Source organism: Salvelinus namaycush, chromosome 16 (assembly GCF_016432855.1).
Source record: "Salvelinus namaycush isolate Seneca chromosome 16, SaNama_1.0, whole genome shotgun sequence".
Classification (NCBI taxonomy): domain Eukaryota; kingdom Metazoa; phylum Chordata; class Actinopteri; order Salmoniformes; family Salmonidae; genus Salvelinus; species Salvelinus namaycush.
In genome coordinates this window covers 41558903-41630991 of record NC_052322.1, presented here as the reverse complement: position 1 = coordinate 41630991, position 72089 = coordinate 41558903, and positions in this window count along the sequence as shown.

Genomic DNA, 72089 nt, shown 5'->3' with positions numbered 1-72089 from the left:
TGTGTTGGAGGAGACATGCTGACATGATGGGGGTGATGTGTTGGAGGAGACATGCTGACATGATGGGGGTGATGTGTTGGAGGAGACATGCTGACATGATGGAGTGATGTGTTGGAGGAGACATGCTGACATGATGGGGGTGATGTGTTGGAGGAGACATGCTGACATGATGGGGGTGATGTGTTGGAGGAGACATGCTGACATGATGGGGGTGATGTGTTGGAGGAGACATGCTGACATGATGGGGGTGATGTGTTGGAGGAGACATGCTGACATGATGGGGGTGATGTGTTGGAGGAGACATGCTGACATGATGGGGGTGATGTGTTGGAGGAGACATGCTGACATGATGGGGGTGATGTGTTGGAGGAGACATGCTGACATGATGGGGGTGATGTGTTGGAGGAGACATGCTGACATGATGGGGGTGATGTGTTGGAGGAGACATGCTGACATGATGGAGGTGATGTGTTGGAGGAGACATGCTGACATGATGGGGGTGAAGTGTTGGAGGAGACATGCTGACATGATGGAGTGATGTGTTGGAGGAGACATGCTGACATGATGGGGGTGATGTGTTGGAGGAGACATGCTGACATGATGGGGGTGATGTGTTGGAGGAGACATGCTGACATGATGGAGTGATGTGTTGGAGGAGACATGCTGACATGATGGGGGTGATGTGTTGGAGGAGACATGCTGACATGATGGGGGTGATGTGTTGGAAGAGACATGCTGACATGATGGGGGTGAAGTGTTGGAGGAGACATGCTGACATGATGGGGGTGATGTGTTGGAGGAGACATGCTGACATGATGGGGGTGATGTGTTGGAGGAGACATGCTGACATGATGGGGGTGATGTGTTGGAGGAGACATGCTGACATGATGGGGGTGAAGTGTTGGAGGAGACATGCTGACATGATGGGGGTGATGTGTTGGAGGAGACATGCTGACATGATGGAGTGATGTGTTGGAGGAGACATGCTGACATGATGGGGGTGATGTGTTGGAGGAGACATGCTGACATGATGGGGGTGATGTGTTGGAGGAGACATGCTGACATGATGGGGGTGAAGTGTTGGAGGAGACATGCTGACATGATGGGGGTGATGTGTTGGAGGAGACATGCTGACATGATGGGGTGATGTGTTGGAGGAGACATGCTGACATGATGGGGGTGATGTGTTGGAGGAGACATGCTGACATGATGAGGTGATGTGTTGGAGGATGTTACATCATACATCCTTCTCTCAGGAACAAGTTGTAGTTTAGTCCGTCAGCTCTTCAAGTTGTCATCTGAGCCCAGAGCTAACGTAGAGATGCTGTAAAAGTGAGAGTGTTGGGGAGCGGTTTTTCTCATTCTCTAAAGATGCGTTGTTAGGCTCAGTGAGTGGAAGTCTCTCAGTGACTCCAGGCAAAGGGCATCTGTCAATTTCTGTGGCTCTGAGGAAAATGACAAACTCATTTATTTAGAAACTGTCAAATGTGTCACAGTGGTTTCTAATCGCACAACACTTATTTTTAAACACCCAGGAACACAAATAAGGCCCAACTCTGAGTCTGTACTATGTGTTAGGAAACTCCAGGTTCAGAGAGAAACACTGGGGTCTGCTGTGTCAACATAGAGAGAGAGAGGGAGACAGTGCAGAACACAAGGAGTAGCATTGTATAAGGCCTATGTGCTCTGAAGTTCAGGAGAGGTGGTTCAGTGTACACCTGTTGTCCATAGAGACAGTAAGGTATTAGTATACACCTGTTGTCCATAGAGACAGTAAGGTATTAGTATACACCTGTTGTCCATAGAGACAGTAAGGTATTAGTATACACCTGTTGTCCATAGAGACAGTAAGGTATTAGTATACACCTGTTGTCCATAGAGACAGTAAGGTATTAGTATACACCTGTTGTCCATAGAGACAGTAAGGTATTAGTGTACACCTGTTGTCCATAGAGACAGTAAGGTAACACCTGTTGTCCATAGAGACAGTAAGGTATTAGTATACACCTGTTGTCCATAGAGACAGTAAGGTATTAGTATACACCTGTTGTCCATAGAGACAGTAAGGTATTAGTGTACACCTGTTGTCCATAGAGACAGTAAGGTATTAGTATACACCTGTTGTCCATAGAGACAGTAAGGTAACACCTGTTGTCCATAGAGACAGTAAGGTATTAGTATACACCTGTTGTCCATAGAGACAGTAAGGTAACACCTGTTGTCCATAGAGACAGTAAGGTATTAGTGTACACCTGTTGTCCATAGAGACAGTAATGTATTAGTGTACACCTGTTGTCCATAGAGACAGTAAGGTATTAGTGTACACCTGTTGTCCATAGAGACAGTAATGTATTAGTGTACAACTGTTGTCCATAGAGACAGTCAGGTAACATCTGTTGTCCATAGAGACAGTAAGGTATTAGTGTACACCTGTTGTCCATAGAGACAGTAATGTATTAGTGTACACCTGTTGTCCATAGAGACAGTAAGGTAACACCTGTTGTCCATAGAGACAGTAAGGTATTAGTGTACACCTGTTGTCCATAGAGACAGTAAGGTAACACCTGTTGTCCATAGAGACAGTAAGGTATTAGTGTACACCTGTTGTCCATAGAGACAGTAAGGTATTAGTGTACACCTGTTGTCCATAGAGACAGTAAGGTATTAGTATACACCTGTTGTCCATAGAGACAGTAAGGTAACACCTGTTGTCCATAGAGACAGTAAGGTATTAGTATACACCTGTTGTCCATAGAGACAGTAAGGTATTAGTGTACACCTGTTGTCCATAGAGACAGTAAGGTATTAGTGTACACCTGTTGTCCATAGAGACAGTAAGGTATTAGTATACACCTGTTGTCCATAGAGACAGTAAGGTATTAGTGTACACCTGTTGTCCATAGAGACAGTAAGGTAACACCTGTTGTCCATAGAGACAGTAAGGTAACACCTGTTGTCCATAGAGACAGTAAGGTATTAGTGTACACCTGTTGTCCATAGAGACAGTAATGTATTAGTGTACACCTGTTGTCCATAGAGACAGTAAGGTAACACCTGTTGTCCATAGAGACAGTAAGGTATTAGTGTACACCTGTTGTCCATAGAGACAGTAAGGTAACACCTGTTGTCCATAGAGACAGTAAGGTATTAGTGTACACCTGTTGTCCATAGAGACAGTAAGGTATTAGTGTACACCTGTTGTCCATAGAGACAGTAAGGTATTAGTATACACCTGTTGTCCATAGAGACAGTAAGGTAACACCTGTTGTCCATAGAGACAGTAAGGTATTAGTATACACCTGTTGTCCATAGAGACAGTAAGGTATTAGTGTACACCTGTTGTCCATAGAGACAGTAAGGTATTAGTGTACACCTGTTGTCCATAGAGACAGTAAGGTATTAGTATACACCTGTTGTCCATAGAGACAGTAAGGTATTAGTGTACACCTGTTGTCCATAGAGACAGTAAGGTAACACCTGTTGTCCATAGAGACAGTAAGGTAACACCTGTTGTCCATAGAGACAGTAAGGTATTAGTGTACACCTGTTGTCCATAGAGACAGTAATGTATTAGTGTACACCTGTTGTCCATAGAGACAGTAAGGTAACACCTGTTGTCCATAGAGACAGTAAGGTATTAGTGTACACCTGTTGTCCATAGAGACAGTAAGGTAACACCTGTTGTCCATAGAGACAGTAAGGTATTAGTGTACACCTGTTGTCCATAGAGACAGTAAGGTATTAGTGTACACCTGTTGTCCATAGAGACAGTAAGGTATTAGTGTACACCTGTTGTCCATAGAGACAGTAAGGTAACACCTGTTGTCCATAGAGACAGTAAGGTATTAGTATACACCTGTTGTCCATAGAGACAGTAAGGTATTAGTGTACACCTGTTGTCCATAGAGACAGTAATGTATTAGTGTACACCTGTTGTCCATAGAGACAGTAAGGTATTAGTATACACCTGTTGTCCATAGAGACAGTAAGGTATTAGTGTACACCTGTTGTCCATAGAGACAGTAAGGTAACACCTGTTGTCCATAGAGACAGTAAGGTATTAGTATACACCTGTTGTCCATAGAGACAGTAAGGTAACACCTGTTGTCCATAGAGACAGTAAGGTATTAGTGTACACCTGTTGTCCATAGAGGCAGTAAGGTATTAGTGTACACCTGTTGTCCATAGAGACAGTAAGGTATTAGTATACACCTGTTGTCCATAGAGACAGTAAGGTATTAGTGTACACCTGTTGTCCATAGAGACAGTAAGGTAACACCTGTTGTCCATAGAGACAGTAAGGTATTAGTATACACCTGTTGTCCATAGAGACAGTAAGGTAACACCTGTTGTCCATAGAGACAGTAAGGTATTAGTGTACACCTGTTGTCCATAGAGACAGTAATGTATTAGTGTACACCTGTTGTCCATAGAGACAGTAAGGTATTAGTGTACACCTGTTGTCCATAGAGACAGTAAGGTATTAGTGTACACCTGTTGTCCATAGAGACAGTAATGTATTAGTGTACACCTGTTGTCCATAGAGACAGTAATGTATTAGTGTACACCTGTTGTCCATAGAGACAGTAAGGTATTAGTGTACACCTGTTGTCCATAGAGACAGTAAGGTAACACCTGTTGTCCATAGAGACAGTAAGGTATTAGTATATACCTGTTGTCCATAGAGACAGTAAGGTATTAGTGTACACCTGTTGTCCATAGAGACAGTAATGTATTAGTGTACACCTGTTGTCCATAGAGACAGTAAGGTAACACCTGTTGTCCATAGAGACAGTAAGGTATTAGTATACACCTGTTGTCCATAGAGACAGTAAGGTATTAGTGTACACCTGTTGTCCATAGAGACAGTAAGGTAACACCTGTTGTCCATAGAGACAGTAAGGTATTAGTGTACACCTGTTGTCCATAGAGACAGTAAGGTAACACCTGTTGTCCATAGAGACAGTAAGGTAACACCTGTTGTCCATAGAGACAGTAAGGTATTAGTATACACCTGTTGTCCATAGAGACAGTAATGTATTAGTGTACACCTGTTGTCCATAGAGACAGTAAGGTAACACCTGTTGTCCATAGAGACAGTAAGGTATTAGTATACACCTGTTGTCCATAGAGACAGTAAGGTAACACCTGTTGTCCATAGAGACAGTAAGGTAACACCTGTTGTCCATAGAGACAGTAAGGTATTAGTATACACCTGTTGTCCATAGAGACAGTAAGGTAACACCTGTTGTCCATAGAGACAGTAAGGTAACACCTGTTGTCCATAGAGACAGTAAGGTATTAGTATACACCTGTTGTCCATAGAGACAGTAATGTATTAGTGTACACCTGTTGTCCATAGAGACAGTAAGGTAACACCTGTTGTCCATAGAGACAGTAAGGTAACACCTGTTGTCCATAGAGACAGTAAGGTAACACCTGTTCTTAATTCCTCTCATTCATAATAAATCATAACCTCGTCCGGCTGTGATCGTTCCTCCTTATTCTCACATTTTCATTTCAATTGGTGAGAGAATGTCAACTGACCACAGAGGTAAGGCATGCGTTCGCGTGTCTTTGCGTGTGTGTATGTGTGTATACGTGTGTGTGTGTGCGGCGTATGTGCGGGTGTGTATGCGGCGCTCGTGCGTGTTTGTGCTTATGTTTGTGTGTACTTACAAACTTACTTATCTTTGTGTGTACTTACAAATGTGTGTTTGTGCGTGCATTAATGTTTGTGTGTGTGTGTGTGTGTGTGTGTGTGTGTGTGTGTGTGTGTGTGTGTGTGTGTGTGTGTGTGTGTGTGTTTGTACACTCTAAGAAAAAAAGGTGCTATCTAGAACCTGAATGGGTTCTTCAGCTGTCCCCATAGGAGAACACTTTTTTAAAAAACGTTTCGTTTCAGGTAGAACTCTGTTCACTCCAGGCAGAACCATTTCGGGTTCCATGTAGGACCCTTTCCACAGAGGTTCTACATGGAACCCAAAAGTGTTCTACCTGGAAACAAAAATGGTTCTCCTATGGGGAAAGCGAAGAACCCTTTTGGAACTGTCACGAACCGGCTCAAAGCCCGTAAAAGGGAGACAACGTGGAGATAAGGAATAACAAAATATTTTATTAACTAAGGTAACCTAAATGCAATTAACAATGGTGTGTGTAATCAGTAATCAGTCATGTAAGTGGGTGTTTTGCTTGCATAAATGTGATAATGCAGTGTGTTGAAAGGTGCTAAAGCAAACAACCAAAAAGCCACAAAAAACCACAACAAAATCTATGACGGTGTCTGCATGGAGAGAGTCTCCTCCATGAATGGGGAAGTGGTGTATTTATCCTGGGAGACACCGGGCCCAGGTGTTTCCCATGTAGCTGACGACCCTCCCAACTCCGCCCACCGGCATCCTAATAAGGAAACAAGAACAAAGAGAGAATACGGCAGACAGAGTGGGAGGGTCGTCACAGAACCCTTTTTTCTAAGAGTGTATGGACTGTATGTGAATTTGTCTGTGTGTATCTTCATGTATGTGTGTTTGTGTGTGTATGTGCGCATGTATGTGTGTGTGTGTGTGTTTGTGCATGCATCCGTGTGGGTGTTTGCGTGTGTGGAACTAATGACTTGTCAACCAGCAAAACTTTCATATCTCCCTAAAGAACCCCACCCAGACCAGAGAAAGATAGAGGGAGGAGACAGAGGGAGGAGAGAGGGATGGGGGGAGAGGAAGAGACAGAGGGAGGAGAGAGGGATGGTGGGAGAGGAGGAGACAGAGGGAGGAGAGAGGGATGGGGGAGAGGAGGAGAGAGGGATGGGGGAGAGGAGGAGAAAGTGAGGAAGGGATAGAGAAATATATTGGGACATTCAGGAGCCTTCTCCTACAGCATTAACCCATATGAGATTCCTACAGCACCAACCCATATGAGATTCCTACAGTATAAACCCATATGAGATTCCTACAGCATTAACCCATATGAGATTCAATGAGCATTAACCCATATGAGATTCCTACAGCATTAACCCATATGAGATTCAATGAGCATTAACCCATATGAGATTCAATGAGCATTAACCCATATGAGATTCCTACAGTATTAACCCATATGAGATTCCTACAGTATTAACCCATATGAGATTCCTACAGCATTAACCCATATGAGATTCCTACAGCACCAACCCATATGAGATTCCTACAGCATTAACCCATGTGAGATTCCTACAGTATAAACCCATATGAGATTCCTACAGTATTAACCCATATGAGATTCCTACAGTATTAACCCATATGAGATTCCTACAGCATTAACCCATATGAGATTCCTACAGCACCAACCCATATGAGATTCCTACAGCAATAACCCATATGAGATTCCTACAGTATAAACCCATATGAGATTCCTACAGCATTAACCCATATGAGATTCCTACAGCATTAACCCATATGAGATTCAATGAGCATTAACCCATATGAGATTCAATGAGCATTAACCCATATGAGATTCCTACAGCACCAACCCATATGAGATTCCTACAGCATTAACCCATATGAGAATCCTACAGCACCAACCCATGTGAGATTCCTACAGCATAAACCCATATGAGATTCCTACAGCATTAACCCATATGAGATTCCTACAGTATTAACCCATATGAGATTCCTACAGTATTAACCCATATGAGATTCCTACAGCATTAACCCATGTGAGATTCAATGAGCATTAACCCATATGAGATTCCTACAGCATTAACCCATATGAGATTCCTACAGCATTAACCCATATGAGATTCCTACATAATAAACCCATATGAGATTCCTACAGCATTAACCCATATGAGATTCCTACAGCATTAACCCATATGAGATTCAATGAGCATTAACCCATATGAGATTCCTACAGCATTAACCCATATGAGATTCCTACAGCATTAACCCATATGAGATTCCTACAGCATTAACCCATGTGAGATTCCTACAGCATTAACCCATATGAGATTCCTACAGCATAAACCCATATGAGATTCCTACAGCATTAACCCATATGAGATTCCTACAGCATTAACCCATATGAGATTCCTACAGCAGTAACCCATATGAGATTCCTACAGCATTAACCCATATGAGATTCCTACAGCATTAACCCATATGAGATTCCTACAGTATTAACCCATATGAGATTCCTACAGCATAAACCCATATGAGATTCCTACAGTATTAACCCATATGAGATTCCTACAGCATAAACCCATATGAGATTCCTACAGCACCCACCCATATGAGATTCCTACAGCATTAACCCATATGAGATTCCTACAGCACCAACCCATATGAGATTCCTACAGTATTAACCCATATGAGATTCAATGAGCATTAACCCATATGAGATTCAATAAGCATTAACCCATATGAGATTCCTACAGCACCAACCCATATGAGATTCCTACAGCATTAACCCATATGAGATTCCTACAGCATTAACCCATGTGAGATTCAATGAGCATTAACCCATATGAGATTCCTACAGCATTAACCCATATGAGATTCCTACAGCATTAACCCATATGAGATTCAATGAGCATTAACCCATATGAGATTCCTACAGCATTAACCCATATGAGATTCCTACAGCATTAACCCATATGAGATTCCTACAGCATTAACCCATATGAGATTCCTACAGTATTAACCCATATGAGATTCAATGAGCATTAACCCATATGAGAGTCCTACAGCATTAACCCATATGAGATTCCTACAGCATTAACCCATATGAGATTCCTACAGCATTAACCCATATGAGATTCAATGAGCATTAACCCATATGAGATTCCTACAGCATTAACCCATATGAGATTCCTACAGCATTAACCCATATGAGATTCCTACAGTATTAACCCATATGAGATTCCTACAGTATTAACCCATATGAGATTCAATGAGCATTAACCCATATGAGATTCAATGAGCATTAACCCATATGAGATTCCTACAGTATAAACCCATATGAGATTCCTACAGTATTAACCCATATGAGATTCCTACAGCATTAACCCATATGAGATTCCTACAGCATTAACCCATATGAGATTCCTACAGCATTAACCCATATGAGATTCCTACAGCATTAACCCATATGAGATTCCTACAGTATTAACCCATATGAGATTCCTACAGCATAAACCCATATGAGGTTCAATGAGCATTAACCCATATGAGATTCCTACAGTATTAACCCATATGAGATTCCTACAGTATTAACCCATATGAGATTCCTGCAGTATTAACCCATATGAGATTCCTACAGCATTAACCCATATGAGATTCCTACAGTATTAACCCATATGAGATTCCTACAGCATTAACCCATGTGAGATTCAATGAGCATTAACCCATATGAGATTCCTACAGCATTAACCCATATGAGATTCCTACAGTATTAACCCATATGAGATTCCTACAGCATTAACCCATATGAGATTCCTACAGTATTAACCCATATGAGATTCCTACAGCACCAACCCATATGAGATTCTTACAAACAGCACGTTCCCACTTCAGGACCACTTTAACTTACGTAAAACCCAAGTTTGTGCTGAAGAAAGTAACAGCTGTTTTCAAGCCTAGCCAGCAGACATGGCGGCAGCTTTGGCCTATGGGAAATCTAGCTGGGCTTTCTACTCTGTGCCAAACACTGAGCTTCAGCAAGTCGTGGTTAACACGAGCTGACAGGCCTCTCCTGTCTCATCTCTTCACTGTGTGGGAGCTGGAAATCCAATCTGACTGATGCATTTTTATTCCTTGATTGTTGGTGCAGCCATCCTGAATATGTGTGTGTGTGTGCGTGTACATTGTGTGCGTGCCTGGGTGCGTTGTCAATTCCTTGCCTGGTGATTGCACAGTGACAGTGTGAATTGGAGATTCCATTTAATCTCAGGAGTACCTGCTGAGAGGGAGAATTGACCTCGGAGTACTCAGACGGACAGAGAGAGAGAGAGACTGTTTCCTGTACCGTGGTAGCAGGAGGCCGTCCTATCAAGTGGCTCTTCAGAAGGAGAGAAATAGATCAGATGTGATCAAGCAGCGATACATGAGAGGAGACAGATTATACACACAGTAAACGTATAATGCATGTGCTGTAATAGCAGACTGTATCAATCCTTTCCTTTTTATCTTGCCTCGATCTTTGTGGATATATGAGTCTGTATGAAACACTCACTCTCCAGTCTCTTCAAGCCACGTTGCTGTATGGCTGTGGTGTTGCCATGGTGTTGCTATGAGTGACGGTCATCTGGGATGCCTGGTCCGTCTCTGGAGGCTTTACAGGAAACTGCTTCACCTCGCGATCAGAGAGCTATGCCTGGAGCCAGTGGTGGAGAAACACAGTGAGGTGTAGACAGCTAGAAAGAGACAATGAGTTGTTTTTTCATGTCAGGTCAATCAGTGCCACGGTTATACCTGCCTGTTCAAGGCTTAGCCAGAATAACCTATGACATTGTTCTTGCACATCCATCTGTCTGTCTCTTTATGTATGTATGTATGTATGTATGTATGTATGTATGTATGTATGTATGTATGTATGTATGTATGTATGTATGTATGTATGTATCGAAGGTTACATACACTTAGGTTGGAGTCATTAAAACTCGTTTTTCAACCACTCCACAAATTTCTTGTTAACAAACTACAGTTTTGACAAGTCGGACATCTACTTTGTGCATGACACAAGTAATTTTCCCAACTATTGTTTACAGACAGATTATTTCACTTATAATTCACTGTATCACAATTCCAGTGGGTTAGAAGTTTGCATACACTAAGTTGACTGTGCCTTTAAACAGCTTGTAAAATTCCAGAAAATTATGTCATGGCTTTAGAAGCTTCTGATAGGCTAATTGACATAATTTGAGTCAATTGGAGGTGTACCTGTGGATGTATTTCAAGGCCTACCTTAAAACCCAGTGCCTCTTTGCTTGACATCATGAGAAAATAAAAATAAATCAGCAAAGACCTCAGAAAAACAATTGTAGACCTCCACAAGTCTGGTTCATCCTCGGGAGCAATTTCCAAACGCCTGAAGGTACCGCGTTCATCTGTACAAACAATAGTACGCAAGTATTAACACCATGGGACCACGCAGCCGTCCTACTGCTCAGGAAGGTGAAGCGTTCTCTCTCCTAGAGATGAACATACTTTGGTGCGAAAAGTGCAAATCAATCCCAGAACAACAGCAAAGGACCTTGTGAGATGCAGGAGGAAACAGGTACAAAAATATCTATATCCACAGTAAAACGAGTCCTATATCGACATAACCTGAAAGGCTGCTCAGCAAGGAAGAAGCCAATGCTCCAAAACCGCCATAAAAAAAGCCAGACTACGGTTTGCAACTGCACATGGGGACAAAGATTATACTTTTTGGAGAATTGTCCTCTGGTCTGATGAAACAAAAATATAACTGTTTGACAGTCGATATGTTTGGAGGAAAAAAGGGAGGCTTGCAAACCAAAGAACACCGTTCCCAACCGTGAAGCACGGGGGTGGCAGCATCATGTTGTGGGGGTGCTTTGCTGCAGGAGGGACTGGTGCGCTTCACAAAATCGATGGCATCATGAGGAGGGAACATTACGTGGATATATTGAAGCAACATCTCAAGACATCAGTCAGGAAGTTAAAGCTTGGTCGCAAATGGGTTTTCCAAATGGACAATGACCCCAAGCATACTTCCAAAGTTGTGGCAAAATGGCTTAAGGACAAAGTCAAGGTATTGGAGTGGCCATCACAAAGCATTGACCTCAAACCTACAGAAAATTAGTGCTTAGGGCTGATCTGAAAAGCGTGTGCGAGCAAGGAGGCCTACAAACCTGACTCTATTACACCAGCTCTGTCAGGAGGAATGGGACAAAATTCACCCAACTTATTGTGGGAAGCTTGTGGAAGGCTACCCGAAACGTTTGACCCAAGTTAAACAATTTAAAGGCCATGCTACCAAATACTAATTGAGTGTATGTAAACTTCTGACCCACTGGGAATGTGATGAAAGAAATAAAAGCTGAAATAAATAATCGTCTCTACTATTATTCTGACATTTCACATTCTTTAAAAAAAGTGGTGATCCTAACTTGCCTAAGGCAGGGCATTTTTACTAGGATTAAATTGTCAGGAATTGTGAAAAACTGAGTTTAAATGTATTTGGCTAAGGTGTATGTAAACTTCCGACTTCAAGTGTGTGTGTGTGTGTGTGTGTGTGTGTGTGTGTGTGTGTGTGTGTGTGTGTGTGTGTGTGTGTGTGTGTGTTTCCTTGAGGAGCGGCTTGGTCTGTGTGAGTGGTCCAGTGTTCCCCAGCCAGAGAGTGAGGGGGACAGATAGAGAGAGAGAGAGAATGAAATAGAGTGGGAGAGAGAATGGGAGAGAGAGAGAATGGGAGAGAGAGAGCGAATGGGAGAGAGAGAGAGAGAAAGAAACAGAGTGGGAGAGCGAATGGGAGAGAGAGAGAGAGAGAGAGCGAATGGGAGAGAGAGAGAGAGAGCGAATGGGAGAGAGAGCGAATGGGAGAGAGAGAGCGAATGGGAGAGAGAGAGAGCGAATGGGAGAGAGAGAGAGCGAATGGGAGAGAGAGAGCGAGAGAGAGAGAGAGAGAGAGAGAGAGAGAGAGAGAGAGAGAGAGAGAGAGAGAGAGAGAGAGAAACAGAGTGGGAGAGAGAGAGAGAAACAGAGTGGGAGAGAGAGCGAATGGGAGAGAGAGAGTGAGCGGGACAAAGAGAGCGAATGGGAGAGAGAGAGAGCGAATGGGAGAGAGAGAGAGCGGGACAGAGAGAGCGAATGGGAGAGAGAGAGAGAGCGGGACAGAGAAAGTGTTACCCACTGGGAATGTCTCTGTTTCCAACTCTTTCTCACTGAGTACAGCCAACTAGGGGAAAGATGTACAGGGGCCTGGGATGGTACATAGTATGTGGTTGGATTGGAGGGCAGAAAATGGCCACAGACGTTGCCAGAGCTTAACCTCCAAGTTACTTTCCATCCTCCATCCTGTTTCTAACCACTCAGGAATGATGCTATTCCGTACATTGACAGAATGGGGACACATCAACTCACTGTTGGTTTCAATGGAAATACAGTGGATGGACAGCATACATATCTTGCTTTGACAACACATCACTCACACATGCAATGGTATGCACACGCACACACACACACACCATAGTGTACAATAGGTCCCCTGCTGCGCTCGTTATGAATCACTGTATCTAGCTCAATTTCTGCTGTATCCATCCCTAGGGAATGAGAGCTTATCTCAACGGACATAATAATAGTTGCCGTGACAGTCAGTCTATCAATAATAAGGGATGATAGATCTTAGCCCTGTTAGAACAGAGATGTTAATCACCATCAATCACAAGGGATGATAGATCTTAGCCCTGTTAGAACAGAGATGTTAATCACCATCAATCACAAGGGATGATAGATCTTAGCCCTGTTAGAACAGAGATGTTAATCACCATCAATCACAAGGGATGATAGATCTTAGCCCTGTTAGAACAGAGATGTTAATCACCATCAATCACAAGGGATGATAGATCTTAGCCCTGTTAGAACAGAGATGTTAATCACCATCAATCACAAGGGATGATAGATCTTAGCCCTGTTAGAACAGAGATGTTAATCACCATCACTGTTATATTGTCGGTCAGTTCACGCTGAAGAAGATACATCTCCTCTTCCCTCGATGCCCTGAGATTATATACATCATATGATGTTTCACTTCACAGGATATAGGTGATTTGATGTGTTACAGGATATAGGTGATTTGATGTGTGTTTACAGGATATAGGTGATTTGATGTGTGTTTACAGGATATAGGTGATGTGATGTGTGTTTACAGGATATAGGTGATGTGTGTTTACAGGATATAGGTGATATGATGTGTGTTTACAGGACATAGGTGATTTGATGTGTGTTTACAGGATATAGGTGATTTGATGTGTGTTTACAGGATATAGGTGATGTGATGTGTGTTTACAGGATATAGGTGATGTGATGTGTGTTTACAGGATATAGGTGATTTGATGTGTGTTTACAGGATATAGGTGATTTGATGTGTGTTTACAGGATATAGGTGATGTGTGTTTACAGGATATAGGTGATGTGTGTTTACAGGATATAGGTGATATGATGTGTGTTTACAGGACATAGGTGATTTGATGTGTGTTTACAGGATATAGGTGATTTGATGTGTGTTTACAGGATATAGGTGATGTGATGTGTGTTTACAGGATATAGGTGATGTGATGTGTGTTTACAGGATATAGGTGATTTGATGTGTGTTTACAGGATATAGGTGATTTGATGTGTGTTTACAGGATATAGGTGATTTGATATGTGTTAACGGGATATAGGTGATTTGATGTGTGTTTACAGGATATAGGTGATTTGATGTGTGTTTACAGGATATAGGCAATTTGATGTGTGTTTACGTGAGCACAAACTGCATAGTCGTAAAGGGGGTTGAGGCCTTGCTGCAGAGTGAAGCTGAATGGACATTATACACTAGCAGGGGCACGTCCAGCCTTCACTCTCAATCTTTTTCAATATATATCCCCCAGGCAACCCCTGTCCTACCAGAAACCCCCAAAACACAATTGTTAACCAAAGCAGCTTGTCATGACACGATTTGAATTTGAATGCCTTTTGTATGTTGGTAAATTGAAAGGAACCCAGTACATATTCCAACTGGAACTGTATGCAGAGCGGGAGCAACATTTACCCAGAAGAAGCCCCTGGCACAGCTAATGGATTCAGACGTTGGGGAATTATATAAATAATAAAAACGATATTGCCGTAAGAAAGCAGCCGCGGAAAGAAGACAGATGAATGTCCAGGGTCGTTCGCGTCAATCACATTTTCTGGCTGTCCGTCGCCTGATTACATTTGCGTCTGGTCTATTTTGTCACACCGCCCTCCCAAACACGTACCACTGCCCCAAGCAATCTGGACAGCCTTTAGATCTGCTGGGGGGCAAAAAGGCAGCAGCCTCCTCCTCCATTTCTCTGTCCTTCTCTTGCATAATGGAAGATTTATAATCCTAAATGCAATGAATACATTCAGCTCCTGAATACAAAGAAAACCAGTATATTCTCTCTCTCTCTCTCTCTCTCTCTCTCTCTCTCTCTCTCTCTCTCTCTCTCTCTCTCTCTCTCTCTCTCTCTCTCTCTCTCTCTCTCTCTCTCTCTCTCTCTCTCTCTCTCTCTCTCTCTCTCTCTCTCTCTCTCTCTCTCTCTCTCTCTCTCTCTCTCTCTCTCTCTCTCTCTCTCTCTCTCTCTCTCAATTGAAAGGGCTTTATTGGCATGGGAAACATATGTTAACATTGCATAAGCAAGTGAAAAATATAAACAATACAAATTAACAGTAAACATTACACTCAGTAGAAAGAGTTCCAAAGGAATAGACACGTTTCAAATGTTATATTATGTCTAAATACAGTGTTGTAACGATGTGCAAATAGTTAAAGTACAAAAGGGAAAATAAATAAACATAAATATGGGTTGTATTTACAATGGTGTTTGTTCTTCACTGGTTGCCCTTTTCTTGTGGCAACAGGTCACAAATCTTGATGATGTGAAGGCAGACTGTGGTATTTCACCCAATAGAGGTTTATTTTTCAAATTCTTTGTGGGTCTGTGTAATCTGAGGGAAATAATGAAAAATAATATGAATAATCAATCTATACTTGTCAATGGCTGTCCCTCAGGTTGGCTGCTAAAACACCACCATTTGTTTTTTCACCAAGTATGCATTTCAGTCTGTCTTCATCCTGTAGGTTTTCAAGTTCATCGTATTGTTTTATAATTTTGGGAAAGAATTTGTTTCTTATGTCAGAATATCTTTCACAGTTGGACAGAAAATACAGCTCTTTCTGGGAACAGAATGAGCCCAGGCTGTCCTCTCTGGGCAGCCAGGTTTGCCTGTGATGACCAGTCTATGGCCAGGCTGTGCTTTCTGAGTCTGTACCTAGTCAGTGTTTTCCTCAGTTTCTATCAGTCACAGTGTCCAGATAGTCTGCCACCATGTACTGTCTGTTTAGAGACAAATATCATTGAAGTTCACTTTGATTTTTTTGCGGTTTCTTTCCAATAGTTGAAATATTTTTTTTTGTTCCTATTGATAATTTGGTTGGGCCAGATTTCCTGAGTACTGTCCTGAGGCTTTATGGGTAGTGGGTAGTGAATTGAGTCTCAGGACCAGCTAGCAGAGGGGACTCTTCTCTATGGTCCCCTCTCCCTCTCTCCCCCTCCCCTCCTCTCTAGTCTGTCCCATTAATCTTCTCTGCATTGAGATGAGACAGTACTGCTGAGGGTTGGAGAGAGGCTCGGTAGAAAAGGAACATGAAAGCAGTGTGGTCTCCCATAGGGCCCAGATACAAATATTAGCACATGAGTGTGTGGTTCTGGATGCTTCCGCTCACCAGAGATTAGTTTTATTAGAATATTCGTACATGCAGTGAGCTTCCTCTCCAGAAACGTTCACCCCCAGAGTAAAGATAATTAACATTGTACAACAGGCTGATGCATTTGGAAAGTATTCAGACTCCTTGTTTTTTTTTTCAAATGTTGTTATTTTACAGCTTTATTCTAAAATTGATTTTAAAATAATGTGTTTCCTCGTCAATATAAACACAATACCCCATAATGACATCACAATACCCCATAATGACATCACAATACCCCATAATGACAAAATGAAAAGTTTTTTAGCAAATGTAAATATTTTTTTAAATAATGGAAATGCCTTATTTACATAAGTATTCAGACCCTTTGCTATGAGACTTGAAATGGAGCTCAGGTGCATCCTGTTTCTATTGATCATCCTTGAAATGTTTCTACAACTTATTGGAGTCCATCTGTGGTAAATTAAATTGATTGGACACAATTTGGAAAGGCACACACCTGTCTATATAAGGTCCCTGTCACGTTCCTGACCTGTTTTCTGTTATTTTGTATGTGTTAGTCGGTCAGGGCGTGAGTTTGGGTGGGCAGTCCACCTGCATTACTAGCTGTTTGGGGTTTTAGGCTGGGTTTCTGTACAGCACTTCGAGATATTAGCTGATGTACGAAGGGCTATATAAAATAAAATTGATTGATTGATTGATTGATGTGTTTCGATGTTGGTTAATGGGTGACCTGATATGGTTCTCAATTAGAGGCAGGTGGTTTTCATTTCCTCTGATTGAGAGCCATATTAAGGTAGGTGTTTTCACATTGTTTGTTGTGGGTGGTTGTTTCCTGTGTCAGTGTTTGTCGCGCCACACGGGACTGTCTCGGTTTGTTTGTACGTTCGTTCTTTTGTGTAGTCTGTTTTTCCGGTTCGTGCGTTCTTCGTTACATGTAAGTTCTTACGTTCAGGTCAGTCTACATTCGTTTTGTTATTTTGTTTAGTATCAAGTATAGTTCATTTTTTGTCTTGTTTAAATAAATCATGTCAAGTTACAACGCTGCGTTTTGGTCGAATCCCTGCTCCTCCTCTTCGGTTGAAGAGGAGGAGGAATTCCGTTACAGAACCACCCACCGAACCAGGACCAAGCAGTGGAATACTAAACAGGAAGGGACATGGGAGGACGTGTTAAACGGCAAGGGTTGCTACACATGGGAGGAGATCCTGGCTGGAAGGGATCGCCTCCCATGGGAACAGCTGGAGGCAGTGAGGAGAGCAGAGGCAACCGGAGAGAGGAACCGAAGATATGAAGGTACACGGCTAGCACGGAAGCCCGTGAAGAAACCCCAAACATTTCTTGGGGGGGGGCTAAGAGGTAGTGGGCCGAGGGCAGGTAGGAGACCTGCGCCCACTTCCCAGGCTAACCGTGGAGAGCGGGAGTACAAGCAGACACCGTGTTACGCAGTAGAGCGCACGGTGTCTCCTGTACGTGTTCATAGCCCGGTGCTGGTTATTCCACCTCCCCGCACTGGTAGGGCTAGATTGGGCATTGAGCCAAGTGCCATGAAGCCGGCTCTTCATATATGGCCTCCAGTACGTCTCCTTGGGCCGGCTTACATGGCACCAGCCTTACGCATGGTGTCCCCGGTTCGCCTTCATAGCCCGGTGCGGGTTATTCCACCTCCCCGCACTGGGCGGGCGACGGGGAGCATTCAACCAGGTAAGGTTGGGCAGGCTCGGTGCTCAAGGGAGCCAGTACGCCTGCACGGTCCGGTATTTCCGGCGCCACCTCCCCGCCCCAGCCCAGTACCACCAGTGCCTACTCCACGCACCAGGCTTCCAGTGCGTTTCCAGAGCCCTGTTCCTCCTCCACGCACTCTCCCTATGGTGCGTGTCTCCAGCCCAGTGCCTCCAGTTCCGGCACCACGCACTAAACCACCTGTGCGTCTCCAGAGCCCTGTACACACTGTTCCTTCTCCCCGTACTCGTCCTGATGTGCGTGCCCTCAGCCCGGTACCACCAGTGCCGGTACCACGCACCAGGCCTATAGTACGCTTTGAGAGTCCAGTGTGCCCTGTTGCTGCTCCCCGCACTAGCCTGAAGGTGCGTGTCTTCAGCCCGGTACCTCCAGTTCCGGTACCACGCACCAGGCCTACAGTGCGCCTCATCCGGCCATCTGAGCCATCCGTCTCCCCAGTGCCATCTGAGCCATCCGTCTCCCCAGCGCCAGCTGAGCCATCCGTCTCCCCAGCGCCATCTGAGCCATCCGTCTCCCCAGCGCCATCTGAGCCATCCGTCTCCCCAGCGCCATCTGAGCCATCCGTCTCCCCAGCGCCATCTGAGCCATCCGTCTGCCCAGTGCCGTCTGAGCCATCCGTCTGTCCCGAGCCATTAGAGCCGCCCGTCTGTCCCGAGCCGTCAGAGCCGTTAGTCAGTCAGGAGCCGCTAGAGCCATTCGTCAGTCAGGATCTGCCAGAGCCGCCAACCAGACAGGATCTGCCAGAGCCGCCAACCAGACAGGATCTGCCAGAGCCGCCAACCAGACAGGATCTGCCAGAGCCGCCAACCAGACAGGATCTGCCAGAGCCGCCAACCAGACAGGATCTGCCAGAGCCGCCAACCAGACAGGATCTGCCAGAGCCGTCAGCGAGCCATGAGCGTCCAGAGCCGTCAGCGAGCCAGGACCTGCCAGAGCCGTCCAGCCAGGACCTGCCAGAGCCGTCCAGCCAGGACCTGCCAGAGCCGTCCAGCCAGGACCTGCCAGAGCCGTCCAGCCAGGACCTGCCAGAGCCGTCCAGCCAGGACCTGCCAGAGCCGTCCAGCCAGGACCCGCCAGAGCCGTCCAGCCAGGATCCGCCAGAGCCGTCCAGCCAGGATCCGCCAGAGCCGTCCAGCCAGGATCCGCCAGAGCCGTCCAGCCAGGATCCGCCAGAGCCGTCCAGCCCGGAGCTGCCGTCCCTCAGCCCGGAGCTGCCGTCCCTCATCCTGGTGCTGCCCCTTATTCCGGTGCTGCCCCTTATTCCGGTGCTGCCCCTTATTCCGGTGCTGCCCCTTATTCCGGTGCTGCCCCTTATTCCGGTGCTGCCCCTTAAATTAGGTGGGTTTAATAGTAGGGTGGTCATTCAGAGGGGAATACGGAAGCTGGGATTGACTATGGTGGGGTGGGGACCTCGCCCAGAGCCTGAGCCACCACCGTGGTCAGATGCCCACCCAGACCCTCCCCTAGACTTTTGGTGGTGCGTCCGGAGTACGCACCTTGAGGGGGGGGTTATGTCACGTTCCTGACCTGTTTTCTGTTATTTTGTATGTGTTAGTCGGTCAGGGCGTGAGTTTGGGTGGGCAGTCCATGTTATGTGTTTCGATGTTGGTTAATGGGTGACCTGTTTAAATAAATCATGTCAAGTTACAACGCTGCGTTTTGGTCGAATCCCTGCTCCTCCTCTTCGGTTGAAGAGGAGGAGGAATTCCGTTACAGTCCCACAGTTGACAGTGCATGTCAGAGCAAAAACCAAGCCATGAGGTCGAAGGAATTGTCCGTAGAATACAGAGACAGGATTGTGTCGATGCATAGATCTGGGGAAGGGTACCAAAACATTTCTGCAGCATTGAAGGTCCCCAAGAACACAGTGGCCTCCATCATTCTTAAATGGAAGAAGTTTGGAACCACCAAGACTCTTCCTAGAGCTGGCCGCCCGGCCAAACTGAGCAATCCGGGGGAGAAGGGCCTTGGTCAGTGAGGTGACCAAGAACCCGATGGTCACTCTGACAGAGCTCCAGAGATCCTCTGTCGAGATGGTAGAACTTTCCAGAAGGACAACCATCTCTGTAGTACTCCACCAATCGGGCCTTTATGGTAGAGTGACCAGATGGATGTCACTCCTCAGTAAAAAGGCACATGACAGCCCGCTTGGACTCGGTCCATGAGAAACAAGATTCTCTGCTCTTATGAAACCAAGATTGAACTCTTTGGCCTGAATGCCAAGCGTCACGTCTGGAGGAAACCTGGCACCATCCCTACGGTGAAGCATGGTGGTGGCAGCATCATGCTGTGGGGATGTTTTTCAGTGGCACGGACTGGGAGACTAGTCAGGATTGAGGGAAAGAGAGCAAAGTACAGAGAGATCCTTGATGAAAACCTGCTCCAGAGCACTCAGGACCTCAGACTCACCTTCCAACAGGACAACAACCCTAAGCACACAGCCAAGACAACACAGGAGTGGCTTCTGGACAAGTCTCTGAATGTCCTTGAGTAGCCCAGCCAGAGCCCGGACTTGAACTTGTTCGAACATCTCTGGAGAGACCTGAAAATAGCTGTGCAGCAACGCTCCCCATCCAACCTGACAGAGCTTGAGAGGATCTGTGAAGAAAATTGGGAGAAACTCCCCAAATACAGGTGTGTCAAGCTTGTAGCATCATACTGAAGAAGACTTGAGGCTGTTATCACTGCTAAAGGTACTTCAACAAAGTACTGAGTAAACAGTCTGAATACATATGTAAAATGTGATAGTTAAAAAGAAAATGTTTTATGTATTTTGCAAACATTTCTAAAAACCTGTTTTTGCTTTGTCATTATGGGGTATTGTGATGTCATTATGCGGTATTGTGATGTCATTATGGGGTATTGTGATGTCATTATGGGGTATTGTGATGTCATTATGGGGTATTGTGATGTCATTATGGGGTATTGCGATGTCATTATGGGGTATTGCGATGTCATTATGGGGTATTGCGATGTCATTATGGGGTATTGTGATGTCATTATGGGATATTGTGATGTCATTATGGGGTATTGTGAGAGGAAAAAATGATTTAATCAATTTTAGAATAAAGCTGTAATGTAACAAAAGTCAAGGGGTCTGAATACTTTCTGAATGCAATGTAGATCTACTATCTTAATTTGATCACTCTGTTGTTGCAGAGAATTTTCCTGTAAACTTGTAGCTTATTCGATTTGCCCTAACAAAAAATGTATCAACCCCAACAAAAATCTCCATGAATTATTATTTCCTGCTGTGATAGCCTGGTCCATTTAACATAGAACACCTGTATGGGTGCTCTCATCAGCTGTCCTCTGTGTGTCTGTTAGGCGATGTGTCTGTTAGTCGGTGTCTGTGTGTCTGTTAGTCTGTTAGTCTGTGTGTCTGTTATTCTGTGTATGTGTGTCTGTTAGTCGGTGAGTATGTGTGTCTGTTAGTCTGTGTTTCTGTTAGTCTGTGTCGGTGTGTATGTGTGTCTGTTAGTCTGTGTGTCTGTTAGTCTGTGTGTCTGTTAGTCTGTTGGTCTGGGTGTCTGTTGGTATGTGTGTCTGTTAGTCGGTGTGTCTGTTGGTCTATGTGTCTGTTAGCCGGTGTCTGTGTGTCTGTGTGTCTGTTAGTCGGTGAGTATGTGTGTCTGTTAGTCTGTGTTTCTGTTGGTCGGTGAGTCTGTGTGTCTGTTAGTCTGTTAGTCTGTACGTCTGTTAGTCTGTGTGTCTGTTAGTCTGTGTGTCTGTGTGTCTGTTAGTCTGTTAGTCTGTTAGTCTGTGTGTCTGTTAGTCGGTGAGTCTGTTAGTTGGTGTGTCTGTGTGTCTGTTAGTCGGTGAGTCTGTGTGTCTGTTAGTCTGTGTGTCTGTTAGTCGGTGTGTCTGTTAGTCGGTGAGTATGTGTGTCTGTTCGTCTGTTAGCCGGTGAGTCTGTGTGTCTGTTAGTCGATGTGTCTGTTAGTCGGTGTGTATGTGTGTCTGTTCGTCTGTTAGTCTGTGTGTCTGTTAGTCGGTGTGTCTGTTAGTCGGTGAGTCTGTGTGTCTGTTAGTCTGTGTGTCTGGGTGTCTGTTAGTCTGTGTGTCTGTTAGTCTGTTAGTCTGTGTGTCTGTTATTCGGTGTATGTGTGTATGTTCGTCTGTTAGTCTGTGTGCCTGTTAGTCTGTTAGTCTGTGTTTCTATTAGTCTGTGTCTGTGTGTCTGTGTGTCTGTTAGTCAGTGTGTCTGTTGGTCTGTGTGTCTGTTAGGTTGTGTTTCTGTTAGTATGTTAGTCTGTTAGTCTGTGTGTCTGTTGGTCTGTTGGTCTGTGTGTCTGTTGGTATGTGTGTATGTTAGTCGATATGTCTGTTAGTCGGTGAGTATGTGTGTCTGTTAGTCTGTGTTTCTGTTGGTCGGTGAGTCTGTGTGTCTGTGTGTCTGTTAGTCTGTTAGTCTGTTAGTCTGTATGTCTGTTAGTCTGTGTGTCTGTTAGTTGGTGAGTCTGTTAGTTGGTGTGTCTGTGTGTCTGTTAGTCGGTGAGTCTGTGTGTCTGTTAGTCGGTGTGTCTGTTAGTCGGTGTGTCTGTTAGTCGGTGAGTATGTGTGTCTGTTCGTCTGTTAGCCGGTGGGTCTGTGTGTCTGTTAGTCGATGTGTCTGTTAGTCGGTGTGTATGTGTGTCTGTTAGTCGGTGTGTCTGTGTGTCTGTTAGTCGGTGAGTCTGTGTGTCTGTTAGTCGGTGAGTCTGTGTGTCTGTTAGTCGGTGTGTCTGTGTGTATGTTAGTCGGTGAGTCGGTGTGTCTGTGAGTATGTGTGTCTGTTAGTCGGTGAGTCGGTGTGTCTGTTAGTCGGTGAGTTGTGTGTCTGTTAGTCGGTGAGTCTGTGTGTCTGTTAGTCGGTGTGTCTGTTAGTTGGTGTCTCTTTGTGTCTGTTGGTCGGTGTGTCTGTGTGTCTGTTAGTCGGTGTGTATGTGTGTCGGTTGGTCGGTGAGTCTGTGTGTCTGTTGGTCGGTGAGTCTGTGTGTCTGTTGGTTGGTGAGTCTGTGTGTCTGTTGGTCGGTGAGTCTCTGTGTCTGTTAGTCGGTGTGTCTGTTAGTTGGTGTGTCGGTGTGTCTGTTAGTCGGTGAGTCTGTGTGTCTGTTGGTCGGTGAGTCTGTGTGTCTGTTGGTCTGTGTGTCTGTTAGTTGGTGTGTCTGTGTGTCTGTTAGTCTGTGTGTCTGTGTGTCTGCTGAGGACCCTATTTACCTAAATAAATAAAAAACCTCTCAGCAGTTTCCATTCTGTTCTTTGTGGAATTCTGTTAGTGGAGCAACAGATGATAATAGTTACGTGTTGGTGTAGAGGACAGCTGTAGAGGACAGCTGTAGAGGATAGGTGTATAGGACAGGTGTATAGGACAGCTGTAGAGGACAGCTGTAGAGCACAGGTGTATAGGACAGCTGTAGAGGACAGCTGTAGAGGACAAGGTGTAGAGGACAGCTGTAGAGGACAGCTGTAGAGCACAGGTGTATAGGACAGCTGTAGAGCACAGGTGTATAGGACAGCTGTAGAGCACAGGTGTATAGGACAGCTGTAGAGGACAGCTGTAGAGGACAGCTGTAGAGGACAGCTGTAGAGCACAGGTGTATAGGACAGCTGTAGAGGACAGCTGTAGAGGACAAGGTGTAGAGGACAGCTGTAGAGGACAAGGTGTAGAGGACAAGGTGTAGAGGACAGCTGTAGAGGACAGGTGTATGGGACAGCTGTAGAGGACAGCTGTAGAGGACAACTGTGGAGGACAGCTGTAGAGCACAGGTGTATAGGACAGCTGTAGAGGACAGCTGTAGAGCACAGGTGTAGAGGACAGCTGTAGAGGACAGCTGTAGAGGACAGCTGTAGAGGACAGCTGTAGAGGACAAGGTGCAGAAGACAGCTGTAGAGGAAAGCTGTAGAGGACAAGAATAGAGGACAGGTGTAGAGCACAGGTGTAGAGGACAGGTGTTGAATACAGGCATAGAGGCAGGCGACAGGTTTAGAGGCTAGGAGCCAGATGCAGCAGACAGGTGTAGAGGCTCAGAGCCAGAGGCAGCAGACAGGTGTAGAGGCTCAGAGCCAGAGGTAGTAGACAGGTATAGAGGCTCAGAGCCAGATGCAGCAGACAGGTGTAGAGGCTAGGAGCCAGTGGCAGCAGACAGGTGTAGAGGCTAGGAGCCAGATGCAGCAGACAGGTGTAGAGGCTAGGAGCCAGAGGCAGGAGACAGGTGTAGAGGCTCAGAGCCAGAGGCAGCAGACAGGTGTAGAGGCTAGGAGCCAGTGGCAGCAGACAGGTGTAGAGGCTAGGAGCCAGAGTCAGCAGACAGGTGTAGAGGCTCAGAGCCAGAGGCAGCAGACAGGTGTAGAGGCTCAGAGCTAGAGGCAGCAGACAGGTGTAGAGGCTAGGAGCCAGTGGCAGCAGACAGGTGTAGAGGCTAGGAGCCAGAGTCAGCAGACAGGTGTAGAGGCTCAGAGCCAGAGGCAGCAGACAGGTGTAGAGGCTCGGAGCCAGAGGCAGCAGACAGGTGTAGAGGCTCGGAGCCAGAGACAGCAGACAGGTGTAGAGGCTAGGAGCTAGTGGCAGCAGACAGGTGTAGAGGCTCGGAGCCAGAGGCAGCAGACAGGTGTAGAGGCTCAGAGCCAGAGGCAGCAGACAGATGTAGAGGCTCAAAGCCAGAGGCAGCAGACAGGTGTAGAGGCTCAGAGCCAGAGGCAGCAGACAGATGTAGAGGCTCAAAGCCAGAGGCAGCAGACAGGTGTAGAGGCTCGGAGCCAGAGGCAGCAGACAGGTTTAGAGGCTCAGAGCCAGAGGCAGCAGACAGATGTAGAGGCTCGGAGCCAGAGGCAGCAGACAGGTGTAGAGGCTCGGAGCCAGAGGCAGCAGACAGGTGTAGAGGCTCAGAGCCAGAGGCAGCAGACAGATGTAGAGGCTCAGAGCCAGAGGCAGCAGACAGATGTAGAGGCTCAAAGCCAGAGGCAGCAGACAGGTGTAGAGGCTCAGAGCCAGAGGCAGCAGACAGATGTAGAGGCTCAAAGCCAGAGGCAGCAGACAGGTGTAGAGGCTCGGAGCCAGAGGCAGCAGACAGGTGTAGAGGCTCAGAGCCAGAGGCAGCAGACAGATGTAGAGGCTCAAAGCCAGAGGCAGCAGACAGGTGTAGAGGCTCGGAGCCAGAGGCAGCAGACAGGTGTAGAGGCTCAGAGCCAGAGGCAGCAGACAGATGTAGAGGCTCAGAGCCAGAGGCAGCAGACAGGTGTAGAGGCTCAGAGCCAGAGATGGCATCAGAATTACTTAACACTGGAATGGTAGGAGGAGATGGAGGAGGAGGTGGAGGACTGAGGAGGGGGAAGAGGAGGAGGACTGGGGAGGAAGAGGAGGAGGAGGACAATGACTGACGAGGAGGAGGAGGAAGAGGAGGAGGACTGAAGAGGAGGAGGAGGACGACTGAGGTAGAGGAGGAGAAGGTTGATGTCTGAGGAGGAAGAGGTTCAGTAAAACACATTATATCCTTCACCATATCGAAGGAACGGCTGCTGCCTACTGACCTTGGAGTTAGCTACTGGGGTTGCTGGTTGATGCTGTTTCCAGGAATCTCCTCAGTCAGAGGGGGAGAATCACTCATCCACCCACTGCCTTTCTCATAACTCTGTGGGGCACGGAGGGCTAAGCGGAGGTATTTGGCAATTGCTGCTACAGAACTATGATGGAACAGGGAGAAGCAAGGCGGAGTGCAGCAAGGGCACTGACAGAATGCAGGAAGAAAGAGAGCATCAAGGCAGAGAGCAGCAAGAGAGAGCAGCAAGACAGAGATTAGCAAGAGAGAGAGAGCAGCAAGACAGAGATTAGCAAGAGAGAGAGCAGCAAGACAGAGTGCAGCTAGGCAGAGAGCAGCTAGGCAGAGAGCAGCAAGGCAGAGAGCAGCAAGGCAGAGAGCAGCAAGGCAGAGACCAGCAATGCAGAGAGCAGCAATGCAGAGAGCAGCAATACAGAGAGCAGCAAGGCAGAGAGCAGCAATGCAGAGAGCAGCAGAGAGCAGCAATGCAGAGAGCAGCAAGGCAGAGAGCAGCAAGGCAGAGAGCAGCAATGCAGAGAGCAGCAAGGCAGAGAGCAGCAAGGCAGAGAGCAGCTAGGCAGAGAGCAGCAATGCAGAGAGCAGCAATGCAGAGAGCAGCAATACAGAGAGCAGCTAGGCAGAGAGCAGCAATACAGAGAGCAGCAATACAGAGAGCAGCAATACAGAGAGCAGCTAGGCAGAGAGCAGCTAGGCAGAGAGCAGCAATACAGAGAGCAGCAAGGCAGAGAGCAGCAAGGCAGAGAGCAGCAAGGCAGAGAGCAGCTAGGCAGAGAGCAGCAATGCAGAGAGCAGCAATGCAGAGAGCAGCAATGCAAAGAGCAGCTAGGCAGAGAGCAGCAATGCAGAGAGCAGCAATGCAGAGAGCAGCAATACAGAGAGCAGCTAGGCAGAGAGCAGCAATACAGAGAGCAGCAAGACAGAGAGCAGCTAGGCAGAGAGCAGCAATACAGAGAGCAGCAAGGCAGAGAGCAGCAAGGCAGAGAGCAGCTAGGCAGAGAGCAGCTAGGCAGAGAGCAGCAAGGCAGAGAGCAGCTAGACAGAGAACAGCTAGACAGAGAGCAGCTAGGCAGAGAGCAGCAATGCAGAAAGCAGCAATGCAGAGAGCAGCAATACAGAGAGCAGCTAGGCAGAGAGCAGCTAGGCAGAGAGCAGCAATACAGAGAGCAGCAAGACAGAGAGCAGCTAGGCAGAGAGCAGCTAGGCAGAGAGCAGCAATACAGAGAGCAGCAAGGCAGAGAGCAGCTATGCAGAGAGCAGCTAGACAGAGCAGCTAGGCAGAGAGCAGCAATACAGAGAGCAGCAATACAGAGAGCAGCTAGGCAGAGAGCAGCTAGGCAGAGAGCAGCAATGCAGAGAGCAGCAAGGCAGAGAGCAGCAAGGCAGAGAGCAGCTAGGCAGAGAGCAGCAATGCAGAGAGCAGCAATGCAGAGAGCAGCAATACAGAGAGCAGCTAGGCAGAGAGCAGCAATGCAGAGAGCAGCAATACAGAGAGCAGCAATACAGAGAGCAGCTAGGCAGAGAGCAGCTAGGCAGAGAGCAGCAATACAGAGAGCAGCAAGGCAGAGAGCAGCAAGGCAGAGAGCAGCAAGGCAGAGAGCAGCTAGGCAGAGAGCAGCAATGCAGAGAGCAGCAATGCAAAGAGCAGCTAGGCAGAGAGCAGCAATGCAGAGAGCAGCAATGCAGAGAGCAGCAATACAGAGAGCAGCTAGGCAGAGAGCAGCTAGGCAGAGAGCAGCAATACAGAGAGCAGCAAGACAGAGAGCAGCTAGGCAGAGAGCAGCAATAGAGAGAGCAGCAAGGCAGAGAGCAGCTAAGCAGAGAGCAGCTAGGCAGAGAGCAGCAAGGCAGAGAGCAGCTAGACAGAGAACAGCTAGACAGAGAGCAGCTAGGCAGAGAGCAGCAATGCAGAAAGCAGCAATGCAGAGAGCAGCAATACAGAGAGCAGCTAGGCAGAGAGCAGCTAGGCAGAGAGCAGCAATACAGAGAGCAGCAAGACAGAGAGCAGCTAGGCAGAGAGCAGCAATACAGAGAGCAGCAAGGCAGAAGCAGCTAGGCAGGGAGCAGCAATACAGAGAGCAGCAAGGCAGAGAGCAGCTATGCAGAGAGCAGCTAGACAGAGCAGCTAGGCAGAGAGCAGCAATACAGAGAGCAGCAATACAGAGAGCAGCTAGGCAGAGAGCAGCTAGACAGAGAGCAGCTAGGCAGAGAGCAGCAATGCAGAGAGCAGCAATGCAGAGAGCAGCAATGCAGAGAGCAGCAAGGCAGAGAGCAGCAATGCAGAGAGCAGCAATGCAGAGAGCAGCAATACAGAGAGCAGCAATACAGAGAGCAGCTAGGCAGAGAGCAGCTAGGCAGAGAGCAGCAATGTAGAGAGCAGCAATGTAGAGAGCAGCAATGTAGAGAGCAGCAAGGCAGAGAGCAGCTAGGCAGAGAGCAGCAATGCAGAGAGCAGCAAGGCAGAGAGCAGCAATGCAGAGAGCAGCTAGGCAGAGAGCAGCTAGGCAGAGAGCAGCAATACAGAGAGCAGCAATACAGAGAGCAGCACGGCAGAGAGCAGCAATGCAGAGAGCAGCAAGGCAGAGAGCAGCAATACAGAGAGCAGCAATACAGAGAGCAGCAATGCAGAGAGCAGCAAGGCAGAGAGCAGCTAGGCAGAGAGCAGCAATGTAGAGAGCAGCAAGGCAGAGAGCAGCAAGGCAGAGAGCAGCAAGGCAGAGAGCAGCTAGGCAGAGAGCAGCAAGGCAGAGAGCAGCAATGCAGAGAGCAGCTAGGCAGAGAGCAGCTAGGCAGAGAGCAGCTAGGCAGAGAGCAGCAAGGCAGAGAGCAGCAATACAGAGAGCAGCAATACAGAGAGCAGCACGGCAGAGAGCAGCAATGCAGAGAGCAGCAAGGCAGAGAGCAGCAATACAGAGAGCAGCAATACAGAGAGCAGCTAGGCAGAGAGCAGCTAGGCAGAGAGCAGCTAGGCAGAGAGCAGCAAGGCAGAGAGCAGCTAGGCAGAGAGCAGCAAGGCCGAGAGCAGCTAGGCAGAGAGCAGCAAGGCAGAGAGCAGCTAGGCAGAGAGCAGCAATGTAGAGAGCAGCAATGTAGAGAGCAGCAAGGCAGAGAGCAGCAAGGCAGAGAGCAGCAAGGCAGAGAGCAGCTAGGCAGAGAGCAGCAATGCAGAGAGCAGCAAGGCAGAGAGCAGCAAGGCAGAGAGCAGCTAGACAGAGAGCAGCTAGACAGAGAGCAGCTAGGCAGAGAGCAGCAAGGCAGAGAGCAGCAAGGCAGAGAGCAGCAAGGCAGAGAGCAGCAATGCAGAGAGCAGCTAGGCAGAGAGCAGCAATGCAGAGAGCAGCAATGCAGAGAGCAGCAATGCAGAGAGCAGCAAGGCAGAGAGCAGCAAGGCAGAGAGCAGCTAGGCAGAGAGCAGCAAGGCAGAGAGCAGCTAGGCAGAGAGCAGCTAGGCAGAGAGCAGCTAGGCAGAGAGCAGCTAGGCAGAGAGCAGCAAGGCAGAGAGCAGCTAGGCAGAGAGCAGCAAGGCAGAGAGCAGCTAGGCAGAGAGCAGCAATACAGAGAGCAGCAATACAGAGAGCAGCAAGGCAGAGAGCAGCAATACAGAGAGCAGCAATACAGAGAGCAGCAAGGCAGAGAGCAGCAAGGCAGAGAGCAGCAATACAGAGAGCAGCAATACAGAGAGCAGCAAGGCAGAGAGCAGCAATGCAGATCACTGACTCGTTATTTATTCCTGCTCCGAACAAAGGAGGGAAATAATGGTTTCTCCTGGATGAAAAAAATACATTAAATTGAGAAAGTGTTTAGTTTTTCTTTGAGTTATTTTCTGAGGAACGATGTTGAGAAAAGATGTTCTCACCACTTTGATTGAACCAAAGGTGATGTTGTTAAAACAGTCATCAAAATAAAGAGTTGTGCGCTCCATGTGTCATCTCCCAGCAGTTTAATGGGTAGTGGGCAGTCATCCTCACAATGACATTGCATGCACTGGCAAGTGCCCAGCGATTGTAGGATCCAGGCATGGGTCCCCTATTCACTCCCATGATTGTAGGATCCAGGCATGGGTCCCCTATTCACTCCCATGATTGTAGGATCCAGGCATGGGTCCCCTATTCACTCCCATGATTGTAGGATCCAGGCATGGGTCCCCTATTCACTCCCATGATTGTAGGATCCAGGCATGGGTCCCCTATTCACTCCCATGATTGTAGGATCCAGGCATGGGTCCCCTATTCACTCCCATGATTGTAGGATCCAGGCATGGGTCCCCTATTCACTCCCATGATTGTAGGATCCAGGCATGGGTCCCCTATTCACTCCCATGATTGTAGGATCCAGGCATGGGTCCCCTATTCATGCCCATGATTGTAGGATCCAGGCATGGGTCCCCTATTCACTCCTATGATTGTAGGATCCAGGCATGGGTCCCCTATTCACTCCCATGATTGTAGGATCCAGGCATGGGTCCCCTATTCAGGCCCATGATTGTAGGATCCAGGCATGGGTCCCCTATTCAGGCCCATGATTGTAGGATCCAGGCATGGGTCCCCTATTCACGCCCATGATTGTAGGATCCAGGCATGGGTCCCCTATTCACGCCCATGATTGTAGGATCCAGGCATGGGTCCCCTATTCACGCCCATGATTGTAGGATCCAGGCATGGGTCCCCTATTCACGCCCATGATTGTAGGATCCAGGCATGGGTCCCCTATTCACTCCCATGATTGTAGGATCCAGGCATGGGTCCCCTATTCACTCCCATGATTGTAGGATCCAGGCATGGGTCCCCTATTCACTCCCATGATTGTAGGATCCAGGCATGGGTCCCCTATTCATGCCCATGATTGTAGGATCCAGGCATGGGTCCCCTATTCACTCCTATGATTGTAGGATCCAGGCATGGGTCCCCTATTCACTCCCATGATTGTAGGATCCAGGCATGGGTCCCCTATTCAGGCCCATGATTGTAGGATCCAGGCATGGGTCCCCTATTCACGCCCATGATTGTAGGATCCAGGCATGGGTCCCCTATTCACGCCCATGATTGTAGGATCCAGGCATGGGTCCCCTATTCACGCCCATGATTGTAGGATCCAGGCATGGGTCCCCTATTCACGCCCATGATTGTAGGATCCAGGCATGGGTCCCCTATTCACTCCCATGATTGTAGGATCCAGGCATGGGTCCCCTATTCACTCCCATGATTGTAGGATCCAGGCATGGGTCCCCTATTCACTCCCATGATTGTAGGATCCAGGCATGCGTCCCCTATTCACGCCCATGATTGTAGGATCCAGGCATGGGTCCCCTATTCACTCCCATGATTGTAGGATCCAGGCATGGGTCCCCTATTCACTCCCATGATTGTAGGATCCAGGCATGGGTCCCCTATTCACTCCCATGATTGTAGGATCCAGGCATGGGTCCCCTATTCACTCCCATGATTGTAGGATCCAGGCATGGGTCCCCTATTCACGCCCATGATTGTAGGATCCAGGCATGGGTCCCCTATTCACTCCCATGATTGTAGGATCCAGGCATGGGTCCCCTATTCACTCCCATGATTGTAGGATCCAGGCATGGGTCCCCTATTCACTCCCATGATTGTAGGATCCAGGCATGGGTCCCCTATTCACTCCCATGATTGTAGGATCCAGGCATGGGTCCCCTATTCACTCCCATGGAATAAATGTTTTATCTACTGCGCAAAGAAACCACGAGAGAGGGAGAAGGAGAGTACAAAATGCTGGTAAATCTTGAAAACGTTTTAGTTTATTAGCTATTAACTTCTAGTTCCTCCCAAACCCGGATCCGGGAGCACCCCCACCAGTAAAAAAGCTGACTAGCATAGCCTAGCATAGCGTCACAAGTAAATACTAGCATCTAAATATCATTAAATCACAAGTCCAAGACACCAGATGAAATATACACATCTTGTGAATCCAGACATCATTTCTGATTTTTAAAATGTTTTACAGGGAAGACACAATATGTAAATCTATTAGCTAACCACGTTAGCAAAAGACACCATTTTTTTTTACTCCACCAGTTTTTTACTCCATCAGTAGCTATCACAAATTCGACCAAATAAAGATATAAATAGCCACTAACCAAGAAACAAATTCATCAGATGACAGTCTGATAACATATTTATTGTATAGCATATGTTTTGTTAGAAAAATGTGCATATTTCAGGTATAAATCATAGTTTACCATTGCAGCCACCATCACAACTCGACTAGAATAACTACAGAGAGCAACGTGTATTACCTAATTACTCATCATAAAACATTTCTTAAAAATACACAGCGTACAGCAATTGAAAGACACAGATCTTGTGAATCCAGACAATATTTCAGATTTTCTAAGTGTTTTACAGCGAAAACACAATATAGCGTTATATTAGCTTAGCACAGTAGCAAACCACACAACAGCATTGATTCCAGCCAAACATAGCGATAACGTATTCACCACCAAAATATATTAATTTTCACTAACCTTCTCAGAATTCTTCAGATGACAGTCCTGTAACATCATATTACACAATGCATATAGAGTTTGTTCGAAAATGTGCATATTTAGCGGCACAAATCGTGCTTATACAATGAAAATAGTGTCCAAATACTCAAGCAATCTGTCCGGCGCCATCTTGGAAAGACACCTATTCTTATCGAAAACTATTCATAAACTTGACTAAAAAAATACAGGTTGGACAGCAATTGAAAGACAAATTAGTTCTTAATGCAATCGCTGAATTACATTTTTAAAATTAACGTTACTGCGCAATACAGGGTGCGATAACGCAAGGCTACACTGCAAGAAATGGCGTCTTATGCATTTGACATTTTTCAACAGAACAATGAATTATCAGCATAAATAGTTCTTACTTTTCGATGAACTCTCATCAGAATCTTGGGAAAGGTGTCCTTTGTCCTGAACAATCGTCTTTTGGTTGAAAGCTGTCCTCTTGTCCTGTCGAAATAGCCGCTAACGTTCGGCATGTGCCGGAAAGGTGTCCAACTCTTGAAAGCGCGTCACAAAGAAATGCCAGAAAATCGCAATAAACTGATATAAATTGCTATAAGTCGGTTTAAATTAACTACCTTATGATGTCTTTAACAACTATAACGAATAAAAACATGACCGGAGATATAGAACTGGCAAAACGAAAGCTTGGCAGGAGGCCACTCTGATGTCCCTACTGCGCCAGGCGCAACGTTGAAAAGGACGGTACTTCCGCTCCAGGGTCTTATATAAGGTCCCAGATTGCGCAATCCACTCCATTCAAATTCTCCCCGCTTACTGACATCTAGAGGAAGACGTATGCAGTGCATGTAGCCCGATGGCTTACATGGGGACTTATAAACTGACCTCAGAACAGGGACCTCGATTTCTGAAATCCCACTCCCTGACAGGAAAAGTGCTGCAGAATGAGTTCTGTTTCACTCAGAGAAATAATTCAAACGGTTTTAGAAACTAGAGAGTGTTTTCTATCCAATAGTAATAATAATATGCATATTGTACGAGCAAGAATTGAGTACGAGGCAGTTTAATTTGGGAACACATTTTTCCAAAGTCGAAATAGGACCCCCCATAGGCTCAAGAGGTTTTTAATATAAGGCCTTCTAGCAACACTAGACAGATGTACAGGCTTGTTACTAGATGGGTGACTTGTGTGTTTTCTTTCTTGTGGAGAAATGTTTTTACGGTATTCAGAGATTTCCTGAATCCACAATTAGGGTGACATGGTGGCCTCAGTAAGCTGATTTTTTGCGCTTAGCGATAGCTACAGATGTAGGATCTTAATTTGATCACTCTTTTGTTGGTAAGAATTTTCATGTGCTGCAGGAAATGCAGATGAGATTTTTGATACATTCACTCAAAACCTGCACTAACACACAGTTATCTTAACAGTTCATGTAGCTAAACCACCGATTAAGCAACGTCACGGACTCAAAGTTCAAATCATGTCGCTACATGATTATTTTGTTATGGCGATTATGATCTTACATCTGTAGCTAAGATTATATGGTGGAGCAATGTTCCCTGTCTGTGGTCGCTGTAGCTGTACAGGCTTGTTGCTCAATATCTGCCATTACAAATCATTAGTACAGAGTTAAAGCTTACTTCTTAATCCTCGACAGGCCCTCGACTCGCGCCATATCATCGCTGTGTTCACACTGGCGAGGCAACAAACTGGCTCCCACACATTTTAGAGGGCACCTGGAATACACCCAAAGATGCAGATGATAATGAATTATTTTGAGTTAAAGTGTGCTGCTGGACATGGGGTCACAAAGGCCTTGACCTATGAGCTAAACCAACTCTACTTCACTGGATTCTGGGTCTGGGAACTGTCTCTAATCTCTAGTCTACAAACCCAATCATGGGATCGAGACTGAACAATAAACAAAGAAACATTAACGTGGCGGAAAGATGTTTATCGCTAACAAACTAGTCCCCGGTGACAGCAGCAATGCCTTATCCTGTCTCCAACTAGACGCTAAATTGTTGATGAATAACAATATTTGAAGGTCGTTGAAAAGCAATTAGTTTGAGTTTGGCTATATAACGCCCTTCACTACACCATCAATTACATCAATACAACCCAGGACAGGACAACTCATCAACTGATACCGTGCAGAGATTTATACACTACGACCCAGATATCATTCATTACCAGCCACTGTGACAGCGCTGACACTAACAGAGGTAGATTAACGGGCATCACCATCACCTCTGTGGATTATTCATGTAAATACATGTGAAAGACATGTCTGTCACGGTCATACCAGGCTATCAGTGTATCAAACCCTGTATTATATTCCCCAGGAAGTAGCCTTCCTTTAACTACTAATGAGCCTGAACTCCGTTCAGCAGGAACTGCTCCAGGGTGGTGTCCGCAGTATAACCGGTGTGGTGACAGGTTGGTGGGGCAGAGAGAAGGGCTGATGAAAGGGCCAGACACTAGAATGACTTAGTGAAGTGATAGGGCCTATGTCCACATAAGTGTCCTCTGTGTGTGTGTGTCTGTGTGTGTGTGTGTGTCTGTGTCTGTGTGTGTGTCTGTGTGTGTGTGTCTGTGTCTGTGTCTGTGCGTGTCTGTGTCTGTGTCTGTGTCTGCGTCTGTGTCTGTGTCTGTGTCTGTCTGTGTGTGTGTGTCTGTGTGTGTGTGTGTGTGCTAGTCATCTCTAGCATGCTGAGATACCCAGGAGGGAGACACATGACTGCAATGTCAACAGGAGCGGTGCCTCTGTCCCAGTGGCAGTAGCAGTAATATAACCCCTGGCCTCAGGGGGAAACCTCCTGCCTGGGAAATGACTTGTTCCATTCCAGGGAAGATTATTTTGGAGAGAGAAAAAATGGCCATGGGTTCATTAAATCCCCACTCCTCAGCGTGGGACTACAGAGCCCGAGTCACACCAGAGGACCCATCCATCATTCAAACACTCAATTACCCCTGCATTAATCTTCAGCCAATAGCAACGGCCCGGCCTCAGCCACACAATCACAGTTTACATGTTAATCTATCGGCATGGACGTCCAGGCCCATTTTAACCCCATTGCCCTTTCTCGTTCTCTGTCTCTCGTTCTCTCTGTCTCTCGTTCTCTCTGTCTCTCGTTCTCTCTGTCTCTCGTTCTCTCTGTCTCTCGTTCTCTCTGTCTCTCGTTCTCTCGTTCTCTGTCTCTCGTTCTCTGTCTCTCGTTCTCTGTCTCTCGTTCTCTGTCTCTCGTTCTCTCGTTCTCTGTCTCTGGTTCTCTGTCTCTCGTTCTCTGTCTCTCGTTCTCTCGTTCTCGTTCTCTCGTTCTCTCGTTCTCTGTCTCTCGTTCTCTCGTTCTCTGTCTCTCGTTCTCTGTCTCGTTCTCTGTCTCTCGTTCTCTGTCTCTCGTTCTCCCTCTCTCGTTCTCTCTCTCTCGTTCTCTCTCTCTTGTTCAATCTTTCTCTCTCACAACTCCCCTTATCTCTGTATGGGTTTTCTGAAGTAGCCTACTTCAAGGCAACCTCTATAGTTCTCTCTCTTTCTCTCCGTCTCTCTGTCTCTCTCTCACACACACACACACACACACACACACACACACACTTAATTTACTGCTACACTTGCAAGGTGTCCGTGTTAATGTACTGTGATAAGGAGAGCAAATGGACAAGGTTAATTAAAAGATAGGGTAGTCAATTTGACACAGTTCTTTTGTCTCTCTCTGGATCATTGGGACAAAAAACAATGACAGGCCTTTTTCTACCTCAGAAGGGAAGCTCTCCACTCTGTCCGTCTCCCCTCTACACGTTGTGCTACATTTTAGATGTCTGAAGTTCACTTGTTTGCCTCCTGTTTTTTGTATTGGATGCCTTTTCACCGGCCCCGTTAATTACCTGCGTTGTCACTATCTGTAAGGGATGAACCCATTTTCACTGTTCATTTAGTTTCAGTAGACACTGTCCTCTCCTACTCAATCTATCAGACTGCCCCTGATTCTGCAGTACATCAGAGCATTCCCATTGGCTGAAACTTTTCCAATTAGAAAATTAAGAGAAATGGGCAGAAAGAGTAACACCATTGATTACCTGTGTTTGATTCCTCTAGATATCCATCAAAGTGGTCACAAAATTTTTGAAACTGGGTGGTTCGAGCCCTGAATGCTGATTGGCTGACAGCTGTGGTATATCAGACTGTATACCACGGGTATGACAAAACATGTATTTTTACTGCTCTAATTACATTGATAACCAGTTTATCAATGGGGGGGGACGACTCCGTGTTGTGTTGTGCCATAGAACAGCCCTTAGCCGTGGTATATTAGCCATATACCACACCTCCTCGAGCTTTATTGGTTAAATGTCTAACTGAATCCTTTAATGACATCAGAACAATAGAACAGCTGATGATGATTATATAAAAAGTGCTCGATGACATCACAGAATTAAATTCATTTCAGATTTGATCTGAAACACATACATCTCCTGTGTGCTCAGTAATGACACGCAATACAGGAGGACCCAGAGAGTAATGACACGCAATACAGGAGAACCCAGAGAGTAATGACACGCAATACAGGAGGACACAGAGAGTAATGACACGCAATACAGGAGGACCCAGAGAGTAATGACACGCAATACAGGAGGACCCTGAGAGTAATGACACGCAATACAGGAGGACCCAGAGAGTAATGACATGCAATCGAGGAGGACCCCAGAGAGTAATGACACACAATACAGGAGGACCCAGAGAGTAATGACATGCAATACTAGAGGACCCAGAGAGTTATGACACGCAATACAGGAGGACCCAGAGAGTAATGTCACGCAATACAGGAGGACCCCAGAGAGTAATGACATGCAATACAGGAGGACCCAGAGAGTAATGACATGCAATACAGGAGGACCCTGAGAGTAAAGACACACAATACTAGAGGACAACCCATATTTATGTTTATTTATTTTCCCTTTTGTACTTTAACCATTTGCACATCACTACAACACAGTGCATATACATAATATGACATTTGTAATGCCTTTTTTCTTTTGGAACTCCTGTGAGTGTAATGTTTACTGTCAATATGTATTGTTTGTTTCTCTTTTGTTTATCATCTACTTCACCTGCTTTGGCAAAATTAACATACAGTTGAAGTCAGAAGTTTACATACAGTTAGGTTGGAGTCATTAAAACTCGTTTTTCAACCACTCCACAAATTTCTTGTTAACAAACTACAGTTTTGACAAGTCGGACATCTACTTTGTGCATGACACAAGGAATTTTTCCAACAATTGTTTACAGACAGATTATTTCACTTATAATTCACTGTATCACAATTCCAGTGGGTCAGAAGTTTACATACACTAAGTTGACTGTGTCTTTAAAAAGCTTGGAAAATTCCAGAAAATGATGTCATGGCTTTAGAAGCTTCTGATAGGCTAATTGACATCATTTGAGTCAATTGGAGGTGTACCTGTGGATGTTTTTCAAGGCCTACCTTCAAACTCAGTGCCTCTTTGCTTGACATCATGGGAAAATCAAAAGATATCCGCCAAGACCTCAGAAAAACAATTGTAGACCTCCACAAGTCTGGTTCATCCTTGGGAGCAATTTCCAAACGCCTGAAGGTACCACGTTCATCTGTACAACAATAGTACGCAAGTATAAACACCATGGGACCACATAGCCGTCATACCGCTCAGGAAGGAGACACGTTCTGTCTCCTAGAGATGAACGTACTTTGGTGCGAAAAGTGCAAATCAATCTCAAAACAACAGCAAAGGACCTTGTGAAGATGCTGGAGGAAACAGGTACAAAAGTATTTATATCCACAGTAAAACGAGTCCTATATCGACATAGCCTGAAAGGCTGCTCATTAAGGAAGAAGTCATTGCTCCAAAACCACCATAAAAAAGCCAGACTACGGTTTGCAACTGCACATGGGGACAAAGATTATACTTTTTGGAGAATTGTCCTCTGTTCTGATTAAACAAAAATAGAACTGTTTTGCCATAATGACCATCGTTATGTTTGGAGGAAAAAGGGGGAGGCTTACAAATCGAGGAAACACCATCCCAACCGTGAAGCACAGGGGTGGCAGCATCATGTTGTGTGGGTGGTTTGCTGCTGGAGGGACTGGTGCTCTTCACAAAATAGATGGCATAATGAGGCAGGAAAATTGTGTGGATATACTGAAGAAACATCTCAAGACATCAGTCAGGAAGTTAAAGTTTGGTCGCAAATGGGTCTTCCAAATGGACAATGACCCCAAGCATACTTCCAAAGTTGTGGCAAAATGGATTAAGGACAACAAAGTCAAGGTATTGGAGTTGCCATCACAAAGCCCTGACCTCAATCCCATAGAAAACGTGTGGGCAGAACTGAAAAACATGTGCGAGCAAGGTTGCCTACAAACCTGACTCAGTTACACCAGCTCTGTCAAGAGGAATGAGTCAAAATTCACCCAACTTATTGTGGGAAGCTTTTGGAAGGCTACCCGAAACATTTGACCCAAGTTAAAGAATTTAAAGGCAATGCTACCAAATACTAATTGAGTGTATGTAAACTTATGACCCACTGGGAATGTGATGAAAGAAATAAAAGCTGAAATAAATCATTCTCTCTACTATTACTCTGACATTTCACATTCTTAACATAAAGTGGTGATCCTAATTGACCTAAGAGAGGGAATTTTTACTCGGATTAAATGTCAGGAATTGTGAAAAACTGAGTTTAAATGTATTTGGCTAAGGTGTATGTAAACTTCCGACTTTAACTGTATGTTCTCCATGCCAATAAAGTCCCTTGAGATAGAGAGAGAGTTCTGAATCCCGTCGTCTCTGTGGAGCCCAGATGGGGTCAGTGTCTCTGGTGTAGTAGTGCTCTCTGTAACAGACTCTGTATCCCCAGCCCAGAGCCCACTGGAGAGAGGACAGCACAGGGAGAGCCGCAGGGAGAGGAGCAGGGAGAAGAGCAGGGAGAGGAGCAGGGAGCGGAGCAGGGAGCGGAGCAGGGAGCGGAGCAGGGAGAAGAGCAGGGAGAAGAGCAGGGAGAAGAGCAGGGAGAAGAGCAGGGAGAAGCGCAGGGAGGCCTAAATTGAAAACAGCAGTCCCCAAGGTTAGAGCATATCAATCCTGCTATACTGGATGTCTGGGAAGAGAAGAAGAGGAAGTAAAGCAGAATGAACAGAGCTGTGAAGGAGAGCAAGTTGGGAAGAGGGAGGGAGTGAGAGGGGGGCAGCGCAGAGAGAAAGAAAGAGAGAGGGAGGGGAGAGGGAGTGCAGTGAGTGAGAGAGAGCACACAGAGAGAAAGAGAGAGCGCACAGAGAGAGAGAGAGAGAGAGAGAGGGGGGAGAGGGAGTGCAGTGAGAGAGAGAGAACACACAGAGAGAGAAAGGGAGAGAACACAGAGAGAGAGAGAGAGAGAGAGAGAGAGAGAGAGAGAGGGGAGAGAGAGAGGGAGAGCGAGCGAGAGCACAGAGAGAGGCAGAGGGAGAGCACACAGAGAGAGAAGGGGAGAGCTCAGCAGAGCTCGAAAACGAACGCAAGAGTAGAAAGGAGCTCCGATAGTGAGACGGGCCGGGAGAGAAAGCAGCAGAGAGAAAGCAGCAGAGAGAGCAGCAGAGAGAAAGCAGCAGAGAGAGAGCAGCAGAGAGAAAGCAGCAGAGAGAGAGCGAGAGAGAGATAATAAACCCGGCGACAGAGAGACAGTTCAGTAGTGCTGCCATCAGGAATTACAACACTGCCATGCAACCTTAGTGCGGGTGGATGATTTGGGGCTGTCGTTGGATGCCAAACCGTGCCGTGCAGTCAGAGTCCTGGGCATCACTGCAATGAGGTAGGGCTGCAGAGGGAAAGGGAGCAGGACTGTCTGGGTTAGTGGGTAGATTAAACACTGTCTGTAGGGATGTGTGACGGAACTATACACGTTCCTCTAGTTTAATTTATCCTACATGCAGGATATTTATAGGTTTTCAGTTGATACGAGAGTGAAGTTATAGTCTGCTTTATTCTGCTTCATACAGTAGCTACTATTCTCCTTTAGGGTCAGAGGAACTATTCTCCTGTACGGTCAGAGGAACTATCCTCCTGTACGGTCAGAGGAACTATTCTCCTGTAGGGTCAGAGGAACAATCCTCCTTTAGGGTCAGAGGAACTATTCTCCTGTACGGTCAGAGGAACTATCCTCCTGTACGGTCAGAGGAACTATCCTCCTGTACGGTCAGAGGAACTATCCTCCTGTACGGTCAGAGGAACTATCCTCCTGTATGGTCAGAGGAACTATCCTCCTGTACGGTCAGAGGAACTATCCTCCTGTACGGTCAGAGGAACAATCCTATTTTAGAGGTCAGAGGAACTATCCTCCTGTACGGTCAGAGGAACTATCCTCCTGTACGGTCAGAGGAACTATCCTCCTGTACGGTCAGAGGAACTATCCTCCTGTACGGTCAGAGGAACTATCCTCCTGTAGGGTCAGAGGAACTGGACTCCTGTACGGTCAGAGGAACTATCCTCCTGTACGGTCAGAGGAACTATCCTCCTGTACGGTCAGAGGAACTATCCTCCTGTACGGTCAGAGGAACTATCCTCCTGTACGGTCAGAGGAACTATTCTCCTGTACGGTCAGAGGAACTGGACTCCTGTATGGTCAGAGGAACTGGACTCCTGTACGGTCAGAGGAACTATCCTCCTGTAGGGTCAGAGGAACTGGACTCCTGTACGGTCAGAGGAACTATTCTCCTGTACGGTCAGAGGAACTGGACTCCTGTATGGTCAGAGGAACTGGACTCCTGTACGGTCAGAGGAACTGGACTCCTGTACGGTCAGAGGAACTATTCTCCTGTACGGTCAGAGGAACTATCCTCCTGTAGGGTCAGAGGAACTATCCTCCTGTAGGGTCAGAGAAACTGGACTCCTGTACGGTCAGAGGAACTATCCTCCTGTAGGGTCAGAGGAACTGGACTCCTGTACGGTCAGAGGAACTATTCTCCTGTACGGTCAGAGGAACTATCCTCCTGTACGGTCAGAGGAACTATCCTCCTGTACGGTCAGAGGAACTATCCTCCTGTACGGTCAGAGGAACTATCCTCCTGTAGGGTCAGAGGAACTGGACTCCTGTACGGTCAGAGGAACTATCCTCCTGTAGGGTCAGAGGAACTGGACTCCTGTACGGTCAGAGGAACTATCCTCCTGTACGGTCAGAGGAACTATCCTCCTGTACGGTCAGAGGAACTATCCTCCTGTACGGTCAGAGGAACTATCCTCCTGTACGGTCAGAGGAACTATCCTCCTGTACGGTCAGAGGAACTATCCTCCTGTACGGTCAGAGGAACTATTCTCCTGTATGGTCAGAGGAACTGGACTCTGGGATCTTTTCCCATCAGCCACAGAGAGCAGAGATGATTTGAAGGCCTGTCGGGACAGGGATATGTCACCATGAAGGTTTTTAGTCGTTCTCTATATGAAGTTACGGCTTCTAGCCTTGACACGACATGGTGGGTATAAAGCATGTCTGGCCGCTGTGATTCCCAGGGGAGAGTAATCTGGTACTGGTCGTCTGTGAGAACAATGAGACTTGTGGTGCTCAATATGGTATTATGTGGAGTGTAAATCTAGACAGGTGAATGTAAGGCTTGTAATAGAAGTGCTCTGTCATAAGTTGTCAGACTGTCTTCAGAGGTTTCTGAGTTTCTGTTGTCCTGGTGTATATATATATAATATGTATACTGTAGTGTCCCTAATATCAACAGGCAGAATGTAGTGGGGGGGGGGGGGGGGGGGGGCTCAGAGTGTCATAGAGTGAGGGGCTGTGGGTGTGGAGGTGTAGAGGTTTTTGTAGGGGTGTAGATGTGTAGGGGTGTAGAGGTGTAGGGGTGTAGAGGTATAGAGGTATAGAGGTGTAGATGTGTAGGGGTGTAGAGGTGTAGGGGTGTAGAGGTATAGAGGTGTAGAGGTGTAGAGGTGTAGGGGTGTAGAGGTGTAGGGGTGTAGAGGTGTAGGGGTGTAGAGGTGTAGAGGTATAGAGGTATAGAGGTGTAGATGTGTAGGGGTGTAGGGGTGTAGGGGTGTAGATGTGTAGGGGTGTAGATGTGTAGAGGTGTAGGGGTGTAGGGGTGTAGAGGTATAGAGGTGTAGATGTGTAGGGGTGTAGATGTGTAGGGGTGTAGAGGTGTAGGGGTGTAGAGGTGTAGAGGTGTAGGGGTGTAGAGGTGTAGGGGTGTAGAGGTATAGGGGTGTAGATGTGTAGGGGTGTAGAGGTGTAGGGGTGTAGAGGTGTAGGGGTGTAGAGGTGTAGGGGTGTGTGTAGTGGTGTAGGGGTGTGTGTAGGGGTGTGTGTAGGGGTGTGTGTAGGGGTGTGTGTAGGGGTGTGTGTAGGGCACAGGAGGTAGATGGCAAATGAATTGGGGAGGACGGGTTAATGGTAGTGACTGGAGTGGAATCAGTGGAATGGTATCAAATACATCAAACACGTGGTTTCTATATGTTTGATACATTCCATGTACTCTGTTACAGACATTGTTATGTCCGGTCCTCCCCTCATCAGCCTCCACTGGTGTAGGGATGTGATTAGGGGTGTATGGGTGTGATTAGGGGTGTAGGGGTGTGATTAGGGGTGTATGGGTGTGATTAGGGGTGTAGGGGTGTGATTAGGGGTGTAGGGGTGCGATTAGGGGTGTGATTAGGGGTGTAGGGGTGTGATTAGGGGTGTAGGGGTGTGATTAGGGGTGTAGGGGTGTGATTAGGGGTGTATGGGTGTGATTAGGGGTGTGATTAGGGGTGTGATTAGGGGTGTGATTAGGGGTGTGATTAGGGGTGTGATTAGGGGTGTGATTAGGGGTGTGATTAGGGGTGTGATTAGGGGTGTATGGGTGTGATTAGGGGTGTATGGGTGTGATTAGGGGTGTAGGGGTGTGATTAGGGGTGTATGGGTGTGATTAGGGGTGTAGGGGTGTGATTAGGGGTGTAGGGGTGTGATTAGGGTTGTGATTAGGGGTGTAGGGGTGTGATTAGGGGTGTAGGGGTGTGATTAGGGTTGTGATTAGGGGTGTAGTGGTATGATTAGGGGTGTAGGGGTATGATTAGGGGTGTAGGGGTGTGATTAGGGGTGTAGTGGTATGATTAGGGGTGTAGGGTTGTGATTAGGGGTGTAGGGGTGTGATTAGGGGTGTGATTAGGGGTGTAGTGGTATGATTAGGGGTGTAGGGGTGTAGGGGTGTGATTAGGGTTGTGATTAGGGGTGTAGGGGTGTGAATAGGGGTGTAGGGGTGTGATTAGGGGTGTAGTGGTATGATTAGGGGTGTAGGGGTGTGATTAGGGGTGTAGGGGTGTGATTAGGGTTGTGATTAGGGGTGTAGGGGTGTGAATAGGGGTGTAGGGGTGTGATTAGGGGTGTAGGGGTTTGATTAGGGGTGTAGGGGTGTGATTAGGGGTGTAGGGGTGTGATTAGGGTTGTGATTAGGGTTAGGGTTAGGGTTGTGATTAGGGGTGTGATTAGGGGTGTAGGGGTGTGATTAGGGGTGTGATTAGGGGTGTAGGGGTGTGATTAGGGGTGTAGGGATGTGATTAGGGGTGTGATTAGGGGTGTGATTAGGGGTGTAGGGATGTGATTAGGGGTGTAGGGATGTGATTAGGGGTGTGATTAGGGGTGTAGGGGTGTGATTAGGGGTGTAGGGATGTGATTAGGGGTGTGATTAGGGGTGTAGGGGTGTGATTAGGGGTGTAGGGGTGTGATTAGGGGTGTAGGGATGTGATTAGGGGTGTAGGGATGTGATTAGGGGTGTAGGGGTGTATGGGGTGTGATTAGGGGTGTAGGGGTGTGATTAGGGGTGTAGGGATGTGATTAGGGGTGTAGGGGTGTAGGGGTGTGATTAGGGGTGTATGGGTGTGATTAGGGGTGTAGGGATGTGATTAGGGGTGTAGGGGTGTAATTAGGGGTGTAGGGGTGTGATTAGGGGTGTAGGGGTGTAATTAGGGGTGTAGGGGTGTGATTAGGGGTGTAATTAGGGGTGTGGGGATGTGATTAGGGGTGTAGGGGTGTGATTAGGGGTGTAGGGGTGTGATTAGGGGTGTGATTAGGGGTGTAGTGGTATGATTAGGGGTGTAGGGGTGTGATTAGGGGTGTAGGGGTGTGATTAGGGTTGTGATTAGGGGTGTAGGGGTGTGAATAGGGGTGTAGGGGTGTGATTAGGGGTGTAGGGGTGTGATTAGGGGTGTAGGGGTGTGATTAGGGGTGTAGGGGTGTGATTAGGGTTGTGATTAGGGTTAGGGTTAGGGTTGTGATTAGGGGTGTAGGGGTGTGATTAGGGGTGTAGGGATGTGATTAGGGGTGTGATTAGGGGTGTAGGGGTGTGATTAGGGGTGTAGGGGTGTGATTAGGGGTGTAGGGATGTGATTAGGGGTGTAGGGATGTGATTAGGGGTGTAGGGGTGTATGGGGGGTGATTAGGGGTGTAGGGGTGTGATTAGGGGTGTAGGGATGTGATTAGGGGTGTATGGGTGTGATTAGGGGTGTAGGGATGTGATTAGGGGTGTAGGGGTGTAATTAGGGGTGTAGGGGTGTGATTAGGGGTGTAGGGGTGTAATTGGGGGTGTAGGGGTGTGATTAGGGGTGTAGGGGTGTAATTAGGGGTGTGGGGATGTGATTAGGGGTGTAGGGGTGTGATTAGGGGTGTAGGGATGTGATTAGGGGTGTAGGGGTGTAATTAGGGGTGTAGGGGTGTGATTAGGGGTGTGGGGATGTGATTAGGGGTGTAGGGGTGTGATTAGGGGTGTAGGGATGTGATTAGGGGTGTAGGGGTGTAATTAGGGGTGTGATTAGGGGTGTGATTAGGAGTGTAGGGATGTGATTAGGGGTGTAGGGGTGTGATTAGGGGTGTAGGGGTGTGATTAGGGGTGTGATTAGGGGTGTGATTAGGGGTGTGATTAGGGGTGTAGGGGTGTGATTAGGGGTGTAGGGGTGTGATTAGGGTTGTGATTAGGGGTGTAGGGATGTGATTAGGGGTGTAGGGATGTGATTAGGGGTGTAGGGGTGTATGGGGTGTGATTAGGGGTGTAGGGGTGTGATTAGGGGTGTAGGGATGTGATTAGGGGTGTAGGGGTGTAGGGGTGTGATTAGGGGTGTATGGGTGTGATTAGGGGTGTAGGGATGTGATTAGGGGTGTAGGGGTGTAATTAGGGGTGTAGGGGTGTGATTAGGGGTGTAGGGGTGTAATTAGGGGTGTAGGGGTGTGATTAGGGGTGTAGGGGTGTAATTAGGGGTGTGGGGATGTGATTAGGGGTGTAGGGGTGTGATTAGGGGTGTAGGGATGTGATTAGGGGTGTAGGGGTGTAATTAGGGGTGTAGGGGTGTGATTAGGGGTGTAGGGGTGTGATTAGGGGTGTGGGGATGTGATTAGGGGTGTAGGGGTGTGATTAGGGGTGTAGGGATGTGATTAGGGGTGTAGGGGTGTAGGGGTGTGATTAGGGGTGTAGGGGTGTGATTAGGGGTGTGATTAGGGGTGTGATTAGGAGTGTAGGGATGTGATTAGGGGTGTAGGGGTGTGATTAGGGGTGTAGGGGTGTGATTAGGGGTGTGATTAGGGGTGTAGTGGTATGATTAGGGGTGTAGGGGTGTGATTAGGGGTGTAGGGGTGTGATTAGGGTTGTGATTAGGGGTGTAGGGGTGTGAATAGGGGTGTAGGGGTGTGATTAGGGGTGTAGGGGTGTGATTAGGGGTGTAGGGGTGTGATTAGGGGTGTAGGGGTGTGATTAGGGTTGTGATTAGGGTTAGGGTTAGGGTTGTGATTAGGGGTGTGATTAGGGGTGTGATTAGGGGTGTAGGGATGTGATTAGGGGTGTGATTAGGGGTGTAGGGGTGTGATTAGGGGTGTGATTAGGGGTGTAGGGGTGTGATTAGGGGTGTAGGGATGTGATTAGGGGTGTAGGGATGTGATTAGGGGTGTAGGGGTGTATGGGGTGTGATTAGGGGTGTAGGGGTGTGATTAGGGGTGTAGGGATGTGATTAGGGGTGTAGGGGTGTAGGGGTGTAGGGGTGTGATTAGGGGTGTATGGGTGTGATTAGGGGTGTAGGGATGTGATTAGGGGTGTAGGGGTGTAATTAGGGGTGTAGGGGTGTGATTAGGGGTGTAGGGGTGTAATTAGGGGTGTAGGGGTGTGATTAGGGGTGTAGGGGTGTAATTAGGGGTGTGGGGATGTGATTAGGGGTGTAGGGGTGTGATTAGGGGTGTAGGGATGTGATTAGGGGTGTAGGGGTGTAATTAGGGGTGTAGGGGTGTGATTAGGGGTGTAGGGGTGTGATTAGGGGTGTGGGGATGTGATTAGGGGTGTAGGGGTGTGATTAGGGGTGTAGGGATGTGATTAGGGGTGTAGGGGTGTAGGGGTGTGATTAGGGGTGTAGGGGTGTGATTAGGGGTGTGATTAGGGGTGTGATTAGGGATGTAGGGGTGTGATTAGGGTATGATTAGGGGTGTGATTAGGGGTGTAGGGGTGTGATTAGGGGTGTGATTAGGGGTGTAGGGGTGTGATTAGGGGTGTAGGGATGTGATTAGGGGTGTGATTAGGGGTGTAGGGATGTGATTAGGGGTGTAGGGGTGTGATTAGGGGTGTAGGGATGTGATTAGGGGTGTGATTAGGGGTGTGATTAGGGGTGTAGGGGTGTAGGGGTGTGATTAGGGGTGTAGGGGTGTGATTAGGGGTGTAGGGATGTGATTAGGGGTGTAGGGGTGTAGGGGTGTGATTAGGGGTGTAGGGGTGTAGGGGTGTAGGGGTGTGATTAGGGGTGTATGGGTGTGATTAGGGGTGTAGGGATGTGATTAGGGGTGTAGGGGTGTAATTAGGGGTGTAGGGGTGTAGGGGTGTAAGGGTGTGATTAGGGGTGTAGGGGTGTAATTAGGGGTGTGGGGATGTGATTAGGGGTGTGATTAGGGGTGTAGGGATGTGATTAGGGGTGTAGGGGTGTAGGGGTGTGATTAGGGGTGTAGGGGTGTGATTAGGGGTGTAGGGGTGTGATTAGGGGTGTAGGGGTGTGATTAGGGGTGTAGGGGTGTAGGGGTGTGATTAGGGGTGTAGGGATATGATTAGGGGTGTAGGGGTGTGATTAGGGGTGTATGGGTGTGATTAGGGGTGTAGGGATGTGATTAGGGGTGTAGGGGTGTGATTAGGGGTGTGATTAGGGGTGTAGGGGTGTGATTAGGGGTATAGGGTGCGATTAGGGGTGTAGGGGTGTGATTAGGGGTGTGATTAGGGGTGTGATTAGGGGTGTAGGGGTGTGATTAGGGGTATAGGGGTGCGATTAGGGGTGTAGGGGTGTGATTAGGGGTGTAGGGGTGTGATTAGGGGTGTGATTAGGGGTGTAAGGATGTGATTAGGAGTGTAGGGGTGTGATTAGGGGATTACTGCAGACTGGTTTATATTGATCAGACTGGTTTATATTGATCAATATGACATGACAGGATTACTGCAGACTGGTTTATATTGATCAATATGACATGACAGGATTACTACAGACTGGTTTATATTGATCAATATGACATGACAGGATTACTACTGACTGGTTTATATTGATCAATACGACATGACAGGATTACTACAGACTGGTTTATATTGATCAATATGACATGACAGGATTACTACAGACTTGTTTATATTGATCAATATGACATGACAGGATTACTACTGACTGGTTTATATTGATCAATACGACATGACAGGATTACTACAGACTGGTTTATATTGATCAATATGACATGACAGGATTACTGCAGACTGGTTTATATTGCTCAATATGACATGACAGGATTACTACAGACTGGTTTATATTGATCAATACGACATGACAGGATTACTACAGACTGGTTTATATTGATCAATACGACATGACAGGATTACTACAGACTGGTTTATATTGATCAATATGACATGGAAATAATAATCTTACACATATTGTGTTACTTTGTGGATTTGGGAGTGTGTGTGTGTGTGTGTGTGTGTGTGTGTGTGTGTGTGTGTGTGTGTGTGTGTGTGTGTGTGTGTGACGCAAGGTGGGGGGTCAATGTGTGTGTGTGACGCGAGATGGAGTGTGTGTGTCTGTTTGTAGGGCGAGGTGGGGGGTGCGTGTAATCTCAGTATGCTCTCAGTGTGAATAGTGTCTTGGCTGTGAAGGTTCTTCCACCACCGCGAGTTGTGTGTCTGCGTGCGTGCGTGTGCGTGTGTGCGTGTGCGTGTGCGTGTGCGTGTGCGTGTGTGTGTGCGTGTGCGTGTGTGTGTGTATATATATGAGAGCATGTGTTCCGTCTCTGACTGCCATTTTGGTCCTTTATTCCTCTCTGTGTCTTTTGTAACGGTTCTCTACAGGGTGCGCCCAGCACTCTAGCAGATTACCCAGAAATCAAAGAGCAGGAAGGGGGCTAAACTATTTAAGACTTTTCTACAGAAACCAGAGCCAATGACATCCCCCTGTTTTGCAATTGAAAGAAGGGATTGAAATGAAGAAGTGAGAGAACAACTTGTTGTGTTCATAATAAATAAATCGCATTCAAACCTAATTATCCTTTAATACCAGATCACACTTCTTTTGAAGCTTACACTCTCTTTTACTGTGTGAATCCAGTAAATAATTGGGCCAATAAACCTTACATGAAATATCCTTTATTTTGGTATATTAAAATTAATTTCTCACAGTTATTACATTATTATTATAATATGTTTTTAATATACATTTGAAAATGTGTAAAAAATATTAAGAACACCTTCCTAACATTGAGTTGCACCCGCCCCCCACCCCCCCCCCTTTTTGCCCTCATAACAACCTAAATTTGTCAGGGCGTGGACAAGGTGTTGAAAGTGTTCCACAGGGATGCTGGCCCATGCTGGCTTCAATGCTTCCCACAGTTGTGTCAAGTTGGCTGGATGTCCTTTGGGTGGTGGACCCACCTTGACACATACGGGAAACTGTTAAGGGTGAAAAAGCCAGCAGCATTGCAGTTCTTGACACACTCAAACCGGTGCGCCTGGTCCCTATTACCATACCCTGGTTAAAGGCACTTCAATCTTTAGTCTTGTCCATTCACCCTCTGAATGGCACACATACACAAACCATGTCTCAATTGTCACAAGGCTTTAATCTCAAGTCTTCTCCCCTTCATCTACGCTGATTGAAGTGGATTTAACATGTGACATCAATGAGGGATCATAGCTTTCACCTGGATTCTATCCTATTCTACAGTATCTTAGTCTATGCCGCTCTGCCATTGCTCTTCTAAATATGTCTATATTCTAATTGTATTCCTTTACTTTAGATTGTGTGTATTGTCAGATATTACTTTGTTAGATATTACTGAACTGTTGGAGCTAGAAACACAAGCATTTTGCTACTCCCGTTATAACATCTGCTAAACACGTGGACAGTATGTGACAAATACAATTTGATTTAGATGTTTGATTTTGATTTGATTCACCTGGTCAGTCTGTTAGGGAAAGAGTGTTCATAATGTGTTGTATACTCAGTGTACATTTGTGAATGTGTTACTGTGTAATTGTACATCGCGCTGGATGTTTTGTGTGACAGCATGTTCCTCTAGCTAACAGGCTGTATAATTCAGTGATATGCTGTAAATGGGACTAAGCTGTTCTGACGCTCCCGTCTCTTCTGTGACGCACGCTGGTGCAGAGATACAACCTGATTGGAATACTGTATGAACAGATTACTAATAACTACGTTTAAATGGTTTAGAGCTCTACGTTTTAAATTCATCATCTCAATTAGGTACGAAGCAAAATAAATATATATATTTCAAAGTCAAATGTCAAAATTCATTGTAGTTGGTTTTAATATTGTGACTATAATCACATAACACCTGGTTTTGGAACTGTTGTCTGTTTAGTATTGGTGTTTCGGAGACAGCAGAAATGCTGTGAGAGGACGGGGAGGTACAGAGAGAGAGATGTGCATGTCGTTATGATTCTGTAGCCTGTTCTCCATGTGAGGTGTGAGTCACCGTGTAGCGTCTCCCTTCCCATGCAGGGGAGATGGGTGAATCTAATGGCTTCAACATTCACACACACACACACACACAGAGACACATACACAGCCCAGGGACCACGCCAGAGGGGACTCGTTACTGCTCCGGTGGCAACCAGGGTTGCCGTGGTGACACGCTGGGGGGCAGATGGTCTCCATGGCTGCTTTCTGTATTCTTACACTCCCTGTGACTGATCTAGTACATCAGCCCCTCATTGGTTCACTGACGCTCCTTTAGGGCTGTGGTCCTTTGCAGTTGTCGAGAGCGTTTAACTTCCTCTCTGTCAATGTCATATGTACGTAAACAGGGGTGTACCAAGGTAACCTGCCTAAATGACTACCGACCCGTAGCACTCACGTCTGTAGCCATGAAGTGCTTTGAAAGGCCGGTCATGGCTCACATCAACACCATCATCCCAGAAACCCTAGACCCACCTCAATTTGCATACCGCACCAACAGATCCACAGATGATGCAATCTCTATTGCACTCACACTGCCCTTTTCCACCTGGACAAAAGGAACACCTATGTGAGAATGCTATTAATTGACTACAGCTCAGCGTTCAACACCATAGTGCCCTCAAAGCTCATCAATAAGCTAAGGACCCTGGGACTAAACACCTCCCTCTGCAACTGGATCCTGGACTTCCTGATGGGACGCCCCCAGGTGATAAAAGTAGGTAACAACACATCCGCCACGCTGATCCTCAACACAGGGGCCCCTCAGGCGTGCGTGCTAGTCCCCTCCTGTACTCCCTGTTCACTCATGACTGCACGGACAGGCATGACTCCAACACCATCATTAAATTTGCCGATGATACAACAATGGTAGGCCTGATCCCTGACAACGACGAGACAGCCTATAGGGACGAGGTCAGAGACCTGGCCGTGTGGTGCCAGAACAACAACCAACGTGATCAAGATAAAGGAGATGATTGTGGACTACAGGAAAAAGAGGCCCAGGCATGCCCCCATTCTCATCGAGGGGGCTGTAGTGGAGCAGGTTGAGAGTTTCAAGTTCCTTGGTGTCCACATCACCAACAAACTAACATGGTCCAAGTACACCAAGACAGTCATGAAGCGGGCATTGTTGTAACTTTAATGTGTTACAGAGTTAATGTTTAAGTTAATTCATTGAGCTGTATCTAAAGATATTTCTTTACAGTTATTTACGTATGTAATTGTATTGGTTAGTATTGAATTACGCTTTTGACTGCAAGTTCCAGAATGCCTTGCGACAGGAAGTAGAGAGTGAACGCGCTAGTTAAGTGCAATTAACAGGTGATTATTTGGCCACTTTGCGCTAGCATCTTACTGGCATTGCTCTGTAGAATCTAAAGTTGTTAACCTGTCTAGGACTGGGGTGCCGCTAGCGGCACCCCCCCCCCCCCCCCCCACTGAAAAGCCAGGGCGCGAAATTCAAAAAAAATATTTTTTTAAAATATTTAACTTTCACACATTAACAAGTCCAATACAGCTAATGAAAGATACAGATCGTGTGAATCCAGCCAACATGTCCGATTTTTAAAATGTTTTACAGGGAAGACACAATATGTAAATCTATTAGGTAAACACCTTAGCAAAAGAGACCATTTTTTCTTTGTCCACCAACACCACTAGCTATCACCAATTCGGCTAAACTAAGATATTGATAGCCACTAACCAAGAAAAAACCTCCTCAGATGACAGTCTGATAACATATTTATGGTATAGGATAGGTTTTGTTAGAAAAATGTGAATATTTCAGGTAGATATCATAGTTTACAATTGCACCCACCGTCACAAATCGACTAGAATAAATAGATAGAGCAACGTGTCTTACCTAATTACTAATCATAAAACATTTCGTAAAAATACACAGCATACACTAATCGAAAGACACAGATCCTGTGAATACAGACAATATTTCAGATTTTCTAAGTGTCTTACAGCGAAAACACAATAAATCGTTATATTAGCATACCACATATGCAAACGTTACCCCAGCATTGATTCTAGCCAAAGAGCGCGATAACGTCAACATCGCCAAAAGATATTAATTTTTTCACTAACCTTCTCAGAATTCTTCAGATGACACTCCTGTAACATCATATTACAACATACATATACAGTTTGTTCGAAAATGTGGATATTTAGCCACCAAAATCGTGGTTATACAATGAGAAAAGTAGCCGAGCTGGTCAGAAAATGCCGTGCGCCATATTAGACAGTGATCTAGTCGTATACATAAATACTCATAAACGTGACTAAAAAATATAGGGTGGACAGCGATTGATAGACAATTTAATTCTTAATACAATCGCGGAATTACATTTTTTAAATTATCCTTACTTTTCAATACAGTTTGCGCCAAGCGAAGCTACGTCAAAAAAGATGGCGTCCTAAGCCACTAACATTTTTCGACAGAAACACGATTTATCATAATAAATTGTTCCTACTTTGAGCTGTTCTTCCATCAGAATCTTGGGCAAAGAATCCTTTCTTGGGTCTAATCGTCTTTTGGTCGAAAGCTGTCCTCTTGCCATGCAGAAATGCACATTGCGTTCGGCATGAACTGGAACGGTGCCCAGAGATTCACAGTGGCTCAGAAATAAATGTCCCAAAATCGCACTAAACGGATATAAATTGCTATAAAACGCTTTAAATTAACTACCTTATGATGTTTTTAACTCCTATAACGAGTAAAAATATGACCGGAGAAATATAACAGGCTACACTAATGCTTGGAAAAACAGTAGGTCGGTATCCTCCGCGCGCATGACGCACCTAGAAAAGAGGTCCTACCTACAGGATTTTTTCATTTATAGTGGCTGTGATTGGGCAATCGATACCATTCAAAGCGTCATCACGTAAAGGCATCCAGGGGAAGACGTAAGCAGTGTCCGTATACTAATAGGAATAACAGTGGCCTTAAAACTGACTCCAGAACAGGGGCCAAAATGTGTGAAATCTGACTCCATGTCAGGGAAATTGCTGTAGAATGAGTTCTGTTCCACTTAGAGACAAAATTTCAACGGCTATAGAAACTATAGACTGTTTTCTATCCAATAATAATAATAATATGCATATTGTACGATCAAGAAGTTTGTAGGAAGCCGTTTCAAAAATTACACGATTTCCATAAATAGTGACAACAGCACCCCCTAGCCTTAACAGGTTTTAAATGTAACGTGATCAAGAATTATTACTAAAAGAAGCTTTCATATCAAACCCGACGTCCCGAGTCATTACTTTGAAGATAGTTATTCTATATTTTGGTGCCGAAACCCGGGAAATGAGCTGCGACGAAGAAGCGGCTGAAATGGCTGAGGAGGAACGTCGGCATGAAACCGAAAGAATGAGACGAAAGCGGGGTACCATTCGAGGTGCCACAACACGGATTTTGAATCAGATTGACGTGGAAATAACCCAGTCAAATCCGGATACCGATCACTTGAGTACATTGTTGGAATTGCTGTTAGCTAAGGAGAACAGTTTGTTTGAACTTGATCGTGGAATTGAACAGTTAACGCCATTGGACGGATTGGAGGCAGAGATTGCATGCACGGAGGATTACAAAGAGCGCGTTATCATGCTGAAGAGCCGTGCACAACGAGTGATAAAGAAAAAACAGGATCTCAATCCACTAACAGCACGGGTGAGTGACGCTAACTCCAACAGATCACAGAGACAATCAGTAAGGCTACCAAAGTTGATTATTGAGAAATTCTATGGAGATGTCAGTATGTGGCAGGAGTTTTGGAGCCAGTATGAGACCGCTATTCACAACAATGATTCACTGTGTAATAAAGAGAAGTTTACCTATCTGAAAACATATCTCACTGGACCAGCTGCAAAGGCAGTAGCAGGACTGATGTTAACAGACAGTAACTATGATGATGCAATTGCTCTACTCAAGAGCAGATTTGGAAGGAAAGATCTTGTGATTAGTGCTCATATGTCAAAGCTGTTGAATCTCACCCCTGTGAAGAAATCCTCTGATCTAAATGCATTGAGGCAGCTATATGATGAATGTGAAATTCAGATTAGGAGCCTGGAATCACTGGGTGTAGTGTCAGAAACCTATGGAAGCCTACTATGCCCAATCTTACTGCAGATGATTCCAGAGGACATAGCTCTTGACTATAGTCGTCAGAGGGGAGTAGATGATGAATGGAAAGTGTCTGAGATTGTCAGTTTCCTACAGAAGGAGGTTCAGAGCAGGGAGAGAGCGCTACAAATGACAAGATCATGCAACCAACAGAAAGAGAGCAAACCATGGAACAAGTCATGCTTCTCCAATGAAATGAAAACAAAAAGACCCAACATGCCCTCTGCTGCAGCACTGCATACAGCCAGCCAGAAGGAACAAAACTGTCTATTCTGTGACAGTGCAGACCACAAATCAGAAAACTGCCCTGACCACAATATTGCTGCACGCAAAGAGAAACTAAAGAAAATGGGAAGATGCTTTGTATGTTTAGGACAGAGACACATAGCAAAATTCTGTAAAGTCAAAGATGTGTCATGTGCAACATGTGGAAGCAGACATCACATTGCTGTGTGTACCAGTAAGAGGAGTGAGGTGCAACCCCCTACTGTTTCTGCAGATGCTGTTGTTTCCTCAGTTATTCCCCATTCAGTGAAGATGAAACCAGATGGACAGAACACTGTGTTGCTACAAACGGCAAAGGCATGGGTAGAAGGCCCATCGGGCAGGAAGATAGCTCGTTGCTTACTAGATGGAGGCAGTCAGAGAAGCTTCATACATGAAAACCTTGTGAAGGGCTTGAAGCTACCAGTAATCAGACAAGAGGCACTCACTCTTCACACGTTTGGCTCCTCTGCCCCAGCAACGTCCCAACGCAACACAGTGAAAGTCATCTTGGAGAATGTCTGGGACAAACAGCAGAGAATAGAGATAGAGGCAATTGAAACCCCACAAGTGTGCACAGCTGTGATGAAGGTTCCTGGTGAACAGATTCGACATGAGCTCAATAGAAAGGGACTGCAGCTTGCAGACTTTCCAGGAGATGACAATGATCCTGAACTCTCTGTCCTGATAGGAGCAGACTACTACTGGCAGATAGTATCAGGCAGAGTGGAGCGACTGACGGAGACGCTGGTTGCTTTAGAGAGCACCTTTGGATGGTCGGTGCAGGGACCCGTATTCATGTCAAGTGTCGCCGAGGCAACTTGCATGTTCATCCCACTTGAAGACACACTAGTCTCCAAACAACTGCATGCATTCTGGGAGCTTGAGTCTCTGGGTATTATAAGCGAGAAAACACAGAACCCAGAGGAAACTGAGGCTCTACAGAGGTTCGAGGAAACAACCACCTTCAAAGATGGTCGATACCACGTGGAGTTGCCATGGAAACGAGAAATGCCAGAACTCAAAGAAAACTATAGAATCGCCAAGAAACGGTTTGAAGGTCTGAAGAAAAGACTGAAGAAGGATGTGACGTTGTACAGCAGATACAATGAAGTGGTAGAGGACTACTTACAACAGGATATGGCAGAGGACGTGCCCAAGGACAACGCATCAAGTGCAGACAACGTAAAATACTACTTACCTCACCATGCAGTACTCCGAGAAGATAAGGTGACAACAAAACTGAGAGTGGTGTTTGATGCCTCGTCCCATGAAGATGGCTGTCCATCCCTCAATGACTGTCTACTCACAGGACCGAACCTGAATCCGGATCTGCTCAGCGTTCTGATAAAGTTCAGACTACATGAGATCGCATTCATGGCAGACATCAAGAAAGCTTTCCTGCAGATATCCCTAGCAGAGAGAGACAGAGACGCCGTGAGATTTCTATGGCTCACAGGCCCACCAAGGGGAGAAAATGAAGAGGAGCTGCGTGTGCTGAGGATGAAAAGAGTGGTATTTGGAGCTTCCCCAAGTCCATTTTTGCTGGCAGCTACAATCAGGAAGCACCTGAAACAATATGAAACAGAACAACCAGAAGTTGTAGAGATACTGAGAGAGTCACTCTATGTAGATGATTTCATTGCAAGTTCACGCAATGTTGAAGAGGCTTACCTTGTGACAACAACTGCAAAGCGAATGCTGTCGATTGCAGGCATGGACCTCTGCAAGTGGATGACCAATTCTCCTGAATTAAAAACAAAATGTGAGGAGAGTACGACAACTGACCACCCGTTGACGCTAGAAACACAAGGATTAGTGCTGAAGGCTTTAGGTTTAGTATGGAGACCGGAAACAGATGACTTTGGGTTTGACCTCAGGCCGCTACTGAGCATTCTAAAGCAAAAGGAAAACACAAAGAGAAGTGTTCTGCAGTCGTCTGCACGTATCTTCGACCCTCTTGGTTTCTTAACTCCCTTCACCATCAGGATAAAGTGCATGTTCCAGGAAATGTGGGAGAGGGGACTCAGCTGGGACGAAGAATTACCACCTGATCTGACACGAGAATGGCAACAGTGGTGTTCAGAACTACCCCAGTTACACCAGCTCACCATACCAAGGTGGTACAGAACAGACATGCGGCCACAGAATAGCCACACTCTGAAACTACACGTGTTCTGTGATGCAAGTGAAAGGGCTTACAGTGCAGTAGCTTACTTGCAAGGTGAATCCCAAGACAGGGAAACAACAAGTCTAGTCGCATCCAAGTCCAGGGTAGCCCCACTCAAGAAAATGACGCTGCCACGCCTGGAGCTCATGGGAGCTGTGATTGGAGCGAGACTCGCAAACAACTTGATGACCACACTGAAATTGGAAGAAAAACAGATCCAAATGTGGACAGACTCGATGATCGTGCTGCATTGGATTTGCAGCTCAGCTCAGAAATGGAAACAGTTTGTTGCGAACAGAGTGACGGAGATCCAGTCCTTGACCAATCCAGAGTCATGGTCACATATTGAAGGGAAAACTAATCCAGCTGACCTCCCTACAAGAGGACAAACTGTTCGAAACTTGACACAGAGCGAGCTATGGTGGAATGGACCCAGAATTCTGATATCACCCAATCAGTCCGAAGAGACTGATGATAACAAGGTTCCGGAAGAGGTGAATATAGAACTCAAGTCCAGCTGCCAGGTTACTGTACAACTCGCAGCAAACAGCACAGCAATCACTGAACCTGTGTTGGAGCTTGAAAGGTACAGCAAACTGAAAAGAGTGTTCAGAGTCACCGCCTGGATAAAGAGATTCATAGCCAATGCTCGTACAACCATAAAGATACAAGATGAACTGACTGCTGACGAACTGTTCGATGCAGAAACGTACTGGATTAAGGTAACACAACAACAGAGTTTTGGACAGGAGATCAAAATACTGAAGGCAGGAAAAAGCCTAAACAATGCCTGTAAAATCAGAGAACTGAAACCGTTCCTGGATGAACACGAACTACTCAGTGTAGGAGGAAGACTGCAACAGTCCAGCTTCACATTCAGAGAGCAGCACCCATGGGTTCTGCCCAACAAGTACAGATACTCAGAAATGCTGATACAGTACCACCATGAGAAGGTGATGCATTCTGGAGCAAGAGACACTCTAGTACAAATCAGAGAGCGATACTGGATCTTGCGTGCTAGGCAGCTAGTCAAGAGCACAGTGGCAAGATGTATAGTGTGCAAAAGATTCAAGGCAAGAGCCGGACAGCAGGTCACTGCGCCTTTACCAAAAGACAGAATAACTGAATCGCCACCATTTGAAGTCACAGGTGTGGATTTTGCAGGACCGCTCTATGTGAAAGAAAATGGGTCTGTGAAGAAGTCATACATTGCACTGTTCACTTGTGCGGTAACCAGAGCAGTGCATTTGGAACTGGTCTCAGATCAGTCCACAGAGAAATTCCTGTTAGCTCTAAAAAGATTCATCTCAAGGAGAGGATTATGCAAGGTAATCTACTCAGACAATGCAAAAACGTTCAAGAGAGCTGATCAGGACTTGAAAGAGCTGTGGAAGGCAATCGAAGAGCCCCAACTTTTGGCTTTCTTCTCAGAAAGGGGCATCACCTGGAGGTTCATCGCCGAGCGAGCAGCCTGGTGGGGCGGATTCTGGGAAAGACTTGTCAGGTCAGTGAAAACATGCCTGCGAAAGGTTCTTGGGAGAGCTTCACTCAACTTTGAAGAGATGTGCACAGTCCTGACAGAGGTTGAAGCAATTCTAAATTCTAGGCCTCTGACCTTCGTGCACAATGAAGTGGATGAACCACAACCCCTGACCCCAGCACACTTCCTGGTGGGTAAACGACTAACCTCTTTGCCTCCAAAGCCATTTCCAGCTGACACTCAGCACCCAACGCTAAACAAGGAGGACATGACACGCAGATGGAAGTACAGGCAGAGACTTGTGACCAGCTTCTGGAACAGTTGGCGAAGAGACTACTTGCTGGATCTAAAGTCAGCACACCGCTGTGATACACCACAGCCCACCCCACTGAAAGCGGGTGACGTTGTACTCATAGGAGAAGATAACACACCCAGACAAACCTGGAAACTAGGAAAGATTGAGGAACTGTTTCCAGGCCGAGATGGCCTAGTTAGATCATGTTCAGTTCGTACTGCTTCAGGGACTTTGTTGAGGAGACCTATTCAGTTGATATACTGCCTAGAGATCTAGATGAACACAGTTGTTCATCGGGGGGGGAGGATGTTGTAACTTTAATGTGTTACAGAGTTAATGTTTAAGTTAATTCATTGAGCTGTATCTAAAGATATTTCTTTACAGTTATTTACGTATGTAATTGTATTGGTTAGTATTGAATTACGCTTTTGACTGCAAGTTCCAGAATGCCTTGCGACAGGAAGTAGAGAGTGAACGCGCTAGTTAAGTGCAATTAACAGGTGATTATTTGGCCACTTTGCGCTAGCATCTTACTGGCATTGCTCTGTAGAATCTAAAGTTGTTAAATGTAACGTGATCAAGAATTATTACTAAAAGAAGCTTTCATATCAAACCCGACGTCCCGAGTCATTACTTTGAAGATAGTTATTCTATAGGCATGAAAAAACATATTCCCCCTCAGGAGACTGAAAAGATTTGGCATGGGTCCTCAGATCCTCAAAAGGTTCTACAGCTGCACCATTGAGAGCATCCTGACTGGTTAATTCACTGCCTGGTATGGCAACTGCTCGGCCTCCGACTGCAAGGCACTTCAGAGCGTAGTGCGAACGGCCCAGTACATCACTGGGGCTAACCTTCCTGCCATCCAGGACCTCTATACCAGGCGGTGTCAGAGGAAGGCCCTAAAAATTGTCAAAGACTCCAGCCACCCTAGTCATAGACTGTTCTCTCTGCTACCGCACGGCAAGCAGTACCGAAGCGCCAAGTCGAGGTCCAAGAGGCTTCTAAACATCTTCTACCCCCAAGCCATAAGACTCCTGAACATCTAGTCAAATGGCTACCCACACCACTGAACGCGTCTCCTTCCTGAGCGGTATGATGGCTGCATGGTCCCATGGTGTTAATACTTGCGCACTATTGTTTGTACAGATGAACGTGGTACCTTCAGGCATTTGGAAATTGCTCCCAAGGATAAACCAGACTTGTGGAGGTCTACCATTTCTTTTCTGAGGTCTTGTCTGATTTCTTTTGATTTTCCCATGAGGTCAAGCAAAGAGGCATTGAGTTTGAAGGTAGGCCTTGAAATACATCCACAGGTACACCTCCAATTGACTCAAATGATGTCAATTAGCCTATCAGAAGCTTCTAAAGTCATGACATCATTTTCGGGAAATTTTCCAAGCTGTTTAAAGGCACAGTCAACTTAGTGTATGTAAACTTCAGACCCACTGGAATTGTGATACAGTGAATTATAAGTGAAATAATCTGTCTGTAAACAATTTTTGGAAAAATGACTTATGTCATGCGCAAAGTATATGTCCTAACTGACTTGCCAAAATATCGTTTGTTAACAAGAAATGTGTGGAGTGGTTGAAAAACAAGTTTTTATGACTCCAACCAAAGTGTATGTAAACTTCCGACTTCAACTGTACATTTTACCTCAACTAACCGGTGCCCCCGCAGATTGACTCTGTACCGGCACCCCCCTGTATATGTTGTTCTTTTTTACTGCTGCTCTTTAATTACTTGTCACTTTTATCTCTTATTCTTATCCTTATTTCTTTTTACTGCATTGTTGGTTAGGGGCTCGGAAGTAAGCATTTCACTGTAAGGTCTGTTGTATTCGGCGCATGTGACTAATAACATTTGATTTGATTTGATTTAGGTTTCTACGTGATCACCTGTGAGTCTGTAGAAAAGTGTTCCTGTGTTTCCTGGCTTAGTCTGACCTTACGTCTGCTCTTGTGTCTCCACGAGCTCTGTTTCCTCTCCGTGTCAGATTCACAAACCCAGTGACAATCAGAGAATGTTGTACGTTTTAGTGAGCGAGAAGGTTTTCCCTGCCAATGTGTTTTACATTGGACTAGCGTTATTTGTCTTTAGGTGTGAACACCGGTGACTCTAGTTGAACTGTTCCTGTGTTCCTGTCGTCTAACCTATGTCCTCCTGTCTGTTGTGTTGTGTCTCCAGGAGTCTTAGCGGTGGCTGCAGCAGAGTGATCCAGTAGTAGCAGGGTAAGATAAGTTAGAGGTCAAGATGGCGGGACAAGGGCTGCTGCCCTCCACCAACCGTTACCTCCTCCTGCTCCTGGGGGTTCTGTCTGTGGCCCACGCCTCCATCTTCCTCAAGGCCCGCTTCCAGAGGGACCGCCGTAACATCCGGCCCAACATCATCCTCATTCTCACTGATGACCAGGACATGGAGCTCGGTGAGTCTGGCTCCACAACCCTGTTCCTGGAGAACTTCCGTCCTCTAGGTTTTCACTCCAGCCCTAATCTAACGCACCTGATTCTAGTAATTAGCTGGATGAGCAGATGAATCAGGTGAATTACTCTGGGAGGTGAATTACTCTGGGGAAATAGAGGAACAAACTAACATATTCCCGGATGTTTTTTTCTTCCATATTTAATGCTGCTGAGCTTGACGCCAGCTCTGTCTCTTTCTGTCTCTGTCTCTCTCTTTCGCTGTCTCTCTCTTTCTCTCCCTGTCTCTCTTCTTCCTAGACCAGGGATAGGCAACGCCAGACTCTTTGGTGGCCTGATTGGTGTCACACTTCTGCCCCAGCCCCAGTTAACACACCTGACTCCAATAATCAACTAATCATGATCTTCAGTTTGGAACACAATTAGTTTAATCAGTTGTGTTTGCTGGGGATAGGAGAAAAGTGTCACACCACTCCAGCCCTTGAGGACTGGAGTTGCCCACCCCCTACACTCTCTCAGTCAGACAGACAGACAGTTAGAGTTGCCCACCCCCTAGACTTTCTCAGTCAGACAGACAGACAGTTAGAGTTGCCCACCCCCTAGACTCTCTGTCAGACAGACAGACAGTTAGAGTTGCCCACCCCCTAGACTCTCTCAGTCAGACAGACAGACAGTTATAGTTGCCCACCCCCTAGACTCTCTCAGTCAGACAGACAGAGAAATGATTGTCAGTCTTCTACGCAGCTGCAATTGTCAAAGGCACACCAAGCCAGATGCCGCGTGACGCCCTCTCACTGAGAGGAACTCTTTGTCACGTCAGCACCATTATGCCCACAATACATCACTTCCCCTACGTCAAGGGCTCGGCATGCACACCCAAGACTCGTCTCTCTGTCTCTCTGTCTCTCTGTCTCTCTGTCTGTCTGTCTCTCTGTCTCTCTGTCTCTCTGTCTGTCTGTCTCTCTGTCTCTCTGTCTCTCTGTCTCTCTGTCTCTCTGTCTGTCTGTCTGTCTGTCTGTCTCTCTGTCTGTCTGTCTCTCTGTCTCTCTGTCTTTCTGTCTCTCTGTCTGTCTGCTGTGTTCAGAGTTGTGCTGGCATGGGGGTGGGAGAAGGGGGGGGGGGGGGGTATTAAACACTTTTCCGCCAGTCATTTTCACTGCGCTGGGAGAGAGAGAGAGAGAGAGAGAGAAAGAACAAACTACAAAGCTTCAAACCAGCTCACTTCATAACTTAAAGGATTTCATTCCCTAAACCCCAGTAGATTAACCTACCGCAACCAGGAAAATGAAAGGAATTTCAATGCCCATTGTTACGGAATGAAAAAGAGAGACTGTAATTCCGAACGGAAACCATGGGGTTCTAGATAAAAGTCCTTGGGAGTCATTTTCTAAAGCAATTTTGACAAAAGCCTCTATTCCATATAGGAGGGCGAGCAGCACTTATATCCCTGTATCTGTCATCACCTGATATTACATCCAGACCACCGAGAGACCACCACTGCTCTCTGCCAATCAACCTCTCCGCTGTGGGCCGAGGACCTATCCGACGTTAAATCGTTGAATATGCAAACTTTCTACTGGGTAATTAACTATGAGTAGCCAATCAGAGATCCTCCTCCGTCATCAGGCCCCACTTCAGAGCACTCCACTTATTACTAGGTACTGTGCTGTTCCCTAAACACTAACCCATCTCCCCTCTCCAGCTCTCTCCAAACTGCATCCTTGTCCCCTTAAGCATGCTTGAAAATGGACACTCCAGTTCCATCCAGCTTTACTTAGAGTAGTTTACCCCTACTCTCTCTCTCTCTCTCTCTCTCAATTCAATTCAATTCAATTCAAGGGGCTTTATTGGCATGGGAAACATGTGTTAACATTGCCAAAGCAAGTGAGGTAGACAATACACAAAAGTGAAACAAACAATACAAATTAACAGTAAACATTACACATACAGAAGTTTCAAAACAATAAAGACATTACAAATGTCATATTATATACCGGTAGATACAGTGTTGTAACAATGTACAAATGGTTAAAGCACACAAGTTAAAATAAATAAGCATAAATATGGGTTGTATTTACAATGGTGTTTGTTCTTCACTGGTTGCCCTTTTCTTGTGACAACAGGTCACAAATCTTGCTGCTGTGATGGCACACTGTGGAATTTCACCCAGTAGATATGGGAGTTTATCAAAATTGGATTTGTTTTCGAATTCTTTGTGGATCTGTGTAATCTGGGGGAAATATGTGTCTCTAATATGGTCATACATTGGGCAGGAGGTTAGGAAGTGCAGCTCAGTTTCCACCTCATTTTGTGGGCAGTGTGCACATAGCCTGTCTTCTCTTGAGAGCCATGTCTGCCTACGGCGGCCTTTCTCAATAGCAAGGCTATGCTCACTGAGTCTGTACATAGTCAAAGCTTTCCTTAAGTTTGGGTCAGTCACAGTGGTCAGGTATTCTGCCACTGTGTACTCTCTGTTTAGGGCCAAATAGCATTCTAGTTTGCTCTGTTTTTTTGTTAATTCTTTCCAATGTGTCAAGTAATTATCTTTTTGTTTTCTCATGATTTGGTTGGGTCTAATTGTGCTGTTGTCCTGGGGCTCTGTGGGGTGTGTTTGTGTTTGTGAACAGAGCCCTAGGACCAGCTTGCTTAGGGGACTCTTCTCCAGGTTCATCTCTCTGTAGGTGATGGCTTTGTTATGGAAGGTTTGGGAATCGCTTCCTTTTAGGTGGTTGTAGAATTTAACGGCTCTTTTCTGGATTTTGATAATTAGTGGGTATCGGCCTAATTCTGCTCTGCATGCATTATTTGGTGTTCTACGTTGTACACAGAGGATATTTTTGCAGAATTCTGCATGCAGAGTCTCAATTTGGTGTTTGCCCCATTTTGTGAAATCTTGGTTGGTGAGCGGACCCCAGACCTCACAACCATAAAGGGCAATGGGCTCTATGACTGATTCAAGTATTTTTAGCCAGATCCTAATTGGTATGTTGAAATTTATGTTATTTTTGATGGCATAGAATGCCCTTCTTGCCTTGTCTCTCAGATCGTTCACAGCTTTGTGGAAGTTACCTGTGGTGCTGATGTTTAGGCCGAGGTATGTATAGTTTTTTGTGTGCTCTAGGGCAACGGTGTCTAGATGGAATTTGTGGTCCTGGCGACTGGACCTTTTTTGGAACACCATTATTTTGGTCTTACTGAGATTTACTGTCAGGGCCCAGGTCTGGCAGAATCTGTGCAGAAGATCTAGGTGCTGCTGTAGGCCCTCCTTGGTTGGTGACAGAAGCACCAGATCATCAGCAAACAGTAGACATTTGACTTCGGATTCTAGTAGGGTGAGACCGGGTGCTGCAGACTGTTCTAGTGCCCGCGCCAATTCGTTGATATATATGTTGAAGAGGGTGGGGCTTAAGCTGCATCCCTGTCTCACCCCACGACCCTGTGTGAAGAAATGTGTGTGTTTTTTGCCAATTTTAACCGCACACTTGTTGTTTGTGTACATGGATTTTATAATGTCGTATGTTTTACCCCCAACACCACTTTCCATCAATTTGTATAGCAGACCCTCATGCCAAATTGAGTCGAAGGCTTTTTTGAAATCAACAAAGCATGAGAAGACTTTGCCTTTGTTTTGGTTTGTTTGGTTGTCAATTAGGGTGTGTAGGGTGAATACATGGTCTGTTGTACGGTAATTTGGTAAAAAGCCAATTTGACATTTGCTCAGTACATTGTTTTCATTGAGGAAATGTACGAGTCTGCTGTTAATGATAATGCAGAGTATTTTACCAAGGTTACTGTTGACGCATATTCCACGGTAGTTATTGGGGTCAAATTTGTCTCCACTTTTGTGGATTGGGGTGATCAGTCCTTGGTTCCAAATATTGGGGAAGATGCCAGAGCCAAGGACGATGTTAAAGAGTTTTAGTATAGCCAATTGGAATTTGTTGTCTGTATATTTGATCATTTCATTAAGGATACCATCAACACCACAGGCCTTTTTGGGTTGGAGGGTTTTTATTTTGTCCTGTAACTCATTCAAGGTAATTGGAGAATCCAGTGGGTTCTGGTAGTCTTTAATAGTTGATTCTAGGATTTGTATTTGATCATGTATATGTTTTTGCTCTTTATTCTTTGTTATAGAGCCAAAAAGATTGGAGAAGTGGTTTACCCATACATCTCCATTTTGGATAGATAATTCTTCGTGTTGTTGTTTGTTTAGTGTTTTCCAATTTTCCCAGAATTGGTTAGAGTCTATGGATTCTTCAATTACATTGAGCTGATTTCTGACATGCTGTTCCTTCTTTTTCCGTAGTGCATTTCTGTATTGTTTTAGTGATTCACCATAGTGAAGGCGTAGACTCAGGTTTTCCGGGTCTCTATGTTTTTGGTTGGACAGGTTTCTCAATTTATTTCTTAGATTTTTGCATTCTTCATCAAACCATTTGTCATTGTTGTTCATTTTCTTCGGTTTTCTATTTGAGATTTTTAGATTTGATAGGGAAGCTGAGAGGTCAAATATACTGTTAAGATTTTCTACTGCCAAGTTTACACCTTCACTATTGCAGTGGAACGTTTTACCCAGGAAGTTGTCTAAAAGGGATTGAATTTGCTGTTGCCTAATTGTTTTTTGGTAGGTTTCCAAACTGCATTCCTTCCATCTATAGCATTTCTTAATGTTACTCAGTTCCTTTGGCTTTGATGCCTCATGATTGAGTATTGCTCTGTTCAAGTAGACTGTGATTTTGTTGTGGTCTGATAGGGGTGTCAGTGGGCTGACTGTGAACGCTCTGAGAGACTCTGGGTTGAGGTCAGTGATAAAGTAGTCTACAGTGCTACTGCCAAGAGATGAGCTATAGGTGTACCTACCATAGGAGTCCCCTCGAAGCCTACCATTGACTATGTACATACCCAGCGTGCGACAGAGCTGCAGGAGTTGTGACCCGTTTTTGTTGGTTATGTTGTCATAGTTGTGCCTAGGAGGGCATATGGGGGAGGGAATGCTGTCACCTGCAGGCAGGTGTTTGTCCCCCTGTGTGCTGAGGGTGTCAGGTTCGTGTCCAGTTCTGGCATTTAGGTCGCCACAGACTAATACATGTCCCTGGGCCTGGAAATGATTGATTTCCCCCTCCAGGATGGAGAAGCTGTCTTCATTAAAGTATGGGGATTCTAGTGGGGGGATATAGGTAGCACACAGGAGGACATTTTTCTCTGTTAAGATAATTTCCTTTTGAATTTCTAGCCAAATGTAAAATGTTCCTGTTTTGATTAATTTAATGGAGTGAGTTAGGTCTGCTCTATACCAAATTAGCATTCCCCCTGAGTCCCTTCCCTGTTTCACACCTGGTAGTTTGGTGGATGGGACTACCAGCTCTCTGTAACCTAGAGGGCAACCAGTGGGTCCGTCTCCTCTATACCATGTTTCTTGCAGGATGACAATGTCTGCATTACCGATTTCTTTGGTGAAGTCCGGGTTCCTGCTCTTTAGGCCAAAGGCAGATGACCTCAGGCCTTGGATATTCCAGGATGATATAGTGAAGGCTTTTTGTTCCATAAAGTGTCCAATGTTGTTGGTCGTGGTTTGGCCTCAGGCCAGTAAGTGTGAGCAGAGCCTGCTGAGCATCTGGTACATGCCGTTGGCTTGGGCGAGTGTAAGAGTGGGGGTTGGGCCTGTTTGCCCGCTCACTACCTGGGCGTAAGTGTGACTTCCATGTTGATGCCCTCTTTGCGGGGGTGGGGTGCATGGGGTGGGCAGGAGTGGCATAGGTCTGATCTGAGGGGGCCTAAATTGGGTGTGGGCATGGTTGATGTGGGGGGGTGTTGATTGGTTGGGGTGGGGGTGTGGATGTGTCTGGGGGTGCTGTGGTCTGGATGTAAGTCCTCTTGGCGTGGGTCCTCTATGTGTAGGTCCAGGGGGGGGTCCTGAAGGTCTTGGAGGGTGTCTCGCTGGTCTGGGTGGGGTGTCTATTGATCTGTTGCTCCTGTGTGAAGTGTTGGGGCTGCGTTTGAGAGCGATGTCCTTTAGAGTTCGGGCAAAGGTGGGCACTGCTGCCTTGTAGAGGTGGACCTGGTCATAGAGGCTGTTCAAGTCCAGGGTGGAGTGGTGGGCCAGAAAGACATTTGGTTTTGAGGCACAGTCACGGGAAATGCTTGCGTTTACCCGCTGTATTGTAGCAGGGTGGAAGTCTTTTCGTGGTAGCAGGGTGGAGATAACCACTTGTGCGTTGGGGAAAGTAGAAGAAGCTTTTTCAATCACTCCCTTCAGTGCTGTGGCCACCCTTTCCTGCTGTGCTCTCAGGTCGTTTGTGCCTGTGTGTATTATTATGTGGCTAGGTGAGCCTAGTTTGTCCTCAGACAGAAGGTCTAGGGCGCGCTGGGTGTTTGGACACCAGAGTTTAGACACACTGTGTTTGGGAAAAAGTTTTTTTTCTTCTATATATTTCCCATTTGAGTCCATAAGGAGAAAAATCTGTGTCTTGTGTTTGTCCTCAGTGGGTGTGGGGGGGTTGTCAGGAGGGCTATCAGGGTGGCTGACAGGGGGGGTGCTCAGAGGGGGTGAGAGCTGCTGGGCTTGGGGTTTTTCTTTTGTCTGTTCTGCTGTGATGTCGACTCTATGGTCAGGGTCTGGTGTGGACTGTTCTGCTGTGGTGTCGAGACTTTTGTCGGGTGCTGAGGTGGGCTGTTCTGCTGGCGTCTCTGTGGGGATGGCCACCTCCCTAGTGGGTTGTTCTCTGTCACATGCCATCCCCCTCAACCTCTCCTCCAGCAGTCTGATCCTCTCCTCCATCCCCCTCTCCCTCTCCTCCAGCAGTCTGATCCTCTCCTCTAGTGCTCTGTTCTGCTCCTGCTCCTGCTTCTGCTCTTTCTCCTGTTGAATTTGTCTCACCACTGTCCAGAGTGCAGATATGTCTCTCTCCACCTCCAGCACTCCGGGTCTGGTTAAAGGGGTGTTGTTGTGCTGGACTGTTGTCTGGGTCTGTGCTGACTGGAGTGTAATCACCTGCTGTTCCAGCTCCACCTGCCTTACCTCCAGCTGGGTGAATTTATCCTTCATTTCAATGAGGGAGAAGTACTCTGTGCTGGGAGGTTGACTGTCTGCTGAGGGTTGCTCGTCTGTGGGGTTATATGGTGAAGAGGTCTGGTCTGACCCGCTTGGGGTGGGGGTATCTTTATCAAGGGAGAGCTTCTCCTGCTGGGCTAATTCTTTGATTTGGTGAAAGTCCAGCTGAAACTGTTTGGGGTTGCCCTGTACCAATACTGTTCCAGACTTATAGAGATTTATATTAGCTGACTCAGAGTCCTCGTTGTCAAGTATCCTGAGTTTCCACCCCTCGTTAACCCCCCCTCTCTTAACAAAGGGGTAGTGTGCTAATATAGCACTGTGCCATGCCAGGGGATGGTTTGTGTGGAAGATAAGGTTGCTGATGTTCCCATTTTTGTAATAGTCAGCAAAAAGTGTCTCTTGATTTTCCATAAGGAGCTTCATTTTGTGATCTTTTCTTGCCTTATCATTCTTTACATACACAGGGTACTGTATTTTAATTACCTCTGAACAGCGGGAGGCAGCTTCTAAGGCCTCTCCATTTGGTTGGGGTAGACTATTCGACTCTCCTGCCATTGTTGGGCTAATGGGCTTTGACACCTCTCACTTGACACGTAAGTGCTAGTTGAAGTTGTATCAAGCTTGGCAGAATTATGTTACCATTCAGTCCTTATAAAGTAATGTCATGTATTTTTCTTCTTGCCTTTTGGAAATAGAATATAGTTTCAGACTAAACATTACTCACTCAGTTCCAGGTTGGGTGCTGTTTTCAGGTTTCTGTTGTTTTCCAGAGAATTTGCTGTATAGAATAATTAATCCTTGGTAGTTGTGAACTTTTCAGGTGATTCCGTAAATCCGTCCAAAATCAGGTTGTAGGTTTTGAGTTTTGATTTGAAGTGAGGGTTATGTTGTAGAGGGTAGCATCCTGTATGTGTTCCTGACAAAAAATCCAAGTTTATCTAACTCTAAATCTATATTTTTTAAAGAAAATGCTGAAAAATGCAGGAGCTCATCTGATCGTGACCTCTGTCTCTCTCTCTCTCTCTCTCTCTCTCTCTCTCTCTCTCTCTCTCTCTCTCTCTCTCTCTCTCTCTGTCTCTGTCTCTGTCTCTGTCTCTGTCTCTGTCTCTGTCTCTCTGTCTCTCTGTCTCTCTGTCTCTCTGTCTCTCTGTCTCTCTGTGTCTCTGTGTCTCTCTCTGTCTCTCTCTGTCTCTCTCTGTCTCTCTCTGTCTCTCTCTGTCTCTCTGTCTCTCTGTCTCTCTGTCTCTCTGTCTCTGTCTCTGTCTCTGTCTCTTTCTCTTTCTCTCTCTCTCTCTCTCTCTCTGTCCATCTCTCTCTCTGTCCATCTCTCTCTCTGTCTCTGTCTCTCTCTCTCTGTCTCTGTCTCTCTCTCTCTGTCTCTGTCTCTCTCTCTCTCAATCTCTCTCTCTCTCTCAATCTCTCTCTCTGTCTCAATCTCTCTCTCTCTCTCAATCTCTCTCTCTGTCTCAATCTCTCTCTCTCTCTCAATCTCTCTCTCAATCTCTCTCTCTGTCTCTCTCTCTCTCTCTCTCTCTCTCTTTCTCTCTCAATTCAATTCAAAGGGCTTTATTGGCATGTGAAACATATGTTTACATTGCCAAAGTAAGTGAAATAGACAATAAACAAAGTGAAATAAACAATAACAAATTAACAGTAAACATTACACTCTAAGGAATAGAGACATTTCAAATCACATTATGGATATGTATAGTGTTATAACGATGTGCAAATAGTTAAACTACAAAAGGGAAAATAAATAAACATAAATGTGGGTTGGATTTACAATGATGTTTGTTCTTCACTACTTGCCCTTCTCGTGTGGCAATAGGTCACAAATCTTGCTAATGTGAGATTCCACTGCCTCTCTCTCACCTTGTCAAAGTAATTTCACAGCACTACAGTTACATTATGCCAGTGGAAAAGGTGATGCTGTTCCTGAGTGAAAATGGCCCCTGAAGACTTCATATTGCAGGATAATTGCCTATTTTGTACAGGCTATTTTAGGTGGCTCTCCAATAGATTTGGCCAATCAACATATTGTTCACTCCAAGTGTACAAGGCTAAAGGTGTCTGTAGAGTATCACAAAATACTGTTTGGCATTCAACTCAGGCAGCCCTGTTATCTGTGAAAAATCTCCCATGTTACAGTTTTCTACAATTGCTAGGACACATTTCTCAATACTTAGGTCACTTTTTCAAAACTCTTCAAACAGTTCTCCTAACTAACTTTCAGCTTGGCACAGCAATTCATTTCACGTTCAAAATGCCCTAAAAGTACCAAAACACTTCATACACGTCTCAAATCAACTCATTCTTCCATAACACTAGCAAGGGTTGTCACCCAACAAGCACACGTTGTCACTCATAAAACAACGACCTAAACAACACGAACAACAGGTAGCATTACACAATGTTTTCTTTACAAAACAAGAATGACACCTCTCTACTGTTTAGAATTCACTGCTGTATATGTTACAGGAATGTATCAGACATGATGCAATATGCTTCAATATGTTTTATGGCATTTTATGGCATCGAGTGATTCCAAAATACAATCATTTGTATATACACCATCTACCGATACAGATACAGTAGCAATACTAGTCAACCCTGTCTTCTGCATTTGGCCACAGGTTCTCATCCACGTCACATCTTATGTCATCTTCGGCAATACACCTAGGAAAGACTATTTTGGCATGTCTGGTCCATCCCTGGCAATCTTCTGCAGATATGTCCAGGCATCCAGCATTCATTGTGTCCAGGAGAGACATTTGATCATGTGGATGGTGGTCATAAACCTTCCACCTCCATGAGGAAAATAATTCCTCTATGGGGTTGAGGAGTGGAGAGTAAGGTGGGAGGAAAGGTGACATCATCCTGGGATGGGCTGCATACCGCTCTGTGACTGCACGGGAGTGGTGAAATGTTACGCTGTCCCATACAATTACAAACGTTGGCCGATTTGGCCTCACTGCAACCCTTTCCTCACCGGGCACAACCCTTTCCTCACCGGGCACAACCCTTTCCTCACCGGGCACAACCCTTTCCTCACCTGGCACAACCCTTTCCTCACCTGGCACAACCCTTTCCTCACCGGGCACAACCCTTTCCTCACCTGGCACAACTCTTTCCTCACCTGGCACAACCCTTTCCTCACCTGGCACAGCTCTTCCATAGAGGTCACCCAGGAATGAAATGAGACGCTCAGTGTTGTATGGCCCAATTAACGGTTTGTATAACAGCAATCCAACAGAGGATATTGCTGCACACATTGTGATGTTGGCACCCCTCTGACCCGGGACATCCACTGTGGCTCTTTTTCCAATCACATTCCCTTCCTCGCCGCCGTGTTTTGGCCAAGTTGAAACCAGCCTCATCCACAAAGATGAATATGTGGGGTGTTTGCCTGGCTTCAATCTCCATGACTCTCTAAAATAAATCCACAAGGCAACATAAGAGTTATTACGGTAGTTTACATTACACATTAAAACATGCCATTGTGTGCCTCTGCCCTGTTTGGTTCTGTTCAAAACCAGTTCTGTATTTTATAGTCATCTTACCTGGACTTATTGGTTCCTGAGTTCCTTGACTCGTTCAGAGTTCCTCTCAAAGGGGACAGTGTACAACTGCTTCATCCTGACTTGATGTTGTTTCAGGACTCTAGAAATATTTGTTATGCTTACATTGTCTGCCAACACTCGTCCCGAATCTCTGAGTTTTATGCCATTGTTTCTGATGACCATATCAACGATTGCAGTTTCCTGCACAGCAGTGAAAATCCTTCCTCTCCCGCCTGTAGGAGGTAACCGTTGGGTCCTAAGCAGAAATACAAAAACAATTACAATTACACACAAGTAGGTTTGGAGGCTTTGCTGAATTTTCTTCTGTAATGTGCAGTTCAGTCAGATGCCCTTGCAGAATGCACATCTTACCTGTTGTTTTGCCGGACATTTCTCAGAATAGATGCCACTGTTGAGCGTTGCAGATTTGGCTGCACTCTCAGATCAGCCTCTCTCATTGATAGACCATGATTTATTACATGATCAGTTATAGTGGCCTAATCTCATCTGAGACTACAGCTCTTGATCTTCCTCTCAGTCTTCTTCCACCACGCATACGTAC